The following is a 57,680-nucleotide window of genomic DNA, read 5'->3' on the forward strand; positions in this document are numbered from 1 at the left end:
TCAAAGAAAAGGAAAATTCTATGTACCGTTTTTGGCTAAACCTGTAATCAATACGTATACACGATGAGAACGATCATGATGTGCCGTCTAAAAGGGCCATTACAATGACCATGCATCAGATGTGCCATGTACACTCGGCATTGCAGTTTCGTTTAGGGATCTATAAGTCGACTAATCGATTAATCGACTTTTTGTATAAAAAAATCGAATTCGACGATTATTTCGCTTGCAGGTACGCAATTCAAATGAAATTTTCTTTGCGTAACTGGGTGACGCAATTGACACTGCAGAATTTTTCCATGAAATTAGAATAAAAATTTTTTGATGGGTCCATGCAACATGAAATAAAGTTATATGCAAATGAAATCGTTTATTCGCCAAAAATGATTAAAAATCGGGCAAAAATGTTATTAATAATTTTTGTCTAATGAAGTACATATGTAATGAAATCAAATGTTTTTAATAGCTAATAACTTTATTTAATGTTGCAAGAACTATCAAAACATATTTTCGTTCGTAATTACAAAAAAAAAACATCTACAATGCCTTTTATGTCACATTGTTACACAAAAGGATTTTCATTTGAGCAGCATCTGTTAAGACCGAGATCAAGCCTTGTCTCACACGAACACATTGGTTGGCTCGTATATCAATCTTTCACGTAGCATGTAGCTGAAGTTCAACAAAATAGAATATTAGAACAAGACAAGTATAATTCTAAGGGTAAAATGTTAACCATTCTTTATGCATGTACTTACTGTATTGAAAATGAAAAAAAGTCTCAATAAAGAAAATACTTATATTTATACTTGAGCAGCGTACCTGCACGCAAAATTTTCGATAACGAAAATTTCGCATTTTTTTGGCATATTTCGACTTTTCTACATATTCTGACTTTTCGATTTTTTTAACTTCAAAGACGATAATTCGACTTTTTTATCCAGTAAAAGTCGACTTCGACTTTTTTTACTGAAAAATTCGATTAATCGATTAGTCGACTTTTAGATCCCTAAACGAAACTGAAAGTTAAACTCTAATTTCGTCAGCTGTTTAATCTGTTCCCTGTGATTTTTTAGTTTACTTTATTTTATAATTTCCTGACAAATTCTTCGTATTAACTACCGTCGAATGCTATGAATATTTTTAAGTAGGAAAAAAATGTGCAATATATTTATTATTATTATTTCACTATCCTTCCTTACGGTTGGTTACTATGCTGATGACAAGTGTAGAGGCAGCATTTCTAGAGAAGATATTGAGAGTCATTTGTCCACGAAAACTCCATACCGTGCCATAGCAAATTTCAATGACAAGCCATTAGTTATAGAAGGTACATGCCAAGCTAAAACTAATGCAATGACACTCAATTTTTAAACGTGTTTTTTCAATTGTCAGGATGCCAACCACAACGTCTTTGGGCTGTGATTCGCCATGGAACTAGAAATCCAAGTAAAAAAGTCATCAAAAAGGCCAAAACAAAATTGATGGATATAAAGCAAGATATACTTTCGAGGGAAGATGTGGATATGTGCCCAGACTTTTTGCAACGTTTAAAAACATGGCAGTTTAATGTCAGTGCGGAGGAAGAGAAGTTTCTGGTTGCCGAAGGTGAAGATGAGCTACTTGAATTGGCTGAACGCATGCAAAACCGATTTCCCCAACTTCTGCCTGAGGAATACGATCCCAGCAGGTTCTACTTCAAATATACCGCCACTCAGAGAACTTTAAAGAGTGCCCAAAGTTTTGCAACCGGTCTATTTGGTAGGCATAAGATTGGAGAGATTGTGTATCCGGAGGCATTGCACAAGGATCCAGTTTTAAGAGTAAGTGCATTTCAAATGTATAGATAGATCCCATAGATATAATAAGTAATTAATAAGAGCAGCTTACAATCAAAGCTTTATATGTCATCATACCATTTAACATTTTCTTTAGATAGGCTTCTGTGCTAACAAGTCCTTGCGGACTGCCATGCATGAATTTATATTATGTACATTTTTGAAATGAAACACCGTCTCCTTTTCCATATGTTAAAGTTGAGTCATCCTGTGGTAACAGCTGTTTCAATACATTTATTTAAAATATTCAAATGTTGCCATATTGAATTAATATCTTCCAAAAAGCAGTCTGGACTGGAATCGTAACAGAAATCAGACCTGTTGCGATTTCAATGGAACTTTGCGAATACAAATCTTAATAAATTCGTGCGATGCAAACTTTGATTCTCCGGTTTTATTGCGGTTTTCATTTACATTATGTTTCGTTTGCAACACTTTTACAGCTTAAGTAGAAATGAGTTAACGGTTTTGCCTAATTGCATACTCCATTGACAAAATCAATGATGTTAATGGGGCCTATCCACTCTATGTTTTCGCAAGTGACCTAACCTTCTATTAGTGAATTCTGCGCCATACGCATATTTATGTCAGCTTAGGCCTAGTTATAGTATATTTATGTCAGCTTAGGCCTAGTTATGTTCTCGTAAATGTAGAAAAACTTTTTAGCTATATTGTTTTGGTTTATGAATTCACATATAAATGATTACCGAACGTCTGTCGACTGTATCCGAAAAGTAAAATTCAGAAAAACAAAACTTTACGTACCGTTTCCGTGTTAGCTGATAAAATTTGAAGTTTAAACAAACTTCGAACCCAAAAATTTATAGCATCATTTCGTGAAACTAGATTCTATTCAGGGATTCCACACACTTTGACCTCACTGTCCTAGAACCTACGACCTTGAGGGCCGCCATATATACCGATTTCGAAAATAGTAAATCTCCTCCCAGAATTTCTTTTGCCTCTATCGTTGCTGAAAATAGTGTGTGTCGTAGTATAGCCCCAATCCAGTCCCTGCGTCCATCTAAGAGTCATCTATCCGAGGCATCATTTCATATAAAAACAGTATTCTCATCCCTCCCGGGAAAGTGAATCACGAAATTCCAAGTAGTCTGAAATCCTTTGCCTATCGCATCCATAGTGTCCAGAAGGGAACTTTGGTCGTAATCTTTCTCCTCCAGCATGCGCAACCCGTCTTTTCATATCGAGCATCATAGACACTCGGTATTTGTACAATATCCGGTGCCGGTCGGCCTCTCACTGAGACTCTCCGCTCGGTACTGCTGATTGTCCGCGACTGCCGTTGCTGCTACTCCGTATGGAACATTCCAATATCCGCAACCTGTGGACGCGCCTGGTAGCTCGCAGCTAAGCTTCTCCTGACAGCAATGAACATCACACAGATAGGACCTCAATGTTCCAGCCTTTGTGGTGTTCAAAGCTATCCCGTGCCGGGATTAATATTTGTTCCTATTTGCTTTCGGCAATGTAAATATGATGATAAAATGGAAAGCAAAAACAAAACTTTTTGTGCGCACCACTGTTTTGACGGACACAATACAGTGCACGCGCATTTATTTGTAGCTGTTTAACATGGCAAAACACAGCCGCAAACCAAAATTTGATAAATTCAATAGAAAACGTCTTGCAGAGGCACAAAAGCAATCCAATGGCACTCTATGATGTCCTTCATCGGTAAGGGCTGCCACCTCGGTGCACAACACACTGCTACAACAAAAACAACAATACCTGAGGTGTAAGAAATGGATCGATTGGTAGATATTTCCAAACCAGGGAAACATGCCGGACAAGGAGAGTCATACAGAAAGATCTCTCTCCTAACAGGGTTAAATTCATCCCTTTTTCCAGCAGGCCATCAACATGCATTAAGGAAAATGCACAGCACGACAACGGCACTTATCGCCATCACCACACATATCAGTGGCGTAGTGAATGAAAAATTGTCTTGTGAACGAGCGTTCCCTTGGCCCTGAATATTGCAAAGGTATTTGATTGGTCAGTTACACCACCCTTTTTAATGATATCATCGGGTCTGATCTTCCCAACGGAACAGGTAGACATGTGAGGTCGCACACTGTGGTTTAAGAAACATAAGTCGAAGCTCAATAGATTTAAACAGGAATAGATGGATATGTGTGGTCGCATACGGTGAGTTTAAAAACATTAAGTCGAAGTCCCATAGATTTAAACAGGGAGATTCTCTACCCGCTCCAGGTTTACCTTCTGTCTTAACTAAACTTCCTCCCCCATCGACTGGCCTGGAAATAATATCATACACGGATGGGTGATCTGTCCTAGAGCGGGGAATAACATCAATATGCTGTGTGAACAAATTAACATTTATCTTTAAAGCAGGGTATTCTGTTCAGCTTTCGGAATAGTTGAAATACTTTGACAAAACTTTTTTAAACATAATTGCATGAAATTTTGTGTACAAGCAAAATCTTATTTTGTAGCGCATTTATTGACCATCATTTTGTACAACGCTTTCCTTAACGACTACTATAATATCTATAGATTATGGTCGAAATCGGTTTAGATTAAGATATAGCTCCCATATATATGTTCGTTCGATTTTGAAAAATATCGCAATAAAGTGGTCATTTGCTGATGCTCTCGAAATTTGGTAAGAAGGATTTTCTTATGACTCTATTACTGGCGGATTTCATAGAAATAGGTTCATTTATAGATATAGCTGCCATATTTATATTTCGCCCGATTTTCCCTTCTAGAGCCACTGCAAGCGCATTTATTTACCAATATTGCCAAAATTTTAGATTTAGATATTAGATTTTAGATTATAGATTTTAGATTATAGATATAGCTTCCTTATATATGTTCGTCAGATTTTCTGTAATTTGCAACAATGTTGTCATTTGTCAACCATAGTTTTTACAGTATCAGCCTGACATAATTACCAGGTAGTGTACCGTAAACAGCTGAGTAAAATTTTTTCTCGCGAAGTACACTATCTGTCAACGAGTTTTGGTTGTGTGTGGGTATTATAGTTAAGAACCACAGCACACACATGCAAAGAAAATGGCGCCAACCAATAACATACTCATAATCAGAGTTGCACTAATCACTGATTGTGATAGATAGTGCACTCAATATTTTGTTGTTGGGCAACTGCCACCACCTGTAAATGAATATATCTTGAGTTTCAGCATATTTGTTGAACCGTAATACGGATTGTTTAATAACCCATCTGAAAACATCCGACGAGGTCCATCAAAATTGGTTCAGAATAAGATATAGCTTCCACTTAGTACTCATAGGGTAGGTTAGGTTATTGTACAGTCAGCACCGCCCGACTTTTGCTTTGCTTGCTTGTTTTTTGTTATATTTTTGTACTCATGAAAATTCCTACTTCACGAATTACCCGGTTAACTTCCATATGGCAACACACTAACTCTAAACCAGGGTTATATAACATGATTAGAAGATATGAAAATGTCAGTCGAAACAACTTGGCAATCCTATTCCGAATTTTGTTTTGTTTTGGTGTCCGGCTATCATGTCGAAGAAGTTGCCGTTTAATTTTTTCGTTTGAAGTTATGTCAACCCAAAGGGGTGGGAAGACAATTTGGCCCATCAAAGGATGTGAAGCCGTGTAATTAAAACAATTTGTAAACTATATTGAGTCTTAAATAAACAACAATACTTTGATAAATTGAAATAATTTTATGTAAGAAACATCTGTTCTTATAGTCTGCAAATAATGTGTCTTTTCCATAAATGTTTAATATGTCATTGCGGCAGACATGTATTGACCCCAGGTGGCATCCCTGTAAGGTTATGCATGCATCAAGAGCAGTATAGGAGCTAAGAGAACTGAAAAAAACTGCGTATTTCTACAAACGTGGTTGCTGATTGCGCTAATTTTACCAAGAAAAAAAGCATTTTCATTAACTGTACGACGTAAATTTGCATCGCAATATTGCGCATTTGTTGTTGTTTCGAAAAAATACACAGAAAATAAGTAAAATTGTTGGTGGAAGTCAAAATAACTAAGGGAATTTCGTTCCCAAACTATTTGTGGTTATGTTTTGAAGGCCAAAACGGAAAAGAAAAATTCGAGCAGCGGCCCACATTTTGTTGTTTGGGTGCACCGCAGGATCTATCACAATTTTTCGTCCGTAGAAGATTCATCTAAGTGCTATTCGACGACAGACGGACTCGGGAACATATCCGCGCGTTGTGTGATGTATGGACACTAATTTCGAAGATGCAGCTTCAAGTAAAGGCCATATAACAACGCCCACTAACAATTATGCGTAATGCCGGACAAAAGATGTCCGTCTTTTAAAGCAATTGTTGTTCTCCATGTGCAGATTATTTGAGGCGACAACAACAACACGCATCGTTCATTCGAAATAATTTGTGAAAAGTGCGAAGTGTGCAAAAATGTTTGAGTCACACTACATTAATACAACAGCCGCCGCCGTGAATGCCTCATCAGTGAGCAGTAGTGGTAGTCCTAATTGTCCTCCAACCTCAGCTTTAGCAGCAAGCGGTACATATGGGGCTGCATGTTCACTGGCAAGTTCCACCATATCTACAATGGCCACTAGTATCTCAGCCCCCGCAACTGGAGCTAACGTTACCGCAACACGAAAAACATCTATGTCTGAGAGTCAGCAGTTTCCCAAATATTTGCAACAGTTGACATTGGGTGAAAATCTGGAGAAATTTCCCGATCATCGGTGTCCTTTATGCTTTCAGGCCAAACGCCACCATGAGGTAATAGAGGCCGTTAAATATGAGCGGCAGCCTTGGCGCATACGCGAGCGCATGAAGACAGCCAGCGTGGCTTTAGTGTTGTGCCTAAACATAGGAGTCGATCCTCCTGATGTGATCAAAATTCAACCTTGTGCCCGTCTGGAATGTTGGATTGACCCCTCCTCTTTGTCGGCGCCCAAAGCAATGGATCTCATTGGCTCCAATCTGCAAATGCAATACGAACGTTGGCAGCCACGGGCCCGCTACAAGAAGTGCCACGATCCCACTGTGGAAGATGTGAAAAAGCTGTGCACCTCATTGCGACGCAATGCTAAAGGTGAGCGTATACTATTCCATTACAATGGCCATGGTGTGCCCAAACCGACTGTAAATGGAGAAATTTGGGTGTTCAATAAAACCTTTACCCAATACATACCCCTAAGCATATTTGAATTGCAGACATGGATGGCTGCCCCTTCTATTTATGTTTACGATTGCTCCAATGCCGGCATCATTATCCAATCATTTCTTCAGTTTGCCGAGCAACATGAGAAGGAAGCCAATCAACGTGTTCCACCGGGCGGCCCAGCCCCCTCTATATCGCCCATGATCAGTTATAAGAACTGCATCCATTTGGCGGCCTGCTCTGTGGGAGAAATTTTACCTATGAATGCCCAATTGCCAGCAGACTTATTTACGTCCTGCCTTACCACTCCCATAAACATTGCCCTCAAGTGGTATACCATGAGGGAAAAATTCGGCCTAGTGCCGCAGTTGCAGAGTGATGTCATCGATAAGATACCAGGCAAAGTTAATGATCGTCGCACCATGATGGGTGAGCTGAATTGGGTGTTTACGGCCATAACGGACACCATAGCCTGGAACACCCTGCCCCGTGAATTGTTTCAAAAACTTTTCCGCCAAGACTTGCTGGTCGCCAGTTTGTTTCGCAATTTTCTCCTAGCCGAACGCATTCTGAGATCACATGATTGCACCCCAGTATCGCACCCTGCCTTGCCGCCCTGCTTCCGCCATCCCATGTGGACTGCCTGGGATTTAGTGGTCGATTTGGCCCTGCAGCAATTGCCCGATATATTGAAGGGAGGGGCGCCCTATAAACAATTGCCATTTTTTGAAGAACAGCTGACAGCATTTCAAGTGTGGTTGGATCGTGAATCCGAATCGCGAACACCCCCCGAACAATTGCCCATAGTGCTGCAAGTGCTGCTATCGCAAGTTCATCGCTTGCGAGCCTTAGAACTGTTGGCCAGATTCTTGGATCTCGGTCCATGGGCGGTAAATTTGGCCTTGGGTGTGGGTATATTTCCCTACGTACTTAAATTGTTGCAGAGTTCGGCCAAAGAACTGCGCCCAGTTTTAGTCTTTATTTGGGCAAAAATTTTAGCTGTTGATCCCAGTTGCCAGGTGGATTTGGTTAAGGATCACAAGTACTTTTTGGCGGTACTACAGGACACTACGGTGGCCAAAGAGTATCGCACCTTATCCGCCTTCGTTTTGGCCTGTATTGTAAATAACTTCCTTTTGGGCCAAACGAGTGCTTTGCAAGGATCACTAGTGTCCATATGTCTGGAACAGCTGAACGATGAGAGTTGGCTTTTAAGGCAATGGCTGGCAATTTGCTTAGGTAAGTTGGTAAGAATGTAGTAAATATATTGCAAAATTATTGACGTATTTTACTCTCCTTTTACGAAAGGCATGCTGTGGCATAATTTTGAAAAGGCACGTTGGTCTGGCGTGCGTGATTTGGCTCATGAGAAGTTGTATCCTTTGCTGAAGGATCCCATACCGGAAGTGCGCGCAGCAGCTGTATTTGCCTTAGGAACATTTATAAGCTCCGTCACAGATCGATCGGAGGAGCACGCTAACAATATCGATCGCATTATTGCCATAACATTACTTGAGAATGTAGCCGAGGACATGTCTCCACTGGTTCGTCTGGAATTGGCTTCCGCCTTGCAATGGATGGTATTGCTATTCGAGTCCCAATTTGTTACCGTCTACATGCAGGAGCATATGACGTCACCTTCGGTGAGCAGTGAACGCAGTGCCAGTGTTAGCCATGTTATGCCCGGTGCCCCCCTCTCAACTGCCAGTGGTGGTCATGGTGTGTTCCATCATCATTCCACCCATAGTCTGGAACGACATGCTACGATGCGACGTGGCGTCAGTTCAAGTTCAATCTCAAACATCAGCTCGTCTGCCATACCATTTCAGTCGATATTTCTCAAATTGTGGCAAGGCATCTATCAGTTAAGTCATGATCCATTCCCTAAAGTGGCGGAGACCGCAAGAGAGATAATCGGTTTCATCAAGAATGCTGCTCTGCTATTGATCACAGCAAAAGAGGCGGCCAATGAAAAGTGCATCAGCCTGAGTGTCAGTTTACCGCCAAGTCCCAATACTCGCGTTTCCTATCTGGGAGGTAGTGGATCAGGGACCGGCGAATCTCCTCCGGTTGGTGTTGGCAATCCAGGAGTAGGCCAAGGCAGTGGCAGTCCCTGGGCATCCAAGCTAAGAAATATGCACGACCCCCAGGCGATGTTGCATCGTAAACTTCGCACAACTTCCATGAGTGATGAGACGGACAGTGCAGCGCCTCAAATATCCATAGCCCTGTCAGAGCCCGTAGGAGGCAATAATGGCGGTGATGGTTCAGCTTCCGGTCACAGCAGTACAAGTGACACAAATTTCGAGTCAAAATCGCAAAGTCTTAAACCAATTGTGACCACAGAGTTTATACCATGGGCCATATCATACTTTACCAAGCCGGGAAAACATCGCTATGCCGCCGATAAGAATAGTGAGCGTATCCAAATATTCCCCATTGACAAAAATGCCCCCATTCTGCGGGCCAGAGAATGCCGTTTTCAACGAAACCGCCAGATACGCAGTCAGGCACGCAATCAACAGTCAAGATCGCCGCGCATCGATACACAAAGTTGGGTACGAAAAACACAGTCGACCCCATCACTCGTACGCCTGCTGCCATATGAACAACAAATTGCCGTGGCCTATCGCGAAAAGGTTCTTTTGTATGATTGGCAACGCAATACTGTGAGAACATTTACACCAACATCAGTGCCATCGGCGGCGACATCGTCACGCAACAGAACCTCATCGGCCTCACCACCAGCTCATGTTCCCCAAAATAATAGCGTGGCGCGAGTCAGTGCTATTGAGTTCCTAAATTCGCAAGATATGCCCTTGACCCTGGTGGGTCATGATGATGGCGTGGTACGCATTTGGCAACCCAATGCTGGTAATGGTACAGATGAGTACAGCCGTGATTGTCCAGGGCGTTTGGTGACCGCATGGATAGCTCTGCCAGCTATGCATGCTTCTTATTTGGGAAATTCGTCCAGTCTAGGGGGCTCCTGCACCAAGTACACACGCAAAGGCATAACTGGCGATGGATGTGGTCTAGTTACTGCCTGGCAGCAGTGCTCTCAACAACTGGTTGTTGCTGGTGGCACCAGTCGATTCCTTCGCATCTGGGATGTAGAACGGGAATTGCGTCTTAGTGACATTCCCATAGGCAGTGAGCACAGCATACGAGTCCTTTCGCCCTTTTCCACCAACATGTCGAGTGATATAATCGTGGGAGGATGCGGCGATGGCAGCGTACGACTCTACGACAAACGTTGTGCTCCGCAGGAGGCTCGCATACGGGTCTACCGCGAACATACAGGTGCAATACTAAGTGCTTGTCTGAGAGATACACAGACCACGCTGGTCACTGGATGCTCGAACGGCAAAATCAGTGTCATAGATTTGCGTTCCAAAATGCCCAATGGTGTTCTTAGTCAATGGGATGCGGGCAATGATGTCACGGTTATTGCCTCGCATCAATCGGCCGATATGATAGCAGCTGGTAGCGTCAATAAAATTACCATCTACAGTAGTCAGCAGGGCGGCCGACTGCTGAGTACATTGCGCAGCAATGACAGCTTTATGGGCCCCAAGATAGGCCATCCCACATGTCTGGCTTTTCATTTACACAAAATATCTTTAGCAGTAGGTTTCGTAGACAATACGGTGGCTGTGTATGAACCATCGTCGTAGACAATACGGTGGCTGTGTATGAACCATCACCAGGTATAGCAAACTTCTAGAACCTAAGAAACTATTTACTATAGTCAAGTTTAAAAGAGATATTAGCTAATTTACAAAAATATGGATGGTTTCGTATCTTTGAAATATTTTTCTTTCTTTTTTCCATTTTAGTTTTATAAATTATGTAGTCGCTGGCAAAGTGATGTCGATAAAAATCCTCAAACATTTGACAATGTGCGTAAATTTCTTCAAGGCGGACAAATGCTGCATGTCATTGAACATCTTCGTCAAATAACCAGACTGTCACATTTGGATGCGAATACTGTACGCTTGATTTATACAATTTGTGGCTTCGAAACGGCTTGGCAAAGGCGCAAAGCACCTTCGGTGTGGTGTCAGTTATTCGATAGGAATACTCTTAAAACCCTTGAGTTTGTGGAAGATTTGGAATATTATTGGAACGATGGCTATGGCTATGAATTAACACATCGTATTGCTTGTCCTGCTATGGCGAATATGTTTAAGCATATCGAGTAAGTGTTGGAATTAATTTTGTGATGTTTTTTGTTTATTTTTTTATTTGTTTTTTGTTTTTTTTTTTATTCCTTTAATTTAGTCCCCAATCATCGCTGCCGAATTCAACGTTTTATTTTACGCATTCCGGTACCGTTCTAAAGCTTCTAGCCCATTTGGGTCTATACAAAGATCAAATGCCTTTAACTCATCAGGATTTTGATAAGGAACGCAAATGGCGCACCAGCACAATTGATGCTTTTGCCAGCAATGTGGCATTTGTTCTATATGAGTATGATATTTTATTGCTTTTACTACTTGTAACAGTTTGTTGTGTCTTTATTATGTCGTTGTTCTACCCACGATTGTGTATGCAGCCATTGCAGGTGGTACATTTCATCGATGACGAACCTGGCCGTTCGCTGTATACATTACAGATCAATGGTCTGGGTTTGATTGAACAAGTTAACCGGACACCCCAGTTCCGAAAAATAGCTAATGAATCTTGATACCAACGTGTAGGGGTTGTGATACACGGCCAGCTTCGACGTGGAGGCTTTCTTGTAATGAACTTTGCGACTTGGATATGGTTTGTCCAAAGTGATCTTGTGATATATCGATTAGGGTTGGCGGGGCTGATGGAGCTCTGCTCACGGGCGGTACACTACTAGATGTGTGCACCGCCTTAGTCATCAATCCTAGGCTAGCAGGAATAGAGACATTTGAATCTGCCGGAATGTAATTAAAGTAGAACTACTCTGATTTGCCGGGAGGAAGTTAAATTTTTCAGGTGCTGTTGGTGATGAACGATCTCCAAAAAAGACATTTACTCAGTGGATTTTCATCGCTTCCGCCATCATATCCTCGTGAATGCTATTAAAACGCGCCCGATACGCTTTTTGACCAACCTTTGTAGCTGAACATATCGCTTTAGATCTTGAAGATCCAATCTAACTACAAGGAAGATAAATTAAATTGTTGCTGGGATCCAGCTCAGTCAATATCGTTTACACAAAGAATGCAGATAACATTCCACCAAGATACAGTGCAAGACATTTAACGGAAGGGAAGGTAAAGGAGAAACCAAAGAACTTGGCAGAAATGAAAGAAACAAGGCGTAGTGAGGAAGAGAATTGAGAATTTTCGCCAGTCAGTCGCCCAAAGTAGTCCAGATTGATGAGAAGACAGAATCCAGCTACGGAAAGAGGGGCTCATAATCCTGTGCCTTCTCCGCAATTTCAGACACATAAAAAGGGTTTAACCATATACTCCAGCGCGAAGTCAAATATCTGACTTTGCAATGAACAGTTAGACCTATGAGTAGACTGAGGTCATGCTTTCTCAGACAAACAAGGCAACAGTCACCCCGCAATCTACAGCGGTCCATGGCCCATTGTAGAAATCGTCTATCCTACCCAGGAGCACGCACACTGGAGGGTTCGCTGAATTGGTAATTTCTGTCCCGTCTGAAAGAATTTGTTGACGATATTCTCAAAAAGCATAGCATGGCAGCTCTTGGAGGAATAGATCCTAAAGTGTCTTGTCTTCTAGCAAGAGATGGAAAATCAGTCCGTACGATTCTTCCTAGCTCGAGTAGCTTCAGTAACGGGATCACTGTTCCCATTTTGAAAGTGCTCAGAGATAGGAAGAGGAACTTGTTTCAGTACTCCACTCTCGGTTCATCCGGATTGTTCAGTATTAGTGTAGAGAATTCGCAGCATCAGTGTAGAGATATTAAGCGGTATGTATAGCGCGTATAACAATTGATAACCTCGTAAACGAAAAATTGTGTTGCTTGTGCATCGGCTCTGAGACCGTGGATAGAACTACTGGTTCTCCTCCTCGCCCTGTAGCTTTCGGGTTGTTCAATAAGTGACATACCATATTTTCCCTTTTGCCGGTATTCGGGAGTTACTTGACAGTATACCACTGCTTTGCATTGTATTGCATAGATGCTTTTTGTTTTTTTTTTGTCCATAGGCAGGTTAGATTTGAAGGTGGGCTACCTCGTGCTATATCTTCATATAGCTCCCATATAGACAGATGGGATTTAATGCCAAAGGTCTGTAACAGTCGCATTTATAACCGGATTGAAATTGGAATATAGTCCAAATCGGACTGTTATTCGTCTATAATTGCCACATATGTATATCGATCTCCTCATTTATGCTCATGGGCACATGAAAGCGCATTTTGTTCCGCTGAAATTGTGCGCAATGAGTGGCGATAGTTCCCTCGCCATCCGTACCCAGAATGGACTAGATCGGATTATATCCGTATGTTACCCTAATATAGACCGATCTTCCAATGTAAGTTCGTGGGCACATGAAAGGCTAATTTGTTAACCGATTTCGCTGAATTTCGGTAGTTCTCTCGCCATGAGCACCGGTTATGCTCTAGATCGGATTATATCTGTATATAGCCCCCACATAGACCGATCTTGCCATTGGGTTCGTGGCCCAATAAAAGGCTACTTTTTTAACCTTTTTCGCTGAAATTTAGCGCAGAGAGTTGCATTAGGACCTTTGGCATTATTACCTAGTCTGGTTTAGATCGGCACATATTTGAATGTAGCGCCATAACTTTCTCATTACCAAATCGAGCATCATCCAATAACATTGTGTGAATTTGTTTTTAAACATTTCCTGCATGGACACCTAAACAGGTGGATCACTATTGCTTGGACTGAGACTTTCCAAGTGAAAGTATTATTATTGTTGTATCCAGATTTGCCATCTTGTCTGGCCTATAGGACCGATTGTCGAGGGAACTTGATGGCCATTTACTATTTAAAGGCGTCAATAACTCTCCTTGTCATATCGAGCATCATAAGGATTCAGTAATTAACCAAGAGCCGTTGCCGCCCGACCTCTCACTAAGATGCGCCATGACAGTGGGCTCTAAACAATTGGGCCCCAAATTGAAAATGCAAAAAGGGCCAAAATTTTGGGTGCTTTTTCATTATAAAAAAAGACCCAAAAACAAATGCGCTTCAAAGTATGCAAATGCAACCCAAAAATAATATTAAATTGGGGGTGAAATAACGATTTAGAATTTGGGGTGTATTTTCATAATGCCATTTCACCCCAAACACCAACATGCAAACAGACCCCTTAATTTTCGGAAAAGTAAGAAGCGTCGGAAGGAAAAGTAAGAAGCGTCGTTTTTTTTAAATCGTACAGTTATTTTCTTTGGCGCGACTTTCATATTTTCAAAAACTGCGCGATTTTTTTTAAATACTTTTAAATTTTTTGACAAAATAAAGCGCGGCAATCGAGAATCATGTTTAAAAATCGCGCGATATTAAAAAAAATCACAAATCGAGCGATTTCAAAAAATAAAATCAAAAATGTTTGTACTAAAAAATACATTTGAGTTAAAAAATAGTGAAATTAGACCCCAAAGGAAAATGCCAGAAATAAAATCGGAAGATCGGTTTATATGGGAGCTATATCAGGTTATAGACCGATTCACATTATATTTAACACGCATGTTGAAGGTCATAGAAAAGTTGTTGTACAAAATGTCAGCCAAATCAGAACTGCGGGCACCAGAGGCTCAAGAAGTGCAATCAGAAGATCGGTTTATGTGGGAGCTTTATCAAGTTTTTGACCGATTCAGAACATACATGGCATGTTTGTTGGAGATTTCAGCTAAAATTGCGAGCTCTAGAGGCTCTGAAAGTATAATCGGGAAATAGTTTTATATGGGAGCTATATCAGGTTTTGCACCGATGCGGGCAAAACTCAGCCCAATCTGATAAAAATTGCGCTTTCAAGGCTCCAAAAATATAATCCGTAGATCGGTTTATATGGGAGCTTTATCAGGATTTAGATCGATTTAGGTCAAACATGGCACGTATGTAGGAGGCAAAATTTCAGCTCAAACGTAAAACAAAACGCTCTCTACAGACTCAAGAAGTATAACCGGGCGTCGTTTTATATGGGTGCTATATCAGATTTTGGACCGATTCGAACAATATATGGCACATCTGTTGAATGCCATAGAAAACGTTAAACATGCACCGATATGGCCTATTTACAATCCAATCGACCTATACTAATAGGAAGTTTTTGAGCTTTACTACTTTGAAATTGAACCAGCTTTCGACACACAGATGGACGGACAACCGAGCGTAGCGCAGACGCCTAAGTGAGAACATAAATACAAAATTTCAGCGGTGGTTTTTCCCTCCTAATGCTGGCGACGTTTGTGAGGTCTTTTTCGAGAAAAAACGTCAAGCTTGAGAAAAAAAATCGTCAAAATTTTCTTGGAAAAACGTCATAAAATCGTCATACCTAAAATTCGTCTTTTCTGTTTAGATTTCGCAATTTTCGGTGAGTAAAAGACCTTTGGAAACTCAAAAAATGAGGGCTGCTCGTTTAGGTTATTATAACTTTCAATAAAACCATAAATATTCCAATATTTAATATAGTGAGACAAAATTTCAATTAAATTTTCTTTGAACAAAAGTATTAATTGAATTTGATATAGGAAAATTGAAATTTTCTCCAAAGACATAATTTAACTCATATTTTCCTTAAACACCAAATTTTAATAAAATTTTTTGCTAAAATTTTATTAAAATTTTTACTAAAATTTAATAAAAATGTATCTCATGATACAATTTCAGAGAAATGTTGACTAAAGACAAACTTTCAGAACGGTGGGGTATTGAAAATCTAAAATTTAAATTTCGATTTGTTTTACTGACATTTTTTTATTAATATAAAGATTTAATATAGGACTGACAAAGAACAATTAAAAATACATCTTAAAAAAGACGGACACTTATTTCCATATAGTAAAAACACGACTGTACCACTATATTAAGCAAAAACATAAGCCTTTTTTCCAAGATCGGCCGGATAACCTTAATAATTAAGTGACCTTTAAAGTAAAAAAAAATCGTCAAAGCATAAAGGGATTTAAAGCAAAAATTGTCAAGCATCAAAAGGGAAAACAAGTAAAATCGTGCTAAGTTCGGCCAGGCCGAATCTTATATACTCTCCACCATAGATCGCGTTTGTCGAGTTCTTTCCCGATATCTCTTAGGCAAACAAAGGATAAAAGAAAATAATTGCAATAATATTGGAGATATATCAACTTCGGACCATAATTGATTTTAATATTGGAGACCATAGTAGAAGTCATTGTGTAAAATTTCGGGCAATTCGAGTAAGAATTGCGACCCTGAGCCCCTTAGGAGTAAAATAGAGAGATCAGTTTATTTGGGAGCTATATCGGGTTATAGATCGGTTCGGACAATATTTAATACGTATGTTGATAGTCAAGAGAGAAGCCGTTGTACAAAATTTCAGCCGTTGTGTCAAATCGTATAATAATTACGCCCTCTGGAGGCTCAAGAAGTCAAGATACCAGATTGGTTTGCATGGCAGCTATATCAGGTTGAGGATCGATTTGAACCATATTTGGCAAAGTTATTAAAAGTTATAACAAAACACGTCATGCAAAATTTAAGCCAAATCGGATAAGAATTGCGACCTCTAGTGGCTCAAGCTTATATGGTTTATATGGCAGCTATATCAGGTTATGGACCAATTTAGACCAAACTTAGCACAGTTGTTAGAAGTAATACCAAAACACGTCGTGCACAATTTCAGCCAAAACTGATACGAATTAAGCCCTACAGACGCTCAAGAAGTCAAGACCCCAGATAGATATATATGACAGCTATACCCGGTTCTGGACCTTTTGCAACCATACTAAGCACAGTTGTTGAAAATCATAAAAAATCACCGCATGCTAAATTTCGGCCAAATCGGATGAAAATTGCGCCCTGTAGTGGCTCAAGAAGTCAAGATCCAAGATCGGTTTATATGGCAGCTATATCAAAACATGGACCGATATGGTCCATTTACAATCCCAACCGACCTACACCTATTAGAAGTATTTGTGCAAAATTTCAAGCGGCTAGCTTAGTTATCGTGCTATCGACAGACAGACGGACATGGCTAGATCGACATAAAATGACATGATGATCAAGAATATATATACTTTATGGGGTCTGAGGAGAATATTTCGAGGAGTTACAAACAGAATGACGAAATTAGTATTCCCGCATCCTATTGTGGAGGGTATAAAAATCGTCAAAATGATGGGGGTGGTTTGATATAAAAATTAGTCAATTTTGCATTTAAAAATTTTCTTAATTCCTCCCCTTTATGAAAATACAAAGAAACTATCATATCTAGATAGCGAAAGTTTACAAAAACTTGTAGGAAATTGGATTATCTTACTTAGAAATTTTTGTACATTTTTGCAAAAAAGTCGAAACGTTAACTTTTTGCAAAAGTCGGCTTTTTGGAAAGAAAAGTCTAAAAGTCGACTTTTGTCATTTGGATTTATGTCGAAAAGTCTAACAGCCCTATTCTGAATAATATTCCCTGGGAGTTTATTCCCTACTCCTTTTTCCCCTATTCTGAATAACAATTTACTGGGAGTTTATTCCCTAATCCCTTTTCCCTTATTCTAAACAAACTTCGAAAAAGGGAAATATCTCTCAAGGAAAAAGGTAACTAATATGAATCGAAATAAAAGGGGGAATAAGAAGGTAAAACTTGGGAAGAATTCCCCCAAACAAATGAAAGGGAGCTAGGATAAAAAATTATGAATTTTATTGTTTTATAAAAAAGAAAAATGGTCCCACTTCTTATTATTTACAAACAATTTAAAATGTCTGGAAATTATTTTTCACTTTTTCATCAAAATCAAGTACAAATTTGTAAGGTTCTCCCGATTTAAATGTCATGTAGCCACCATAGAAGATTTTCTTAAGTTTTTCAATTTTATTAGCACTCCGTTCCGAGTCGGATACTTGAGCTTAAAGTAGAATCGGGCGGCACTCATGTTGTGCAAGAAGTCTTCTGCCTGTTCCTTAATGGAATGCTCGTGGGCAATTATTCAAAGATACAAAGCCACATTTGGCAGCATTTACTCCACAGGAGTAAGAATAAATCCATAAGTTGCTTTTCGACAGCACTTTGTCCAGCAGCCGTTCCAACCACCAAGAAAAGCGGCCGCCGCCCGGAAATGTCGATTAGATCTTCAAGCTCTAGTTCCATAAAAGTATGCCTTTAGATAAAACGACGTATAAGGCAAACAGTATTTATGACGACAAAGGAGAAACAAACCTCTATATTACGATTCAGCCACCTTAACTCCTTTTGGCAAGGGAACCAGGGACAACACGACACAATAAATCTGTCTACCAGACCACTCTGGAAGCTTCTTAGTTAGCCAGCGATTGTTGGATGAAGACGGAAAGTTGTTGTCACTAAACAGAAATATGGTGACAAGGTGCAGGCCATAATTGTGCACTATTAAAATACAAAAATTATAACAAGCATTACAAAAGCAACAGTAAACATGTTTGTAAACCTTTTTTAGTTAACTTCATAACTTATTTTTGCTTATTTTTCCATTTTATTTTATTTTTCCAAAAAATAATAGTCAAATGTTTAACCAAAATAAAACAGCTGAAGCAAAACAGCTGTTTTCGAAAATTCGAAATTCCCTCTCCACATTCAATTAGAATAGGAGGATGTTATTCGAGGGAGAAATTAATTCCCTGGGAGTTTATTCCCAGGGAGTTTTCATGATTGGGCTGTAAAAGTCGACTTTTCGGTCCAACTTGGGATCCCTACTTTGGCTAACTTCCAAAAATGTATCAATGCAAAGGATACCTTTCTACTGCAGTGTTTAAGTTTCGTACGCATGCAAAGTACCGAAACAAAGCAACTGCGGGCTTTGATTACATTACGATATGAAACATGCATGCAGTAGATTTTTATTAAATATCTTTGAAAAAATCGAAAATTTCAAGACAATGAAATGTATTAAAAATATTGCCAAAACCTGGCAAAAGCAAAAAAATGTTAAAGCATCAACAATTAAACTGATGCTCATTTTGAAACTCCTTACATTTGCCGTGTTTTATTTATCCATTAAGTGGATTTTCTCGCTTAATTTGTATGGAGAAAATCCTATCCCCGATTAATAAGCGGTTAATATTGTCCTCGCTTACTATCGCCGTTATTTGAAGTTAAACTTATTTTGTTTGTTTTGTTAGTATTTGATTATTTTGGATGTGTCTCAGTGCTGCAAACGTTTAAAGTGTGTCAACGTTAAGCTTTTTAAATATCCATAAACTAGCGAATACAAAGGAACCATGGCGAAACAATTAAAGGTGGTCTCATTTGTAAAGGGTGATTTTTTTGAGGTTAGGATTTTCATGCATTAGTATTTGACAGATCACGTGGGATTTCAGACATGGTGTCAAAGAGAAAGATGCTCAGTATGCTTTGACATTTCATCATGAATAGACTTACTAACGAGCAACGCTTGCAAATCATTGAATTTTATTACCAAAATCAGTGTTCGGTTCGAAATGTGTTCATTCACCGTAACGTTGCGTCCAACGGCATCTTTGAAAAAATACGGTCCAATGATTCCACCAGCGTACAAACCACACCAAACAGTGCATTTTTCGGGATGCATGGGCAGTTCTTGAACGGCTTCTGGTTGCTCTTCACTCCAAATGCGGCAATTTTGCTTATTTACGTAGCCATTCAACCAGAAATGAGCCTCATCGCTGAACAAAATTTGTCAAAATTTGAACACATTTCGAACCGAACACTGATTTTGGTAATAAAATTCAATGATTTGCAAGCGTTGCTCGTTAGTAAGTCTATTCATGATGAAATGTCAAAGCATACTGAGCATCTTTCTCTTTGACACCATGTCTGAAATCCCACGTGATCTGTCAAATACTAATGCATGAAAATCCTAACCTCAAAAAAATCACCCTTTACAACAACCACAAATCATATGGAACAATCCGCCATCTTGTCATCAAGCTGATCGACGTTTTGCCAACACGTACAAAGAAGTTTGTGGTCGTGTGTGTATACGTGTGCATACATGAGCAGAGAATATGCGAGAAAGAAGATAACAATAAAGAGAATGCAAACAAACATTTAACACATTTAAAACCGTTAAACCTGGCCGGCTGTTCGCGTGAGACCACCTTGTTAAATCCGCCTTGGGAAGCACCTGACATTATGGAAATCAGCCTTTGACTTTTAAGGGTCGATTATTTGTGGCAACTTTAGTTCAATTGCGTTGTCAGTTGATGGCGTAACAAAACGGGTGGCCAGTTGCTAAAAATAGGATTTGTCTGATACCATTTTGTTGTAGCCACATGCCAATATGTGCAAGTGGCGATCCTCATCTAGCTCCTATAGGTGAGCAAGCTCCTTCCGGTCCAAAGGAGCCTTCGCCGCGGGAATATCATGGCCTTTGGTTATTTAAAGGCGGCAACAACTCGCCTTGTCATGAAGCATCATAGACACTCAGTATTCTTGAAGAGCCGTCGCTACCCGGCCTCGCACTGAGACTCCGCTCCATACCGCTGATTGTCCGCGACCGCCGTTGCAGCTTCTTCGTATGGAGCATTCCACTATCCGCAACCTGTGGATGCGCCCGTAAGCTCGCAGCTAAGCTTCTCGTGATAACAATGAACACCACACCGATCGGAGCTCAAAGTTCCAGCCTGTGTGGTGCTCATAGTTATGCCGTGCAGGGTCCATTTTTATACCCTCCCCCATAGGATGGGGGTATACTAATTTCGTCATTCTGTTTGTAACACCTCGAAATATGCGTCAAAGACCCCATAAAGCATATATATTCTTGATCGTCATGTCATTTTAAGTCGATCTTGCCATGTCCGTCCGTAGTCTGTCCATCCGTCTGTATGTCGAAAGCACGCAAACTTTCGAAGAAGTAGAGCTAGCCGCTTGAAATTTTGCACAAATACTTTTTATGAGTGTAGGTCGGTTGGGATTGTAAGTGGGCCAAATCGGTCCATGTTTTGATATAGCTGCCATATACACCGCTCTTGGGTCTTGACTTCTTGAGCCTCTAGAGGGCGCAATTCTCGTCCGATTTGACTGAAATACATAACCTGTTAGGTACATAACCTGTTAGGGCTGCCATATAAACCGATCCGGGATCTTGACTTCTTAAGCCTCTAGATGGCGCAATTGTCGTCCGATTTTACTGAAATTAATCTGGTATAGCTGTCATATAAACTGATCTTGGATCTTGACTTCTTGAGCCAATTGAGCGCGCAATTGTCATCCGATTTGGCTGTAATAATGCATGAGGTGTTTTGTTACGACTTCCAATAACTGTGATAAATATGGCTCAAATCGGTACATAACCTGATATAGCTGCCATATAAACCGATCTGGGATCTTGTCTTCTTGAGCCTCTTGATGGCGCAATTCTCATCTAATTTGGCTGAAATAATGCATGAGGTTTTTTGTTATGGCTTCCAATAACTGTGCTAAATATGGCGCAAATCGGTACATAACCTGATATAACTGCTATATAAACCGATCGGGGGTCTTGACTTTTTGAGCCTCTAGAGGGCGAAATCTCATCCGATTTGGCTGAAATTCTATACAACGGCTTCTCTCATGACCTTCAACATACTATGGTCTGAATCGATCAATAGCTTGACACAGCTCCCATATAAACCGATCTCTCGGAAAACAGCTGTTTTGCTTCAGCTGTTTTATTTTGGCAAACAAATTTTCCTAATATTTTTTGGAAAAAAGAACTTAAAATGGAAAAATAACCAAAAAGAAGTTATAAGGTTGTTAAAAAAGTTTACAAGCATGATTAGTGTTGCTTTTGTAATGTTTGTTTTACTTTTTGTATTTTGATGATGCACAATTATAGCCTACAGCCTTTCACGAAATTTCTGTGTTGTGATAACAACTTTCCGTCCTCATCCAACAATCGTTGGCTAAAGTGAGATGGTTCCAGAGTTGTCTGGTGGACGTTGGTATATTCCCTTGCCAAAAGGAGTATAGGTAGCTGAATCTACCGGATCGTTTTTGGGCAGAACTACTTAACTTCTGTGGTGGGTACATGACATTTAAGCTGGTAGAACTTAAAAAACAACAAAAATCTACCCCCAACGAAACTACCTTGAGTGACGAATCCAGTAAATTTAAATGTCAAAGTGATTTTAAAAATAAGCTTCGTTTTACAACCTATCTTCTTCAAATGTGGTTTATATTTGCATATTCATAATTTTAACACTTTTTTGTTGCGTATGTGTGGAATATCGAATCAAATAGAACATCTTTTTAAGTATTTAGAAAAAATCACAGCTGTGTTATTAAGCCTTTGACATTAGCAAAATCAAAACAAAAATAAAAAAAAATTGTAATCAGCTGTTCGCATGACCTCACCTTATGAGACATCATAGGTTGTGGGCCAGGAGCATGCAACAGACTTATTGCTAATAGTAGGCGAGCTCTTTGGTCTTGAATAAGAAACAGCTAAAGAAACGTTAGAAAATGTATAAAAAAACCTTAACTTTAAAAAAAAGTTTTTCCAACTGTGCTTAAAATTAATTGCCTTAATTTATTTATTTGTTTACATTTTTCACTGTCGTACTGCCAAACACTATTATCGGCTCCCGTTGTCAAAAGTTGCTGTACGATATAGAAATATTAATTTTGGTTGCATTGTCAGCTAAAAACTATTAATTTAAGCTTTCTTCACCAAATTTATTCTTATTGAAACAAACTTTTTAACATACCCTTCTCTCTCTCTGTCTATTTTAAGGTGTAACAATCGCGAACCCATGGTTCTTACAATGCATCAAGAACGTGTAATACACATACCAGGATGTCCGCAAGATAGTGATCTTTGTAGCCTAAGAACTTTGCGCCAACTTTTTGCTGACAGTGTAGATAATTGTAATTTTGAGGAGATGTGCTTTAAGTAGAACGAAGCGTTTTGTTCCTGCCCCAAATGAAGGCGAATGCGCACAAAATTGTCAAATGATTTGAAAGGAGATGTAAAAAATCCCTTAAACCTTGTTTGCACTGCTCATTAAGTCCGCATTTAAGGCTCTCGTCAGCTGATTTTAGAAAGGGAAAACAGATGATCGAGTCATTAAATACGGATTTAAAGAGCCGTGTAAACGGGGTTTTATGTACATATTAGTTAAATCTTTGTAGGTGCATAAATGTATGTGCGTGCATCTATTGTCTGTAACTGTAGAAACCACTGAACAACTGCAACTACTACCATATTTCTTAAAAAAAAACCTAACTTAGCCATAACAGCCTTTTTTAGCTAATACCACCAAAATGTAATAGACGACAAAACAAAATTGTGATGGACCGATCAGCAGCAAACTAATGCAGAGAAGAAAAGCTAGCCAATGCACTCAAAAGTCAGAAATGATGAAAATGCTTTGATATACGACTTTTATTAAAAATTTTTCTATATATCCTATATATACCTAGAGACCATGAGATGAAAAGTGTAGCAGGGGAGTTATATTGTATATATAGCATGTCCTTCCCTTCTAACTCTCCCCCTCGCATTGTTTTTCCTAATAGTTTTCTTTTTTATAGCCTTGTTTCAAACCATAATACGTTTAGGTGAACGTATTGTTCTTCTTTTTACAAAACAAAATTCAAATGATTCTTTTGTATACATTTACAATCATATGAACGTTCATAGATGCACATACGCCCTCCCCCATACTATATGTATGTATACATATATATTAAGACATTTATTTTAGATTATGTTTCCAAAACCTATAGGGTTTATAAATATTTTTCCGTTTTGAACATATGCCTACCATACATATACATAAACATTTATACAACAAACCCTTTTTTTCCCCCTTCCCCCTTATCAAGAAGAATAGAAAAATTATGTATGAAATTTGTTTTTTAAGATTTATTAAGAAATTTCGAACGACGATCACAATTATAAAAAAAAAATCGAACTCTTTACTTACCAATCAACAAGCAACCAGACAAGAATAAGAATAAAATTAATCATAAGTGATGATAACACAACCCCCCCCCCCACACACACACACACACACAACTTACCAATCAATCAACACCCATCATAAACTTAACAAGTAGTTAGGACTAACCAATAACCAATGTTTGCATTATTAACACAATTATAAATAATATATACAATACAAAACACATGTCTCAATATATATATGAATAATATTCTAGCACACATAAACATACGTACCCTTTATTAAATATTATTATTTTTTTTTTTTTTATTTATAAGTGAGGTGTAGTAGTAACTAAATGAAAAAAAAACCTTTAAATTAAAAAAAAATGTTGTTGCTTTATTTTATTGAGCAAAGATTTCGTTCGCGTTTTGTTATTTTCCTTATTAAAAACATAAAAAAAGAACCTAGTAATCTAAGCCCAAAATGTGTACTTTCTATTTAAAGAATCTAATTATAAACAATTATATTTTTATTATTATATGCAATAATACAAAATACAAGAAAAAAGGAAGAAACAAAACAAAATAAAGAAACATAAAATATTAAATAATTATGTTCTTTTTTCTTGAGTTTGGATCCTATAGCAGCAAACAAGTTGAACCCGATCCAGTCTGCTCCAATTCGTCTTATCTCAATTGGCAGGCAGTTGTTAAACAATGCCAAATATAATCATCCTTAAACCCCGTTTACACTGTTTTTTAAATCTGGATTTAATGGCTCGATCATTTGATTTCCTAGCTGACGAGAACCTTAAATCCGGATTTAATGAGCAGTGTAAACGGGGTTTTATTCCTGTTATCGAAAGCGTAAATCCGAAGCAGTCGTAGTCGAAGGCAAATTTCATTGCATTCTGTAGCTTATTCGCCTTCGACAATTTGATAATAAACAAGTAAAAAGGCATTTAGTTCGGCCGGAGGAAACAAGTTGAACCCGATCCAGTCCGCTCCAATTCTCTCGTCTTATCTCAGGGAGTTGCCAAAGATAATCACCCTTAAACCCCGTTTACACTGCTCTTTAAATCTGGATTTAACGGTTCGATCATCTGTTTTTCCTTTATAAAATCAGCTGACGAGAGCCTTAAATCCGGATTTAATGAGCAGTGTAAACGGGGTTTTATTCCTGTTATCGAAAGCATAAATCCACAGCAGTCGTAGTCGAAAGCGAATTTCATTGTATTCTGTAGCTTACTCGCTTTCGACAGTTTTCTCTCGTCTTATCTCAAATCGCAGGCAGTTGTTAAACAATGCCAAAGATAATCATCCTAAAACCCCGTTTCCACTGCTCTTTAAATCTGGATTTAATGGCTCGATCATCTGTTTTCCCTTTATAAAATCAGCTAACGAGAGCCTTAAATCCGGATTTAATCAGCAGTGTAAACGGGGTTTTATTCCTATTATCGCAAGCGAAAATCCACAGCAGTCGTAGTCGAAGGCATTAAGTTCGGCCGGGCCGAACTTTGGATACCCACCACCTCGGGTATATATGTAAATTCCCTTTCGTCACAATCCGTTGAAAATTGTATAACTTATGCACCTAAATTCGGCACGGAAATTGAGTGATCTAATATATATGTCACTATTCAATTTTGTAGAGCAAAATATTGACCTTTTTGGCAGATTTATCTAATTATAAACCGATCTGAACCATATTAAGGTCGAATATCGTGAGGCTCAGAAAAAGCTTTTATGAACTTCAGTCCCTTTATCGGCAGATCGATCTATTTGACAGCTATACCTAAATATAGTCCGATATGTACAATATTAAGGTCAGATGCTGGGAGGCTTTAAACTGCGCACTATTCCAAATTTCAGCGAAATGGGGTAATAAATAAAGCTTTTATGGGCTTCAGACCCTTTATCGGGAGATCGGTCTATATGACAGCTATATCTAAATGTAGTCCGATCTGAGCCATATTTAGGTCGGGTGGCCTAAAATAACTCACTGTTTCAAATTTCACCGAAATCGGATAAAACAAAGCTTTTATGGCCATCAGACCCCTTATCGGGTGATCGGTCTATATGGCGGCTATATCTAAATATGAACCTATTTAATCCATATTTTGGTCAGATGTCGGGAGGCTCAGAAAAACTCACTGTTTAAAATTTGAGCGAAATCGGGTAATAAATAAAGTTTCATGGACTTCAGTCCCCTTATCGGCAGATCGGTCTATATGACAGCTATATCTAAATATAGTCCGATCAGAACCATATTTAGGTCGGATATTAGGAGGTTTAACCTACACACTGTTTAAAATTTCAGCGAAATTGGGTACTAAAAAAAGCTTTTATTGGCTTCTGACCCTTTATCGGGAGATCGGTCTATATGGCGGCTATATCTAAATATGAACCGATCTAATCCATATTTAGGTCAGATGTCGGGAGGCTTAAAATAACCCACTGTTGCAAATTTCAGTGAAATCGGGTAATAAATAAAGCTTTTATGAACTTCAGTCCCTTTATCGGCAGATCGGTCTATATGGCAGCTATATCTAAATATAGTCCGATCTGAACCATATTTAGGTCGGGTGTCGGGTGGCTTAAAATAACCCACTGTTGCACATTTCAGCGAAATCGGGTAATAAATAATGCTTTTATGGTCTTCAGACCCCTTATCGGGAGATCGGTCTATATGACAGCTATATCTAAATATAGTCCCATCTGAACCATATTTAGGTCGGGTGTCGGGTGGCTTAAAATAACCCACTGTTGCACATTTCAGAGAAATCGGGTAATAAATAATGCTTTTATGGTCTTCAGATCCCTTATCGGGAGATCGGTCTATATGACAGATATATCTAAATATAGTCCGATCTGAACCATATTTAGGTCGGGTGTCAGGAGGCTAAAAATAACTCACTGTTTCAAATTTCACCGAAATCGGGTAATAAATAAAGCTTTTATTGGCTTCAGACCCCATATCGGCAGGTCGGTCTATATGACAGCTATATCTAAATATAGTCCGATCTGAACCATATTTAGGTGGGGTGTCAGGAGGCTAAAAATAACTCACTGTTTTTTAATTTCACCGAAATCGGATAAAAAATAAAGCTTTTATTGCCATCAGACCCCTTAACGGGAGATCGGTCTATATGGCGGCTATATCTAAATATGAACCGATCTAATCCATATTTAGGTCATATGTCGGGAGGCTTTAAATAACCAACTGTTGCACATTTCAGCGAAATCGGGTAATAAATAAAGTTTTTATGGCCTTCAGATCCTTTATCGGGAGATCGGTCTATATAGTAGCTATATTTAAATATAGTCCGATCTGAACCATATTTAGGTCGGATGTTGGGAGGTCTTAACATACTCACTGTTTCAAGTTTCAACGAAAAATAAAGCTTTTATGGGCTTCAGACCCTTTATCGGCAGATCGGTCTATATGACAGCTATATCTAAATATAGTCCGATATGTACAATATTTAGGTCGTCCTACGGTGATCGGTATAAAAAGAGAAAAATATTGTGGTAAATAAATAGAACGATATTATAAAAGTAGGTTCCATACCATGGTACAATTAAGGGGTAGGTTCACAACAAAATTCTGCCCCCAACAAAACTACTTTGAGTGGCAAATGCCGTAAATTGAAATGTCAAAGTAGTTTTAGAAATAAACTTTGTTTTACAACTTATCTTCTTCAAATGTGTTTTATATTTGCATTTACATCATTATAACACTGTTTTGTTGCTTCTATGAGGAATATCGGATCAAATAGAACATATTTTTAAGATTTTAGAAAAAAAATCACAGTTGTGTTATCAAGTATTTGACATTTAGATTTACTACAAAATTCCAAACAAATATAAAAAAAATTGAACTCACCTTTTATGTGCATCCTCGTTCCATACTCTTTCGAGAAAAATGCGCCATGTAGTTTCTCCTCCCCATCGCATGCAAGATACTCTCGAGCGTACTGTGTGAAAGATTAAAACCTAAATTCAATGAGATATTTGGGGCCTATCAATGCGTCTTTAGACCTTGTAAATCAACCCTGGATCAGATATTCACACTGCGACAAATCCTGGAAAAGACCCGAGAAGGACATATCAACACCTACCTACCATCTCTTGGACGACTACAAAATCGCTTTCGAAACCCCTTTACGTTCGAAGGTATTTCAAGCCATGTCTGAGTTTGGCATCCCTGCAAAATTAATAAGACTCTGCAGGATGACACTTGCTGATACACGTTCCTCAGTAAGGATAAGAAAGAATCTCTCTGTAACATTCAAATCCACACGCGGTTTCAGACAAGGAGACAGCCTATCATGTGATCTCTTTAATATCCTGCTGGAGAAGATTATACGAGATGCAGATGTGAATAGATATGGCACACTAATTACAAGAGAACACATGCTAATCGCCTATGCCGTTGACATCGACATAATAGGTCGGCCACCGGAAGTAGTAACTGCAGTCTTTGAAAGAATCGAAAGAGAGTCGGTGAAAATGGGTCTGGCAGTAAATGGAGATAAGACGAAATAGATGGTTCCAACTCCCAAAACGCTTTGTACAACCGAGCACATAAAGAAAATCGAGAAGGTTGGGAACCACAACTTTGAGATATTCAGTAATTTTATCTACCTCGGAGATGGTTTTTTCTATGACTTCTAACAGCCATGGCAAGTGCGGTCCATATCGGTCTATAACTTGATGTAGCTCATATATATATTGAGAATGTCATTCAGGGAACTTGACATATGCGATCCATGGTAGTGGTCGTATATAAGATTCGGCCCGGCCGAACTTAGCACGCTTTTACAAGTTAAAAATCTTTTGTCAATATTTTATATATTTCATCTAAAATTTGTTGCCCTTTTGTTTGAATTTGTGTGGACTAGTGTAATTTCTACTACAGTAGCCACTGAGCCTTACAGCGCATGCGTTAACTAGAAGTCTGTTTTAGCACAAATGTCCCTCTCTTGCTCTCCTTAATATTATATTTGAGAGTCTCTCGCAACGTCAAAGATGAGAGGCGACGACAACGCTTGAAAGGAAAAAAAACAACAAAAAATATTTCAGGCAATAGGAAATTATTCAACAAAACTAACTAACGGCAGTCAAAGAGTTAGTCGTAGTCTTTAGTTCTTTAAGAATTGTTTGTTTATTTATTTGTGTGCGTGCGTGTATGTGTTAGTTACTAGAGTGCTTGTGTCAAATGTTGCAAAAAAGAAAAGATACTGACACAACCATAGGCCATAGAAATTAATTAAATAATGGTCGTGAAGCAGTGTGTCTCAGCAAAGATAATCCTTTTTTAAGAAATTAAAAGAAAAAAATTATAAAATATATGCAAAATCCAAAGCCGTTTTCAAATAAATGAATATGATTTTTATATAAGCCAATGTATTGAATATTAATATTGTTAGTGACTGACTTTAAAATGACAGTTTAGTGAAAATTAAATGTGAACAAAAAAGAAAATTTTGTAAAGTGTGTGTGAGTGCTTTTTGGGAAACTTGTATCATAGCTGATGCTGTTGCTGCACCTGCGGTAGTATTGGCTTCGAACATTCATCCAGCCAATCTATTCACCTTACCCAATAATAATTACATTACTGTGGGCTTCCCATATCTCCAACGCCACCATCACCACCAACCCCATCCATCATCATCCCTCATATTAGGGTATGGTTGAGATGAAGTAATCCTGTTATTGACCTATATATGTGTGAGTACATTGTGCCGCCATTGCTAACGAGGTCCTTTTGTACGGTTTCTTTCTACGTATCCCTTTGAGGCTGGGAGCGCTTACCGAAAAGACTCCCGTAAGGCAGTTCTACAATAGCGAAAAAAGAACAACAAACAAAAAAAAAAAATAATGTGATGCAATTGTGTGGGCAATTATTAAGCCAAAAAAGCAACAGCGGCTAAATGGGAATAGGCCAAAGGAGAAAACAAACCAATACATACATATATACATGCCAGCACACAACACAATATCAACAACAATGCGTATCTTAATATGGCTGTCAACGAACTTTTATGTGCTGGAATTTACTTAGCACTCTTATATATAACATTTCAAAATCTGAACATACGATCCTAGAGTAGCAGTGTGGAGCAGAGTACCTAGCCCACTAGACCAACCAAACAACCCACCAACAATAAGAACCCCGAATTATAAAATAAGTAGTAAATAACTCTCTATATAAAAACTATTGAATTTCGAAATTTATTTCTACACGTCACATCAAGCATTGCGGCCAAAACAAAAATGGCAGTGGAATATGGATGGTGGCTGGTGTACTGTTTGACAGGGGTTTTGTTGCTTTATTGCCTTTTTGAACTTCATTACTTCCTACGTATGTGCCTATGTGTGTTTTTGGCTCGCTTTGTCAAAAGAAAATGCCACATCCTTGAGACGACGAGTGTTTCCGGTAGGTATTTCCCCCAAACCCTAGCAGACAGCAAAAACATTTAATCAGTGGTGTAGAAATGAAACCAAATGTTTTTTTTTTGGGGGGGGGAATATGATTTATGGAATTTTCAATTTTTATATCCACCACCATAGGATAAGGGGTATACCCCTTATAATCTAGTCATTCCGTTTGTAACAACTCCAAATAAAGATTTGTGATCCCATTTGGCATATATATATTTCTGACCGTTTCGATATTCTAAGGTGACATAAAGTACGTTTAAGCCCCGTTAACACTGCGCTTTAAGTCCGGATTGCTCGGATGGCTCGAACACCAGATATATACATTTACAGGTAGTGACAGTTGCCCAAAAACAAAATATTGAGTGCACTATCTGTCAAAATCAGTGATTAGTGCAACTCTGATTTTGTGTATTTTACCAGTTCGCGCCATTTTTCGTATTTGTGTCTGTTATAGTTCTTAACTATAATACAGACACACAACCAAAACTCGTTGACAGATAGTGCACATGCACATAGAGAAAAAATTGTACTCAGCTGCTTACGGCACACTATAGAGAAAAAATTGTACTCTGCTGTTTACGGTACACTACACCTGGTAATTATGCCATGGCGCGATCATCAGTTTTCCTTTTATAAAATCAGCTGGCGTGAGCCTTAAATTCGGAATTATAGTCTATTTGAGATTTAAGTGCTAAATATGATTTATGGAATTTTCAATTTTTATATCCACCACCATAGGATAAGGAGTATACCCCTTATAATCTAGTCATTCCGTTTGTAACAACTCCAAATAAAGATTTGTGATCCCATTTGGCATATATATATTTCTGACCGTTTCGATATTCTAAGGTGACATAAAGTACATTTAAGCCCCGTTAACACTGCGCTTTAAGTCCGGATTGCTCGGATGGCTCGAACACCAGATATATACATTTACAGGTAGTGACAGTTGCCCAAAAACAAAATATTGAGTGCACTATCTGTCAAAATCAGTGATTAGTGCAACTCTGATTTTGTGTATTTTACCAGTTCGCGCCATTTTTCGTATTAGTGTCTGTTATAGTTCTTAACTATAATACAGACACACAACCAAAACTCGTTGACAGATAGTGCACATGCACATAGAGAAAAAATTGTACTCAGCTGCTTACGGCACACTATAGAGAAAAAATTGTACTCTGCTGTTTACGGTACACTACACCTGGTAATTATGCCATGGCGCGATCATCAGTTTTCCTTTTATAAAATCAGCTGGCGTGAGCCTTAAATTCGGATTTATAGTCTATTTGAGATTTAAGTGCTAAATCCTGTGTTTTTTGCAGGTTGCACCATACAAAAATAAATCACATTTCCGATTTTATGGCTAAATAATCGATAAAAGTACCAAAATATGCAACTGTTTTCAAGAATTGTGTATGTGACAATCCCAAATACCTGATATTACCAACATATATAATAGACGTGAGTACCAATACAACTCACAAAATTTGAGAATAACGGTTATTTTTTACCAGACTTTGATCGGAATCCGAATCAGCGATGCAGAAAAGCTAAAAGGTTTTGGAGAGGGCATACTACTAAGCTAAACCTACGGGTCTGAATGATAACCCGGAGAAGACGGAAATCTGCCTGTTCACTAGGAAAAAAGACGATGAGTTCACTTGAGGCGCCACGTTTCCACAACTCAACGATTTCGATATCCAACAAGAACAAATACTTGGGAGTAATTTTGAACAGGATGTTGGGAGCTATGTAGACGGAATGTAGACTCGAAATGGGGCCGAAATCCTAGGATAGTCCTCTGGCTCTACAGGGGCGTTATTGGACCAATACTTACATGCAATGACTCCTCAGTAGTTTGGTGGACTGCGATGGAGTTGAGTGCAACATAGTGACAATACAACAGGTTCAAAGAACACTTGGTTCAAGGACACGGGACGATAAGGGCCGCGAGTACCAGTCTACATCCAATCCATAGCCTTACGGGTTAAGTAGGGACGATGGGATGAGACGATGGGAGCATGAATAGAGGATAGAAGAAGTTCATACCAGAAGAAGTTCGGTAAAACCAAGGCAACGATAGGAAACCAGTATGGATTGGAAGAGATTTCATACCGAATACTTAAGACATCGGTCGAGAGCTAGGCACTGCTGGCAGCAGCACAGACCTTGTTTGACGGAACACTGGTATTGTCATCTGGAAGTTCATGCTACTGCTCAAAGCTAGAGAACAGAGTGGGCCTGAGACCTACATTGAGGGTGAACACGGAGTGCGTGTGGTGGTAGGAGTTAAAGCGGGGACGTCAAAAGGTTAAGGTTAGAAACAGCCTTGGAGTGTAAGAAGGAGATAAACGCCTTCTCTGAGAATGGTACGACCCACATTGTTTGCATGCCGGTCCATAGCGGAGTAAGGAGGAATAAAAGACAGACGATTTGACCGAGAAAGCCGGAGTACTGCCATCTGTAAACTTGGTGAAGCTAAAGCCTTACGGGGTGACGCACTATCGAAATAGAATTAGCTTTGTTTTGAGTGTTGCGTTGAAACAATGTAACTCTGTCAATAACCCTTTATCGGAAGATCGGTCTATATGGCAGCAATATCTAAATATAGTCCGATCTGCAGCATATTTGAGTCGGATGTTGTGAAGCGTACAACTACTCACTGTTTCAAATTTCAGCGAAATCGGTTAAAAAATAAAGCTTTTATTGGCCTCAGACCCTTTATCGGGAGATTTAGGTCAGATGTCGGGAGGCTTAAAATAACCCACTGTTTCAAATTTCAGCGAAATCGGGTAATAAATAAAGCTTTTATGGGTTTCAGACCCTTTATCGACAGATCGATATATATGGCAGCTACATATAAACATAGTCCGATCTGAACTATATTTGTCGAGAGATATTAAACTATTCACTGTTTCAAATTTAAGCGAAATCGGATAAGAAATAAAGCATTTATGGACATTAGACCCTTTATCGTCAGATCGGTCTATATAGCAGCTATATCCAAATATGGTCCGATTTGGGCCGTTCAAGAACTTAACCAACGTGCATCAAAAAGATGTATCTGTGCCAAATTTAAGCTCAATATCTCAATTTTTGAAGGCTGTAGAGTGATTACAACAGACGGACCGACAGACAGTTTTGCCAACGGAATGACTAAATGAATATACCCCCTAGCCTACGGTGGTGGGTATAACAACGCACCAAAGTTAAACAATTTTTAAGTAGTAGTGTAATTGTCGCAGAAAAGAAAATCTGTCATTACACGAAAACACATGGATTGGGAAAAGTACAGCTAATAGACAGGGTTGTCGAGCGTGGTTAATGCGGTATTTGTACCATAGAGGCGTTTTCGTTATAAATACGATTCAAATTCAACATACCAGCGCACGGCCCTTGAAGCCATCACACCTAATATGGTTTAAAAATATATTTGCCCTAACAGGCAAATAACGTTTTGTTTTGTTTTTACTAACAAATTTCTCTGAGTGTACTAGAGCCTTAAAAGCGCATATCGGATGAAAAATAAGGAAGCTATATCCAAAACTGACACGATTTTTTTTCAAAATCAATAGTTGTCCTTGGTCCAAAAAAGCTACTTGTGCAAAATTTGAAGTCAATTGAACTACAAATGCGACTCGTACCTTGAATGCATGGACAAATAGACGGGCTTAGCTAAGTCAAATTAGGAAGTGATTCTAAGCCGATCAGTATACTTATCAATGGGTCTAGCTCTTCCCCTCCCTAGCGTTGCAAACAAAAGCTCAAAGTTATAATACCCTGTATTAAAGTGGTGGTGTAGGTCATTAGAATTTTCAACATTAATTTCGCATTGAATTTTTTTGTTTCGTTTTAATTTTTGTTATTTTTTGATTTTCCCCTCTTCTCGTTGTGTGTGTATTACGCCTTTGAGCTTTATTGACAGCTAACCCATAAGGATGATGTTTTTAGTGTGCCAGTCTGATGATGGTGGTGGTGGGTGTTGCCAGAGGTCAAATAACAACCACTTGTATGAAAAATAAGGAAGCTATATCCAAAACTGACACGATTTTTGTTCAAAATCAATAGTTGTCCTTGGTCCAAAAAAGCTACTTGTGCAAAATTTGAAGTCAATTGAACTACAAATGCGACTCGTACCTTGAATGCATGGACAAATAGACGGGCTTAGCTAAGTCAAATTAGGAAGTGATTCTAAGCCGATCAGTATACTTATCAATGGGTCTAGCTCTTCCCCTCCCTAGCGTTGCAAACAAAAGCTCAAAGTTATAATACCCTGTATTAAAGTGGTGGTGTAGGTCATTAGAATTTTCAACATTAATTTCGCATTGAATTTTTTTGTTTCGTTTTAATTTTTGTTATTTTTTGATTTTCCCCTCTTCTCGTTGTGTGTGTATTACGCCTTTGAGCTTTATTGACAGCTAACCCATAAGGATGATGTTTTTAGTGTGCCAGTCTGATGATGGTGGTGGTGGGTGTTGCCAGAGGTCAAATAACAACCACTTGTATGTCGGTACTTTTAGTTTTATGGCTGGCCGCCACCATTGTCGTGTTATAAAGGGTGATTTTTTTGAGGTTAGGATTTTCATGCATTAGTATTTGACAGATCACGTGGGATTTCAGACATGGTGTCAAAGAGAAAGATGCTCAGTATGCTTTGACATTTCATCATGAATAGACTTACTAACGAGCAACGCTTGCAAATCATTGAATTTTATTACCAAAATCAGTGTTCGGTTCGAAATGTGTTCAAATTTTGACAAATTTTGTTCAGCGATGAGGCTCATTTATGGTTGAATGGCTACGTAAATAAGCAAAATTGCCGCATTTGGAGTGAAGAGCAACCAGAAGCCGTTCAAGAACTGCCCATGCATCCCGAAAAATGCACTGTTTGGTGTGGTTTGTACGCTGGTGGAATCATTGGACCGTATTTTTTCAAAGATGCTGTTGGACGCAACGTTACGGTGAATGAACACATTTTGGAACCGAACACTGATTTTGGTAATAAAATTCAATGATTTGCAAGCGTTGCTCGTTAGTAAGTCTATTCATGATGAAATGTCAAAGCATACTGAGCATCTGTCTCTTTGACACCATGTCTGAAATCCCACGTGATCTGTCAAATACTAATGCATGAAAATCCTAACCTCAAAAAAATCACCCTTTAGTATTTCCACCTATTAAATGTTCACAAAGTCTTCTTTTTGTTTTTCTTTCTTTTTCCTCTACTTAAAATAAAAACAATATGTCCAATTGGCCGTAGTTATAGCTGAGTATTTAGATTTCCGGCATGCCTGAGAAAATTCAATTAAAACGACAAGGCCGAAATCAATATTTTGCCGCATTTTAATATGGGGTCTAATGATACTCATCCACCAAGGGTTTTAAATGAAATACAAATAAAAACAAACCAAAAAGACTATTGTTGTTTTTTTTTTGAAGAGAATACAATGAAAATACAAGCTTAGGAATTTAAATGTCAATACTCTTTAGCTTAAGCTGAGTGGATATTTGAGCAAAGGCAATGAGAGAGAGAGGGAAGAGCCTAATAATAAGGAAAAATAGTCGCTTCTTTTAATGTGAGGATTTGTTTTACTCTTTTAGCCTAACATAATTTAAGTGATGAGTCAGTATATAGGAAGTTATACTTCAATCAACATGGAACAAATAAAAATGTACTAAGTTCAATAGGACCGAATCTTGGGAACGCACCACCATATTTTCTGCTACAACCTTACACAAATGAACTAAGTTGTGCCTCTCAACACAACACACAAAATTTCCAAATCAGGCAAAAATTAACCTTCTTGAGGCCGTACACGACTAATCGGGAGACCGGTTTATATGGGAGCCATATCAGGTTATTTAGCGATTTGGACCATACTTGCCACGAATGTTGAATGTCATAACAGAAAACAACGTAAACAAGTAAAAGGCGTTAAGTTCTGCCGGTCCGAACTTTGGATACCCACCACCTCGGGTATATATGTAAACCACCTTTCGTCATAATCCGGTGAAAAATGCATACTTTATGAATCCATAGCAGCTATATCGAAATATGGTCCGATTTGGACCAAATTCGGTAGGGACATTGAGTGGTGTAATAAGTACAAGTCATTATTCAATTTTGTAGAACAAAATATTGATCTTTTTGGTAGCCATATCCAAATATGAACCAATCTGAACCATATACGACACGGATGTCAAAAAGCCTAACAGAAGTCACTTGGATTATAAATGTGCTTTTCATGGGCCCAAACCTTAAATAGAGAGATCGGTCTATATGGCAGCTATATCCAAATCTGGACCGATCTAGGCCAAATTGAAGAAGGATGTCGAAAGGCCTAACACTACTCACTGTCCCAAATTTTGGCAAAATCGGACAATAAAAGCTCCTTTTATAAGCCCAAGACCTTAAATCGAGAGATCGGTCTATGTGGCAGCTATATCAAAATCTGGACCGATCTGGGCCAATTTGCAGAAAGTCATCAAAGAGTCTTACACAACTCACTGTCCAAAATTTCGGCGAAATCGGACATAAATGCAGCCTTTTATGGACCTAAGACCCTAAATCGAGAGATCGTTCTATGTGGCAACTATATCCAAATCTAGACCGATCGGGGCCAAATTGAAGAAGAATGTCGAAGAGCCTAACACAACTCACTGTCTCAAATTTCAGCGACATCGGACAATAAATGCGCCTTTTATGGCCCCAAAACCTAAAACCGAGAGATCGGTCTATATGGCAGCTATATCCAAATCTGGACCGATCTGAGCCAAATTAAAGAAGAGTGTCGAAGGTCCTAACACAACTCACTGTCCCAAATTTCGGCGAAATTGGACAATAAAAGCGCCCTATATGGGCCCAAAATCTTCTATCGAGAGATCGGTCTTTATGGCAGCTATATCCAAATCTGAACCGATCTGGGCCAAACTGAAGAAGAATGTCGAAGGGCCTAACATAACACACTCTCCCGAATTTCAGCAAAATCGGATTAGAAATGTGGCTTTTATGGGCCCAAGACCTTAAATAGAGAGTTCGGTCTGTATGGCAGCTAAATCCAAATCTGTACCGATCTAGGCCAAATTGAAGAAGGATGTCGAAAGGCCTAACAATATTCACTGTCCCAAATTTTGGCGAAATCGGACAATAAAAGCTCCTTTTATGGGCCCAAGACCCTAAATCGAGAGATCGGTCTATGTGGCAGCTATATCCAAATCTGGACCGATCTGGGCCAATTTGCAGAAAGATATCAAAGAGTCTTACACACCTCACTGTCCCAAATTTCGGTGAAATTGGACAATAAATACGTCTTTTATGGGCCCAAAATCTTATATCGAGAGGTCGGTCTCTATGGCAACTATATCCAAATCTGGACCGATCGGGGCTAAATTGAAAGAGGATGTCGACTGGCCTAACACAATTTACTGTGCCAAATTTCAGCAAAATCGGATAATAAATTTGGTTTTTGACCCTAAATAGGCGGATAGGTCCATATGGGGGCTATATGAAGATATAGTCCGATATAGCGCATCTTCGAACTCAACCTGCTTATGGAAAAAAAAGGATCTGTGTCAAGTTTCAGCTCAATACCTCTATTTTTAAAGACTGTATCGTGATTTCAACAGACAGACGGACGGACAAGGCTAGATCGTCTTAGATTTTTACGCTGATCAAGAATATATATTCCTTATAGGGTCGGAAATGGATATTTCGATGTGTTGCAAACGGAATGACAAAATGAATATACCCCCATCCTTCGGTGGTGGGTATTAAAATTGCATCCAAATCGAACAGCAATTGGGTCATCCAGAAGTTCAATATCTCAAATCGGGAGATCGGTTTATAGAGGGAAGGCCACCGCAGCGCAGAGATTAGCATATTCACCTATGACTCTGAACGCCTGGGTTCGTATCTTGGCGAGAACATCAGAAAAATTATTAGCGGTTCCCCTCCTATTGCTGGCAACATTTGTGAATTAATGTATCATTTGGTATGGCAGCCATGTAAAAACTTCTCCTCAAATCTGTGTTGCACTGCGGCACGTCGTTAAGAAGGTAGGAAGGAAGCTTCTTATAAATGAGCTTAAACTTGAATCGGGCAGCACTCATTGATATGTGAGAAGTTTGACCATGTTCCTTTATGGATTGTTCATGGTCTAATTTGCATTTGGTATAGGGGGTTATATCATATACAAAATATTACTGATGTTGGAAGTCATAACAGAACAACACGTGTTAAATTTCAGCCAAATCGGTTAACATTAGCGGTTTCCCGGGGTCAAGATGTCAAATCGATATACCAGTTTAAAGATAGATTTGGATCATACTTGGCACCGTTGTTGAAACTCGTAACAAAATACTACCTACCAAGTATCAGCCTAGTATGATAATAAAAGTGGCGTTTAGGGCCTCGAGACTTTAGATCTAAGGATCACTTTATATGGGAGCTATATCAAAATTTGAACCCATATGACCTATTTGCAATCCCCAAAGAACTACATCAATAAGAAGTATTTGTGCAAAATTTAAGCTTTATATTAATTTGAGATTCATGTTTTTTTTACAAAACCTTTCAGAACTCGTCGTAGAGTACGATTTTGTCAATAAATTAAATTGACCCACCCTATTGTAAACACCTTTGCAATGAATCTTATAGTACATGTGTCGTACGTTGGCTTTGACATGTTATTAATTGCATACATTAAAACATCTGCACGAAAAGCATGCACAACTTATTTGTACTTCTGTTTGGCAACACTACTTTGTGGTTGATAAAGACAGTCTAACATTGGTAAATAATGATTGTTATTGGACTTTTTGTTAAGACATAATATGGGTTGCCCAAAAAGTAATTGCGGATTTTTCATATAGTCGGCGTTGACAAATTTTTTCACAGCTTGTGACTCTGTAATTGCATTCTTTCGTCTGTCAGTTATCAGCTTATACTTTAAGCTTGCTTTAGAAAAAAAGTGTAAAAATGTATATTTGATTAAAGTTCATTCTAAGTATTATTAAAAATGCATTTACTTTCTTTTAAAAAATCCGCAATTACTTTTTGGGCAACCCAATAGATAACCAAAAAAAAAAACGGTGGAAAATTTGCTGGAGGTTACAAAAAATAGCGTATGGCCCCGGCCATAGTGGCAGGGGGCGGATTAATATCCGCACCCTCTTTTCAATCTAACCTACAAAAAAGAAAACTTATTCATAGGCACAAATTTCGGTCCGGAGCATTTCATTTAGGAACAATGAATGCTGACCTATCTAAGCATTTTTTAAATTAATGATAGGGGATTTGTTCTTTGCAGCAGAGTCCGAAGTTTGTGCCTCTGAGTGATAACTTTATGTAGAGAAGTTTTATATGGCTGTCACATTTGTACAACAACATAAAAACCATATGGTGAAATCACCATCTTGTAATTAAACTGATCGACGTTTTGCCAATACTCACAAAGAAATTTGTGTGTGCATAGGTATGCAGAAAATATGCGTACATGAACAGAGTAGAAGATAACAACAATGAGAATGCAAAAAAAAAATTGACGTCTTAATTCCATCGAATCTGACCGGCTGTTAACAGCTGTTCGCGTGAGCCTACCTTTAAATAATTCAGCCATGGGTTAAAAGGAGGGAGGAGATTCTAATCTAGCCCGAGATTCTAATCTAGCCAGTAATTGGTTTGCTGTGCGTTCCAAATCCGAAGAGTTCCCCCGAAGAGATATATGTAAGGAATTCCGTGCTGCTCACAAAATCCTTTATAGCTTCCCATTCTATGCCATAAGCTGGTTCATGTCTGGTGTTGTATCTGCACCCATGTGCCGGAAACCAGACTACAAATTAAGATTTGGCAACCCGAACAAATTTTCGAAATGCCGTGGTGACTAATTTTAAAAGGTCATGCCAAGAAGTTTACGGACGACCTTGTAATTTTGCGACCTTGTTAACACTTTAGCTCAAACTATTTGAAATTTCAAATAGTTTGAGCTAATAGTTTCCAAACACCAACTTTTTTACTAATTTTATGCCCTCCACCATAGGATGGGGGTACACTAATTTCGTCATTGTGTTTGTAACACCTCGAAATAGGCGTCTAAGACCCTATAGAGTATATATATTCTTGATCGTCATGACATCTCAAGTCGATCTAGTCGATACGCCCGTCCGTCTGTCCGTCCGTCCGTATGTCCGTCCGTCGGTCTGGTCGTCCGTCCGTCTGTCTGTCGAAAGCACGCTAACTTTCGAACGCGTAAAGCTAGCCGCTTGAAATTTTGCGCAAATACTTTTTATTAGTGTAGGTCGGTTGGGATTGTAAATGGGCCACATTGGTCTTGGGTCTTGACTTCCTGAACCTCTAGAGGGCGCAAATGTCGTCCAATTTGAAATTTTGCAGGTGTTGTTTTGATATCACTTCCAACAAGTGTGTTAAATATGGTTCAAATCGGTTCATAACCTGATATAGCTGCCATATAAACCGATCTCGGATTTTGAGTTCTTAAGTCAGTAGAGGGCGCAGTTCTCATCCAATTTGGCTGAAATTTTGCATGAGGTTTTTGGTATCACTTTCAACATCTGTTCTAAGTATGGTTCAAATATGTTCATAACCTGGTATAGCTGTTATATAAACCGATCTTGGATCTTGAGTTCTTGAGCCACTAGAGGGCGCAGTTCTCATCCGATTTGGTTGAAATTTAGCATGAGTTGTTTTGGCATCACTTCCAACAACTGTGCTAAGTATGGTTCAAATCGGTTCATAATCTGGTATAGCTGCTATATAAACCGATCTTGGATCTTGAATTCTTGAGCCACTAGAGGGCGCAGTTCTCATCCGATTTGGCTGAAATTCAGCATGAGGTGTTTTGTTATGACTTCCAACAACTGTGTTAAGTATGGCGCAAATCGGTTCATAACCTGATATAGCTGCCATATAAACCGATCTTGGATTTTGAGTTCTTAAGTCAGTAGAGGGCGCAGTTCTCATCCAATTTGGCTGAAATTTTGCATGAGGTTTTTGGTATCACTTTCAACATCTGTTCTAAGTATGGTTCAAATATGTTCATAACCTGGTATAGCTGTTATATAAACCGATCTTGGATCTTGAGTTCTTGAGCCACTAGAGGGCGCAGTTCTCATCCGATTTGGTTGAAATTTAGCATGAGTTGTTTTGGCATCACTTCCAACAACTGTGCTAAGTATGGTTCAAATCGGTTCATAATCTGGTATAGCTGCTATATAAACTGATCTTGGATCTTGAATTCTTGAGCCACTAGAGGGCGCAGTTCTCATCCGATTTGGCTGAAATTCAGCATGAGGTGTTTTGTTATGACTTCCAACAACTGTGTTAAGTATGGCGCAAATCGGTTCATAACCTAATATAGCTGTTATATAAACCGATCTTGGATCTTGAGTTCTTGAGCCTCTAGAGGGCGAAATTCTAATCCGATTTGGCAGAAATTTTGTACAATGGTTTCTCCAATGCGTTTTCAATATGGTCTGAATCGATCTATAGCTTGATAAAGCTCCCATATTAACCGATCTCCCGATTTTGCTTCTTGAGCCCCTTCAAGGTTTATTCTTATCCGAACACACCGAAATATTACACAATGACTTTTATAATGTTCAACATTTAATTCACTTGATATAGCTCGAATAGCATAATAGTTCTTATTCTTTATTCTTTGTTTGCCTAAAAAGAGATACCGCGCAAAGAACTCGATAAACGCGATCCATGGTGGTGTGTATATAAGATTCGGCCCGGCCGAACATAGCACGCTCTTACTTGTTTTTTCTATTCTATCCTATTGTACAACGTCGTATGGTCTTCACGACTTGCTCTTCACACGCTGTCACTTGAGGCACCTAACTTTGCATAAGTGCGCCCGAAGTTCTATCCAATAATATATGTACCAGTAATGATGCCGAATGCCACACTGGCCTTCACGCCGTTTCACCCACGGCTTTTTGTTCTCCATTACTTCGCTGTGACATGGCATCGAAACGATGCTGATCGTGCCATTTACTGAGAAGGCGGTAATGTCCTTCTTAAACTCCTATCATATTCGCAGCCTTATCTTTCTGGTTGTTATAGCCCTGATGCCCGGTTTACACTCCGTAAAGATGTTCACATTCGCTTTCCTCACGTTAACTCCATACCGCCTGTAGGTCCATATTATGGTCAGACAGTCTGTAACAGATCTCAGACCTTGGTTTTTCAATTAAGACGGCCAGGCCCACTCTGCCTATAGCTTTATTCATCCCTGTTGCATGAATATGCAGGTGGAAATCCAAAGTTCAACAAAACCAAGACTGTGTCGCTGGTGCTAGTGCCTCGAACTTTAACTCAGGTGTCGTCTCCTGCATCCTGCATCTGCACGTCGTCGCTTTGATTATACCACGATGGTATGATCTGCTCTTATTCTCTATCCATTGTCCCATAGTCTTAAGTCTGAAAGACGAGGTGGCTGCCTTATACTCAATCTGTATATGGGCAGGATATCTAGAATAGTCGGCCATGCCCTAGTAGGAGGTCAACTAGTTTTTTCTTGTTTTTTCTATTCTATCCTATTGTACAACGTCGTATGGTCTTCACGACTTGCTCTTCACACGCTGTCACTTGAGGCACCTAACTTTGCATAAGTGCGCCCGAAGTTCTATCCAATAATATATGTACCAGTAATGATGCCGAATGCCACACTGGCCTTCACGCCGTTTCACCCACGGCTTTTTGTTCTCCATTACTTCGCTGTGACATGGCATCGAAACGATGCTGATCGTGCCATTTACTGAGAAGGCGGTAATGTCCTTCTTAAACTCCTATCATATTCGCAGCCTTATCTTTCTGGTTGTTATAGCCCTGATGCCCGGTTTACACTCCGTAAAGATGTTCACATTCGCTTTCCTCACGTTAACTCCATACCGCCTGTAGGTCCATATTATGGTCAGACAGTCTGTAACAGATCTCAGACCTTGGTTTTTCAATTAAGACGGCCAGGCCCACTCTGCCTATAGCTTTATTCATCCCTGTTGCATGAATATGCAGGTGGAAATCCAAAGTTCAACAAAACCAAGACTGTGTCGCTGGTGCTAGTGCCTCGAACTTTAACTCAGGTGTCGTCTCCTGCATCCTGCATCTGCACGTCGTCGCTTTGATTATACCACGATGGTATGATCTGCTCTTATTCTCTATCCATTGTCCCATAGTCTTAAGTCTGAAAGACGAGGTGGCTGCCTTATACTCAATCTGTATATGGGCAGGATATCTAGAATAGTCGGCCATGCCCTAGTAGGAGGTCAACTAGTGTGAAAGTTTTTACGGGTAGCAATATTGCCGTTAGGCACAATGCAAGGCTTTGTCGCGGCACGGTTTAGCTTGACAGAATACTGTCAAATCGGTAGATCGTGCTACGCGGATGGATCAAAACTGGAGTAGAACAGGAAGGGGTTCAACAAGTGTGAACATCATTTCGGACAATAAGTTTTCTATTGCGCAGATAACAAACAATAACTTTAGATCGGAGGCCGAAGAGATTAACATGCCCGCCTATGTCGCTGAATGCCTGGGTTCGAATCCTGGCGAGAACATTAGAAAAACATTTTTCAGCTATGGGAATACCCTCCTAATCCTGGCGACATTCATAAGTTACTATGCCACGTAAAAACTTCTCCCTTTCTCACTTCTTGCACTGCGGCACGCCGTTCAGAATTGGCTATAAAAAGGTGGCTCCTTATTATTAAGCTTAAACTTCTGAGAAGTTTGCCCTTGTTCCTTAATGGAATGTTCATGGGCAAATTTGTCTTTGTATTTTACCTTGAGATCATGGCATTGGTATGTAAGAGAAAGGTGAACGTCTACTTTGAATATGGTACAATCCCTATACCAGACATAGTGGAATAAGGGGTAATGAGAGGGTAAGCGACTTAGCAATAATGGTCGTAGGTATACCGTCAGTTAACTTGATGAATCCGAAGCCATTCAAGATGACGATATCTGGGTCAAGGGTGTGGATAAGAAACGCGCACGAAGCTTTAAAGAGATGTAAAATGTTTGAAAGCTACCATAGCGCTGAGGTTAGCGTGCCCACCTATGACGCTGAACGTCTTGGTTCGAATCTTGGTGAGAACATCAGTAAAAATTGGTCAGCGGTGGTTTTCCCTCCTAATGCTGGCGACATTTGTGGGGCTCTATAGCATGCATAGAAGCCATGTAAAGGAGGTGTCACACTCGGCAAAAATAAGGTCCCTTATCATTGAACCGGACGGCACCCATTGTTATGTTAGAAGTTTGCTCCCTGTTAATGAAATGTTCATGGGCAAATTTGCATTTGCAAAATGTTTCAAACGACCGGATCGTGCAAAGTCTAGGGGCCCTCAGACACTAAAGAATCATTTTTTATGTCAGATTTGTACTTCACTTTTAAATACCTATCATTTGATACCCAAATTGCCCAAAGCGGTAAAAGTTCCTGTTTGAGGGTAGTTCGACTCAGCACTTTCTGCTGTTTCGGCTAAACAATGTGCGTCTGTCCTCATATCCCTTCTGTGATGTAAGTCCGTCTGTCGTTTTTTTTTGTGATTAGGTTAGGTTTGGTTGAAAAGAGTGTGCGGATATTAATGCGCCCCATGCCACTATGGACATACACTTAAGCTTGTTGTGCGCTGGGAATATTAAAATGTAACCTCCAGAAGGAAAATCTAAGTCAGGAACTCCTTGCTGCAAAAAAAAATCCCTAATCCCAACAACTGCGCCAAGTATGGTTCAAATCGGTCCATGTTTTGATAAAGCTGTTATATAAACCGATCTTGGATCTTGACTTCTTGAGCCAATAGAGCGCGCAATTCTCATCCGATTTGATAGACATTTTGCATGAGGTGTTTCGTAAAGACTTCCAATAACCTACACTTATGGTGACATTTTAATGCCAAGTTCGTACTCTACTCTTAAATACCTTTCATTTGATACCCATATTGTCTCAATCGGTAAACATGTCCGTTCGGATGGGGCGTTCCCCCAGATTATTTGACCCCAAATTTTATACAAATTTCATGTTTTTTTGGGGAAACATAAGGTGGCATGCATAATTTCGCTTAAATCAGCGCACCCATCTTTGAGATCTGACGTTTTCGAAAATGAGGATATGGGGGAGGGTCCGCCCCCCTTCGGATATCAAAAAATTTACCATCTGTGAAAATTTCATGAAAATAGGCTTACCCGTTTTTGAGTCTATATGGAACAGACAAACAAACTAACAACAAACAAAGCGGAACAATTTAATTTTTATAAAATAGAAGATTTTGTTTCGATAGAAAATTTTGTCAAAATTTTATTTCTTAGAAAATTTTGTAAAAATTTTATTTCTTAGAAAATTTTGTCAAAATTTTATTTCTTAGAAAAATTTGTCAAAATTGTATTTCTTAGAAAATTTTGTCAAAATTTTATTTCTATAGAAAATTCTAGTCTGAATTATATTTCTATAGAAAATTCTGGTCTGAATTATATTTCTATAGAAAATTCTGATCTGAATTTTATTTCTACTGATCATTTTATAGCTTTCGAATATTTTTTAAAAATTTTATTTAAATTCAAATTTTTTTTAAATTTTATTTTATAGAAAATTTTATTTCTGTAAATAAATATCTCCTCTTGAAAATTGTTCTTAAAAATTTTATTTTAATACAAAGTTTTTTAAAATTTTATTTTATAGAAAATTTTATTTCTCTAAATAAATGTCTCCTCTTGAAAATTGTTGGAAAATTATAAGCTATATAAGAATAAATTTTCCATATTGTATAAGAAATAACAAGTAAAAGCGTGCTTAGTTCGACCGGCCCGAATCTTATATACCCTCCACCATGGATCGCATTTGTCAAGTTCTTTGAATGAGTTTTTCAAATAGAAAAATACCAATCATAGAAAAACACCTCCACCTCCAAAAATTTCAGGCAAATCGAGTAATAATTCCGCCCCCAGAGGCTCAAAAAGTCAAACTGAGAGATCGGTTTATATGGGAGCAATATCAGGTTTTATACCGGTATGGACCATACTTGAAACAGTTCCTGGAAGTCATACCAAAACGACATATGCAAAATTTGAACGTTATTGAATAAAAATTGCGCCCTCTAGAGCCCAAGAAGTCTAATCGGTAGATCGGTTTAATTGGCGGCTATGTCAGGACTGTTTAGACTATAATTGACACAGTTGTTGGAAGTCAAAATAAAACAACTTCATGCAAAATGTTGGCCAAATCGGATAAGAATTGCGCCCTCTAGAGGCTCAAGAAGTCTATTCGGGAGATCGGTTTATATGGCGGCTACATCAGGTTATAGACTGATTTAGACGATACTTGACACAGTTGTTGGAAGTCATACCGAAACACTTCATGTAAATTTTTAACCAAAGCGGATAAGAATTGCGCCCTCTAGAAGCTCTAGAAGTCAAGACCCAAGGTCGGTTTATATGGCAGCTATATCAGGATAGGAACCGATTTGAACCATTCTTAGCACAATTGTTGGAAGTTATACCAAACCAACATATGCAAAATTTTAGCCAAATTGGATAAGAATTGCGCCCTCTAGAGGCTCAAGAAGTCTAACCGGGAGATTGGTTTATATGGCGGCTAAATCAGGTTATAAACTGATTTAGACTATACTTGACAGAGTTATTGGAAGTGATATCACATCATTTCAGCCAAAGCGAATAAGAATTACGCCCTCTAGAAGTCAAGACCCAAGGTAGGATTATATGACAGCTATATCAGGTTATCAACCGATTTCGACCATACTTAATACAGTTGCTGGAAGTGATACCACAACACCACGTGCAAAATTTCAGCCAAATCGGATAAGAATTGCGCCCTTTAGAAGCTCAAGAAGTCAGGACCCAAGATCGGTTTATATGGCAGCTATATCAAAACATTGACCCATTTACATTCCCAACTGACCTACACTAATAAGAAGTATTTGTGCAAAATTTCAAGAGCCTCGCTTTACTCTTTCGAAAGTTAGAGTGCTTCCGACAGACGGACGGACAGACGGACTAGATCGACTTAAAATGTCATCATGATCAAGAATATATATACTTGAATGGGTCTTAGACGCATATTTCGAGGTGTAACAAACGGAATGACGAAATTACTATACCTCCCATCCTATGGTGGAGGGTTTTGGTATAACTTCCAACAACTGCGCCAAGTAAACCGATCTTGGGTCTTGAATTCTTGAGCCTCTAGAGGGCGCAATACTCATCCGATTTGATAGACATTTTGCATGAGGTGTTTCGTTATGACTTCCAATAACCTACACTAATGGTGACATGTTAATGACAAGTTCCAACTCTACTCTTAAATACCTTTCATTTGATATCCATATTGTCCCAATCGGTAAACATGTCCGTTCGGTTGGGTTTTGGGATGGGGCGTTCCCCCAGATTATTTGACCCCAAAATTTTATACATATTTCATGTTTTTGGGGAAACATAAGTTACTATACCTTCCTATGGTGGAGGGTATGAAAAGAGAAATTTATTACTTGAATTTTTGCGAAAAATTAATAAACGTTGTGAATTATTTGTTTTTTCCTTTTTTTAGGCATTTGTTTAACAAACGACATCGACACTCTTCTCTATCATATGAACAATGCCCGCTATTTAAGAGAATTGGATTTTGCGCGAGTGGATTTCTATGAACGCACCAATTTATATCGTACAATTGTGGGCAAAGGTGGTTCCGTATTTCAGGGTGCAGCCACAGTCAGATATCGTCGTTTCATACGACCATTCTGTACATTCCGAATAACTTCCAAGGTAAGAACAAAACTTTCCGCAAAACTAAGCAAGTAAGCAACCAACAATATCATTAACATGTCTTTATATTTCAGATCATTTACTGGGATGATCAATCCGTCTATATGGAACATCGTTTCATTAGACCCTCAGACCAATTTATCCATTGCATAGCCATATGTCGACAGCGCATTGTAGACTGCTCAGCAGAGGATGTAATGAACGAATTATTGTCTCCCAAAACAGCGCAACTGCAAGCCTCTCGTAATACTTTAAGCTCTACGGTTAGTCTCGATCATGCCATCGCCAGCACGAACGTGGATCAGGATATGGCGGAAAATGGCCAAGTGAGAACAAAGGTGAAACCAGATCTGCCGCCAGAGATCCTGAAGTGGATTGAGTACAATGATATTTCGAGCAAGAATTTAAGACAAAATTCCTGATTACCTGTGGTATACATTTTAGGTTTATCCACCATCAATTGATGTCTACTAATTTTGTTGTTTTGTTTTTATACTCGTATGGATTTTGGATTTTTTGTATGCTCTAGTACAAGTATTAAAAATACAAATTGTTTTAGTTGTGTTATTCATGTACAATCTGTCTATACACATACATACATTGCATTCATCATATATATATATATATATGTATACATACATACTTACATGTATGAACTAAGTGTCTGTATTTTAATGTAACTAAAAAGAAACCTAAGAGAAATGAAATGGAATATCTCATTAAATGAACGAAATCAAATTTATTTGTATTGGGTTGCCCAAAAAGTAATTGCGGATTTTTCATATAGTCGGCGTTGACAAATTTTTTCACAGCTTGTGACTCTGTAATTGCATTCTTTCTTCTGTCAGTTATCAGCTGTTACTTAGCTAGCTTTAGAAAGAAAGTGTAAAAAAAGTATATTTGATTAAAGTTCATTCTAAGCTTTATTAAAAATGCATTTACTTTCTTTTAAAAAATCCGCAATTACTTTTTGGGCAACCCAATATTTGTAGTTTTGTTGTAAAAGCGATGGAGTTGAAATAAATTCTTCTCGAAGATGTAACAAGGGATTGTAATCAGAGAAACGGGGGGAGAGTGTGTGTGTGTGAGAGAAAAGAACAACAGAAATTTGAAGGTAAGATAAAAGCGCAAAGCAAGAAGGTAAGGAAGTAAGAAATTTCGCTAAGAGCAGAAATTTCAGATTTTCGAGAAATTTCTTATCGATTCGAGAAAATAGTATAAAAGTGTTTTTTTTTTTATGTTATCCTTCTTATATATGCGTGACGTTGAGAAACCATGAATGCCGATCATTGAAAGAATCGCAAATTCGTAATTGCCTTTATTATACCCTCCACCATAGGATGGGGGTATACTAATTTCGTCATTCTGTTTGTAACACCTCAAAATATACGTCTGATACCCCATAAAGTATTGGGTTGCCCAAAAAGTAATTGTCGGTAATATAGTAGTAATATAGTCGGCGTTGACAATTTTTTTCAACGGCTTGTGACTCTGTAATTGCTTTCTTTCTTCTGTCAGTTATCTGCTGTTACTTTTAGCTTGCTTTAGAAAAAAAGTGCGCGAAATTTTGTTTACATTTGTTTGTTTGGCGTTAATTTTAATATGGGTACCACATGTATTGAAAGAAATTCATTTAACAAACCGAATCAACGCTTGTGATATGCACCTTAAACGCAATGAATTCGATCCGTCTTTAAAACGAATCATAACTGGAGATGAAAAATGGATTGTTTACAACAACGTTAGTCGAAAACGATCATGGTCCAAGCATGGTGAACCAGCTCAAACCACTTCAAAGGCTGATATCCACCAAATGAAGGTTATGCTGTCTGTTTGGTGGGATTGGAAGGGTGTGGTATATTTTGAGCTGCATCCAAGGAACCAAACGATTAATTCGGATGTTTATTGTCAACAATTGGACAAATTGAATACAGCCATCGGACTATAAAACGATATAGCTCCAATAGCATAACAGTTCTTATTCAATATTCTTTGTTTGTCTAAAAAGAGATACCGCGCATAGAACTCGATAAATCCGATCCATGGTGCTGGGTATATAAGATTCGGCCCGGCCGAACTTAGCACGCTCTGACTTGTTTATATTACTACAGGCCTACTGTATTCTTTAGGTTACCATTTGAAACTCATCTTTGCAAAGCGGTGAGGTAGGAACATCAAAGCAATATTCCGGGGGTTTAGTGCAGCCCTTTACGGTAGCGTTGATGGCAAGTCACACGCACTCTTATGCTCTTTGTTTCAGTCGCTGTTGATAGATTTGACCAAAGCGTGCTCCGGTGTGCCTTCTACAATACGCAAAATAAACAATTACTTACATTTACAATTATAATTTAAACTTCTAGGTCTCATGGGTGTTTCTTGAATTCAAATATACTCCACATTGTTGGCATACACAATCTGCCAATAACTCTCGATTGAATGAAGTGCATATTTCAAAAAGTTAAGATTGTTCATTTTTGTGTTTCTTATACCCACCACCGAAGGATGGGGTTATTTTCATTTTGTTTGCTACACATCGAAATATCCATTTCCGACCTGATAAATATATTCTTGATGAGCGTAAAAATCTAAGACGATGTAGCCATGTCTGTCCGTCTGTCTGTTGAAATCATACTCCAGTCTTTAAAAATAGAGATATTGCGCTGAAACTTTGCACAGATTCTTTTTTTGTTCATAAGCAGGTTAAGTTCGAAGATAGGCTTTATCGAACTATATCTTGATATAGCCCCCATATAGATCGATATTTCGATGTAATGATTTTTGACAGTGATTTGTGTTAGGCCCTTCGGCATTCTTCCTCAATTAAGCTCAGATCGGTCCAGATTTAGGTATGGCTGCCATATAGACCGATCTCTCGATTTAAGGTTTTGGGGCCATAAAAGGCGCATTTATTGTCCGATGTCGCCGAAATTTGGGACAGTGAGTTGTGTAGGCTCTTCGACATTCTTCTGCAACTTGGTCCAAATCGGTCCAGATTTGGATATAGCTGCCATTTAGGCCGATAACTCGATTTAAAGTCTTGGCTCCATTAATGGCGTATTTCCGATTTCACCGAAATTCACTGAACTGACACAGTGACTAATGTTAGGCTTTTCGACATCCGTGTCGTATATGGGTCAGATCGGTTTATTTTTAGATATAGCTACTAAAAAGATCAATAATTTGTTATACGCAATTGAACAATTACATGTACTCATTAGTATTTGATCTAAATCGGAACTTATTTCGATATAGCTGTTATGGGACATAAGGTATGCACTTTTCACCGGATTTTGACGAAAGGTGGCTCACATATATTCCCCAAGGTGGTGGGTATGCAAAGTTCGGCCCGGTCGAACTTAACGCCTCTTTACTTGTTTTTATTTTATGTTTTTAAATTCAAAGTTGAATGTCCACACGCCTCAAATAGAATGTTAATTCTATTCATGTGACCTTTTTCAATTCTTTGAAATTATACCGTTCACACTTATTTGTTGATTTTTTCTATGTATAAAATTTATTTACAAAAGTAATGTGTATACAAAAAAATGGAACCCGCCCAACTTAAGCTAAAGTACAATTAACTATTAAAAAATATATACCAGCCACTGCTATGAGACTTATTTGTCCTTACGCAGCTTTTGACTTGACACCTCAATGGCGTCCAACCACATTTTCAGATCGGTGGGCATATCGGGGCGTTTATCAGCCTCTGGATATGTTTTCATAATATCCAAGACATTGCAATTGGTAATGCATTGCTTGGACATGGCCACGGCGCGAACAAATCCATCGGACAGCGTAACAAACTGTTGCTCCAAATAGATGGCTTTGTCATCCCACCAAATCAATTTGGTTTGAATTTTATAAGGATGGAAAATGGGTATGGTGCGACGGTAGCGTACACTGGAGGCTCCCTGGACGGCGCCACCACGTCGTTCCTTGACCTTTTCATAGAGACCGGTTAGAGCATAGAAATGGAAACGGGCAAAATCCAATTCACGCAAATAGCGGGCATTGTTCATGTGTTTGATGAAAATATCCACATCCTGAGAGGTGCACAGGCCTGAAAATTTGAGAATATTAAAGAAATAATGCTAGTTAAGTCTTAATGCTCTCTATAAAGGTTTCCTACCGTAAATCGTGGTGGTGTCGGTAACTTTCCGCTTGCTTTGGAAAAGTCTGCCAGCCAAAACAGTGAAAATGCAACGTAGAAAATAATTGACATCCCAGATGATGTACAAGATGAGAGCGTAAAATATAAAGCCCATGATAACCGGTTTCTTTTGCTTCAAATGACCTGAAAACACAAATTGGCCAACACATATTGGTTAATAAAATATTACACAAACACAAAATCGAACACAAGTTTAGAGTTCAATGTCTGACTTTCATCATATACGAATCATTAATTAATTTTAATTAATTCCCCAAAACAACTTTGGCTTAAGTTAAAAAATGCATCCAATGTAGCTGAAATTTTCTTTTAAATCCCATTTTTGTGTCCAATTCTCAATAGCAGTATTCACAGTAGTATTTGAAATACAAGACATTTTGGCTTACCTTTGCGAGACACTAGACGACCACCACGAATGAGTCTTGACCACCAACTGATTGAAAATGTTTTGACTGAGCCACCATATCAAACGATCATCCTCTACGAACTCATTGACTTTCCTATGCGATTCACTTTCATTAACACACTGACACAGTCCATGAGTATTTGTGTTATTTTCTTTTCGTCTTCCATGCATGCAAGTGAGATAAAAGCTTTCTTTCGAAAGCTACAACAAAGTAGTGCTGCAATATGCATGTTATATAAAGCATTGAGAGCAAAAAGAGGCTAAGTCATGGAAATGCTAATGGATTCGAAATCGATTAATAATCAAAATTTTATAACTACAAAAAAATAACATTTTAAATTTAATATTCCATAAGTGAGAACTACATTATCTATATGGTAGTTAACACGAAGTGTTACCAAGTTCACACTGGTAGTATATCTGTCAAAATAGAAATTAGGGCTATATAATATATATAATTGTTTTATTGACAGCTAATTATTGCTGTGGTTTATTTTAGTACTAAACACGATAAATTGCTTCTTATTATTTGTTATTGCATATTATCGATAACTTACCACTACAACTTTGCAGAACCTCTGACTTAGTAGTAAACACAAGCGTATAGTGTTATTGCGTTATGTTTTACTGGAACATCACCACCGGCTATTGCTGGCGAACTCAAAAACATTAAAATGAACAAAATGTTTTGTGTATCGCATAGTTATAAAGATACTGGTAGCGTTGACATACGCCAAAGTGGTGTTTTTAACAAACTGCAACAACACCTAATAGGCTCGGTGAGTGAAGTCTAGAATTCAACAAAATTTAAGCCGTATTGGCAATCAAATAGCCAAAGATCACGTGCATGGTGCATCATTTATTAAAAACCGAGGCGAAGGTAGAGCCTTTAAAGTTCCAAAGGGCATATTATCCTAAATCGAAGTAAAAAAGTAAGCTTCGAAGGAGCATGGGAGTTGGTGCGTTTGCACGAACATGGTGAGTTTCCGAACAAACTCTCAAAATTATCGTGTTTACTCAACTAAGTGCACGTACAGCAATTTAAGCCTAGGAACGGCCAATCGTTATAATTTTCCATCTCAAGTGTTGGTATAGGCAGCTGTACTCACCTATGGCTGCTCTCCATTCGATTTGATTGAGCTTCACGTCAAAGAAAACAAATAAATAGGCGTTAAGTTCGACCGGGCCGAACTTTGGATACCCACTACTCGGGTATATATGTAAAAAACCTTTCGTCAAAATCCGGTGAAAAATGTATACTTAATACCCCATAGCAGCTATATCGCAATATGTTCCGATTTGGACCATATACTAATAAGTACAAGTCATTGTGTAAAACAATGATAAAACAATGATAAAACAAAATATTGGTCTTTTCAGTAGCTATATCTCAAAAATAAATCTATCTGAACCATATACGACACGCATGTCAAAAAGCCTAACATAAGTCACTGTGGCAAATTTCAGTGAAATCGGATTATTAATGCGCCTTTTATGGGGCCAAGACTTTAAATCGATATATCGGTTTATATGGCAGCTATAATCAAATCTGGACCTATTTGGGCCAAGTTACAGAAAAATGTCGAACAGCTTAACACAAGTCACTGTCCCAAATTTCGGCGAAATTGGACAATAAATGCGCCTTTTATGGGCGCAAGACCTTAAATCGAGAGATCGGTCTATATGGCAGCTATATCCAAATCTGGACCGATCTGAGTCAAATTGAAGACGAATATTAAAGGGCCTAACACAACTTACTGTCCCAAATTTCGGCGACATCGGACAATAAATGCACCTTTTATGGACCCAAAATCGCATATCGAGAGGTCGGTCTATAGTGCAGCTATATCCAAATCTGGACCGATCTGGTCCAAATTGAAAAATGATATCGGAGGGTCTAACACAGTTCACTGTCCCAAATTCGGCAACAACGGACAATAAATGCGCCTTTATCGGCTCAAACCTTTAAATCGAGAGATCGGTCTGTATGGCAGCTATATCCAAATCTGAACCCATCTGCGCCATAGTGCAGAAATATGTCGAGGGACTTAACTGAACTCACTGTCCCAAATTTCGGCGACATCGGACAGAAATGTGACTTTGATGGGGCCAAAACCTGAAAACGAGATATCGGTGTACATGGCAGCTATATCCAAATCTGTACCGATCTGAGCTAAATTGAAGAAGAACGTTAAAGGGTCTAACACAACTCACTGTCCGAAATTTTGGCAAACTCGGACCATAAATGCGCCTTTTATGGGCGCAAGACCTTAAATCGAGAGATCAGTCTATATGGCAGCTATATCCAAATCTGGACCGATCTGATCCAAATTAAAGAAGGATGTCGAATGGCCTAACACAACTCACTGTCCTAAATTTCAGCAAAATTGGATGATAAATGTGGCTTTTATGGGCCTAAGACCCTAAGGCGGATCGGATATAGATATAGTCCGAAATAACCCATCTTCGAACTTAACCTGCTTATGGACGAAAAAAGAATCTGTGCAAAGTTCCAGCCCAATATCTCTATATTTAAAGACTGTAGAGGGATTTCAACAGACAGACGGAAGGACATGGCTAGATCGTCTTAGATTTTTACGCTGATCAAGAATATATATACTTTATAGGGTTGGAAATGGATATTTCGTTGTGTTGTTGTAGGGTCGGAAATTGATATTTTGATGTGTTGCAAACGGAATGACTAAATGAATATGGCCCTTATCCTACGGCGGTGGGTATAAAAATAGCTAAAAAGTCAGATTCCGCAATTCATTTCGTCCACCAGTGGCTGTCCAGTTTGCCAGATGCCAACCCGATGGACTTTTCCATTTTAGAGAGGACTAAACATGGAAAAGCGTGCTAAGTTCGTCCAGGCCGAATCTTGAGTACCTGCCGACCTTCGTGCAGCTTGCAACACGTTTTTCAACCGGCTTATAGAAATAGTCAGAATATAGCGAGCAACACTTGTTTGTCATTTGAAATAATAAAATATATTTTCACAAAAATAATCTAGTCGTTTGAATTGGAAAAATTTCGTGTCAACACCCCTGTATACCATATGCTCAGAGTTAGTTCAGTTGTTGCAGTAACACGTCTGAAGTACAAGGCAGCAGCAGAGATATTACAAAATTGCGAAAAAAAACTATTTAAGACCTGGGGCAACAAACTGATGGGGTGTAAGCCTATGGTTGTCTGAGCAATTTGGCTAGAAAAACGCATACCTGATTATTAGAACCTCAGCATACTATATCGCATATAAATACTCAAGCTTGCTGTGAGTAAACAAAATCTAAAGTCGACAAGATAATTGGGACGTATCAACGCGGCCTTAAACTGATAAATCCACCATAGACCAGATATTTAAACTACGTCACATCCTGTAAAAAACCTACTAAGCCCTAAGACATAAGATCGACACTTACCACCTTTTAGTTGACAACAAAGACGCTTTCCACAGCCCTAGGCCTAAAAAGGTATTTTAAGCCATGTCTGAGTTTAGTTCCTTCGTTAGAATAGGAAAGGAAGTAAATACTTTCTTGCCTCTCATTGTGCTGGAGAGCAGGTAAACATAAAACGCTCTGTTGCCAACACTGATGGGTGTTTTACAGCCTATTTAGTTGTTTGTGGATATGTTAAACACCATGATTCATTTCACACATCCCGTTGATGAAAGTCTTTGCGGACCAAAAATCGCGATCCAAGTAGCCAGTTAAATGCTTTAACAACATCCCACATTTGCTTGAATTTTGAATAGTAGTTGGTTATGCTATATGAACATATATCCTGCATGGGTTCGCAAAAACATTTTAAGACCCAAAAAGAAAGCGCAAATAGACGTATTACAATATCTAAAAAAAATCCCAAATTTTCAAGGGAATATAGTTTTGGAAACAAATTTTGAAAAACATTTCTTGGAAATTTTCACTATTCAGTTCAAATTTTAAAAAAGATCAAAAAGGAGGTTATTGCCAAATGTCGTCTATAAATTCCAACCCTTCAAAAAAGGATCAAATTGCTCCTTTAGCAGCAAAAACAGTATTGCTGGTCGATGCTATTTACGCTCGGAACGCAATCTTGATCCGCACCCGAGGGATTTCCTCCGACCTTCTATCTGTATGTCCTTCTATCTTTTGGATTTAAGGTTAAATGCTTCAATACAAATTGAAAAGTTATGAAGGGTAGGTACTTTAGGCCTAGCTATGAAACATCTCCCTTTGGTGTGTTATCTGTGATCAATTCTTTTGTTATCTAACAATTACTTTTCAGTGGCAAGAGAAAAAACCTTCATTCTGCTGATATTCATTCTCCCTACAAACATTTTTCATAATTTTGGAAGAGTGTGCGTCTTCACGATGAATAAAACAATTTTCTGGAAAATTTGTACGCAATTTTTCTTCCGTATAAGTCGCGATACACTCTGCTACGATATCATTGTACAATCCATTGCATGGGCGGAAGTTTTGACTTCTCTTCGCGACGATTCTCTTACAACCCATTGCGTTATAATCTTCCGTATGACTCGTGATACACTCTTCAAGGCTATCATTGGGTAATCTATTGCGTGTGCGGAAGTTTTAGCAATTCTTCGCGATGATTATTACGCAACCCATTGCGTTATAGTCGTCCAGAAGATTTGTTTTTTAATTATCTGAGTTAACTTTTCGCGATTGTTTTTATTTTTAAGCCTGGTGTTTTTAGGACTTGTATTGAATTATGTTATTCGATGTTTTGTTTTGAGTGGACACCATCCACAACACCAAACAGAATACTCACTTGGCTTATATGACGATTGGTAGCTATACGACGTAATACAAATTATCTGAATTTGAAAATGTGTTTTTAGATCTTCTAAGCCAATAACGTGCAACCCTT

The 57,680-nt window shown here is 38.6% G+C and overlaps 4 protein-coding genes across 4 annotated transcripts; 3 read left to right on the top strand and 1 right to left on the bottom strand.

Moving 5' to 3' along the window:
• The first annotated feature begins 1,021 nt into the window (after positions 1 to 1,021).
• LOC106085549 (multiple inositol polyphosphate phosphatase 1) lies at positions 1,022 to 24,120 on the top strand. Its single transcript, XM_013249853.2, has 5 exons — positions 1,022 to 1,330; positions 1,396 to 1,823; positions 10,827 to 11,188; positions 11,272 to 11,460; positions 22,833 to 24,120. Exons 1-5 carry the CDS (start codon positions 1,159 to 1,161, stop codon positions 22,993 to 22,995), a joined length of 1,314 nt encoding a protein of 437 aa, XP_013105307.2. The 5' UTR covers positions 1,022 to 1,158; the 3' UTR covers positions 22,996 to 24,120.
• LOC131993975 (regulatory-associated protein of mTOR) lies at positions 5,431 to 10,914 on the top strand. Its single transcript, XM_013249852.2, has 3 exons — positions 5,431 to 8,226; positions 8,296 to 10,697; positions 10,827 to 10,914. The coding sequence occupies exons 1-2, from the start codon at positions 6,267 to 6,269 to the stop codon at positions 10,662 to 10,664; spliced, it is 4,329 nt and encodes a 1,442-aa protein (XP_013105306.1). The 5' UTR covers positions 5,431 to 6,266; the 3' UTR covers positions 10,665 to 10,697; positions 10,827 to 10,914.
• A 5,003-nt stretch (positions 24,121 to 29,123) lies between the features above and the next one.
• LOC106085556 (protein THEM6) lies at positions 29,124 to 48,832 on the top strand. The gene is made up of 3 exons (XM_013249867.2): positions 29,124 to 30,429; positions 48,014 to 48,228; positions 48,303 to 48,832. The coding sequence occupies exons 1-3, from the start codon at positions 30,267 to 30,269 to the stop codon at positions 48,648 to 48,650; spliced, it is 726 nt and encodes a 241-aa protein (XP_013105321.1). The 5' UTR covers positions 29,124 to 30,266; the 3' UTR covers positions 48,651 to 48,832.
• A 2,880-nt stretch (positions 48,833 to 51,712) lies between these two features.
• Positions 51,713 to 52,896, bottom strand: LOC106085546 (protein THEM6). The gene is made up of 3 exons (XM_013249849.2): positions 52,789 to 52,896; positions 52,361 to 52,525; positions 51,713 to 52,291 (listed from the first exon to the last, which is right to left on the bottom strand). The coding sequence occupies exons 2-3, from the start codon at positions 52,494 to 52,496 to the stop codon at positions 51,846 to 51,848; spliced, it is 582 nt and encodes a 193-aa protein (XP_013105303.1). The 5' UTR covers positions 52,497 to 52,525; positions 52,789 to 52,896; the 3' UTR covers positions 51,713 to 51,845.
• Between the last annotated feature and the right edge of the window lie 4,784 nt (positions 52,897 to 57,680).

This window comes from Stomoxys calcitrans, chromosome 4, assembly GCF_963082655.1.
Source record: "Stomoxys calcitrans chromosome 4, idStoCalc2.1, whole genome shotgun sequence".
NCBI lineage: Eukaryota > Metazoa > Arthropoda > Insecta > Diptera > Muscidae > Stomoxys > Stomoxys calcitrans.

What these genes read in the sequence shown, in the direction of transcription:
- LOC106085549 (XM_013249853.2), top strand. Translation starts at nt 1,159, where the DNA reads ATGTGCAATATATTTATTATTATTATTTCACTATCCTTCCTTACGGTT. An exon ending in CAAGCCATTAGTTATAGAAG is followed by an intron (nt 1,331 to 1,395) that starts GTACATGCCAAG and finishes TTCAATTGTCAG; the next exon opens with GATGCCAACCACAACGTCTT. An exon ending in GTGGCATTTGTTCTATATGA is followed by an intron (nt 11,461 to 22,832) that starts GTATGATATTTT and finishes GTCTATTTTAAG; the next exon opens with GTGTAACAATCGCGAACCCA.
- LOC106085546 (XM_013249849.2), bottom strand. Translation starts at nt 52,496, where the DNA reads ATGGGCTTTATATTTTACGCTCTCATCTTGTACATCATCTGGGATGTC. An exon ending in CGACACCACCACGATTTACG is followed by an intron (nt 52,292 to 52,360) that starts GTAGGAAACCTT and finishes TCAAATTTTCAG; the next exon opens with GCCTGTGCACCTCTCAGGAT.
- LOC106085556 (XM_013249867.2), top strand. Translation starts at nt 30,267, where the DNA reads ATGGCAGTGGAATATGGATGGTGGCTGGTGTACTGTTTGACAGGGGTT. An exon ending in TGAGACGACGAGTGTTTCCG is followed by an intron (nt 30,430 to 48,013) that starts GTAGGTATTTCC and finishes TCCTTTTTTTAG; the next exon opens with GCATTTGTTTAACAAACGAC. An exon ending in CATTCCGAATAACTTCCAAG is followed by an intron (nt 48,229 to 48,302) that starts GTAAGAACAAAA and finishes TTTATATTTCAG; the next exon opens with ATCATTTACTGGGATGATCA.
- LOC131993975 (XM_013249852.2), top strand. Translation starts at nt 6,267, where the DNA reads ATGTTTGAGTCACACTACATTAATACAACAGCCGCCGCCGTGAATGCC. An exon ending in ATGGCTGGCAATTTGCTTAG is followed by an intron (nt 8,227 to 8,295) that starts GTAAGTTGGTAA and finishes CTTTTACGAAAG; the next exon opens with GCATGCTGTGGCATAATTTT.